The sequence below is a fragment of the Centropristis striata genome, chromosome 24 (assembly GCF_030273125.1).
Source record: "Centropristis striata isolate RG_2023a ecotype Rhode Island chromosome 24, C.striata_1.0, whole genome shotgun sequence".
NCBI lineage: Eukaryota > Metazoa > Chordata > Actinopteri > Perciformes > Serranidae > Centropristis > Centropristis striata.
This window is the reverse complement of record NC_081540.1, coordinates 16,307,559-16,366,971: the sequence shown is the minus strand read 5'-3', so window position 1 is coordinate 16,366,971 and position 59,413 is coordinate 16,307,559. Positions and strand designations below refer to the sequence as shown.

Sequence of the window (59,413 nt, the reverse complement as noted above, 5' to 3'; positions counted from 1 at the left end):
ACGACGTCAGACGCTCTGACGCTGTTACTACAGCAACCTGTCAGATCAGTCAATAATGTGGCCCAGTCTGAACAGAGCCATATCCGATTTGGACACTTGCTAAAAACACAGTGGACAGTCAGCCCTAAAAATCAGATTTGAGTAGGAATCTGATTTGAATCAGATTCGCCTGCAGTCTGAACGCGGCCTAAGATTGTGTGTAGAACAGGAATTTAAAAATTTAAGAATTTAAAAATGGGTTGATTAGTCCTTCAAACCTTCAATAAAGTTTTTTAAAAAATCAACAAACTCAGCAAATGTTACATTTGACTGAATAAAAATCCTATACATAATACTAATACATGCCCATTAGCAAGATGCAAACATGATATGACCATTGGAAGAAATAGACATAGTTCTCATTAGCCTATTGTAATAATAATAAAAAAATAATCATAATAATAAATAAACAGTCATGAGTCATGATGACGTCTAAAACATATTCCTCATCCATAAATCCCGGTCGATTGGTTCCGAGGGTTCAAAGTCCGGATCAGCAATAAAATCGCCGGTGCTGTTTTCATCAAGATCGCTTCCGTCATTTACTTCTGAGCTCCCTCCGCTATAGTTGTCTTCCGCCATGATTTCAAAGTTCTTGAAAAGTCCAATGTTGAATATTCTATGATTCTGATGCATTTCATTGGCCAAGAGTCCGAAAATAGGTGGAAAAAAACTACAAATACTACAAAACAACGTATCCGCTTTCCCGGCCTTAATGGTAGAATAACGCAACAGCGCCCCCAGGTTTAATGGTAGAAATGCGGTAACGCTTTCCCACCTTAAATGGGTTGATAAGTTTATTGTTGAGAAATGAAAAGCTTCAGCTCCAGGCAAAAATGTACAGGTCACAGTGTAAACGTGATAAACCGCATCTCGTTGCCATCACCATCTCAGATAACAAGACAGTATGACTTACTTTCAAACTAATTTCCGTTAGTTTAGTGCTACAGCATTTACATGAATCATTCAGCACAACATTGCTAACATTTGTCATCTCCATTATTTACAAATAAGTTAATGAAGCTAAGTTTCAAAAGTTAACGTTAGTATAACTAGAGCCCTTTGGACATCAGCTAACAATCATGTACGATTGCCAAAGTACAAAAACTAGCACATAACAGGCCAATGAACTCCCAGCTAACAAAGTGACATGATGTACAACGCAGCTAGAAGCTAACGTTAGCCTAATGTTAGAAAGGGTTAGAGATGTGAAAGAGAGCAGACACTTATCTGGGTTGAGATGTGACTTGGGAAAGGGTAGAAAATCCACCCCATAGCCCAGCCTCCTACCTAGTGTCAGAGTTACCTGTACCCCATGCACACCGTTTGACTATTTTAAACTTAAAATGTCAAGAAAAAGCATATAACATCAAATGAAAACTGACTAGCTCCAATGCATTTCAATGGACGTGGAAGCAGAGAATGTCTGAGTGTATTGGGTTAGCTATGCGCACTGTGATTGGCTCATTGCGTTAGGGGGCGTGGCTTAGCCATAGGCCAATTAACAGCCTGTCTTTTATAATTATGTAGCAAATAAATACTTGGTATTTCAGACGAGGCAATAAATGTCCCTGAATATTTTCTTTTTACCAGGTCAGATGGGCTAATGAATGCTGATGGTACAATGGCCTCTTTCTTTTAAAAAGCTGAGTTTTTTTCTACTATTACTACTACTATTACTATTTAGCCAAATTACAAAAGAATCAGTCAAGGTCACATTTATTTGCAGAACACCTATACACAACCAAGGTTGACCAAAGTGCTCTACATACAATGATTAACAACAGAAAATCCAAAAGATACATAAATGAAAAACAACAAAGAATCCAAAAGATACATTAATGAATAACTGTAAAATCAAAGAAAATCGAAGATGTACAATACAGCACACAAAAACAACTTTCTTCTCACACAGGTTCGAAAGCCTGAGAGAAAAAGTGAGTTTTAAGAGAAGATTTTAAAATATGTCCGAAGTCTCTGACGAGCAGATATGTAGTGGTCAACTGTTCCACAGCTTAGGGGAGCCTCTGCAAAAGATCGATCGCCTTTTGTTTTTAGCATTAAGTCACATCCAGGTATGACTCATTCAGACCTCAGAGCTCTGGTCTGTGAACGTGTATGAGCTCAGCTAAATACGCTGGGGCCAATCCGTTTAAAATTTTAAAAAACAAACATCAGGATTAAACCTCTGAAGTCCAGGAGATTTTAGTTCAAATTTGTCAACTTCCTATTCATTCCTTTCTGTCTCTGTTTAGCATCTTTCAGTCCGTCCTTATATCACATGCATGGCTCCTTTTTCTCCACACAAACTTGGCTATCAGTCAGACTTTTCATTTTATTTTAATTAAGAAAGTATAAAGCTGCCAGGAACCCAAAATACAAACAAAAGACACAGGTGTCTATGGAAAAGTACATTTTTTAAAAACCATTTATACACACAAAAACAGCAGAAAAAATTAAATAATAAAACTACAAAACAGTCTATTTGCATGTAAAATAAAAATAGTAATAGTTTTCATTGTAGAAAGAAAATTCACAATTTAAAAATGGTCAAGAAACATAAATGGCACTGTGAAAGCTCCTATGATTGCACTTTCAACTGGCTTTCTCAGCTTGTCTACATATGATATATCAAAAAGGTTATTACTGTAAATAAAACATGTGTATTTTCAATAGATGGACTCCAGAGGGTCAAAATCAATTGTGAAATGAACAGGAAGCCAGTGCAGAGAGGCCAGAACTGGGGAGATGTGTTCCCGTTTCTTTGTGCCTGTTAAAAGACAAGTTGTAGGCGCCGCAATGAGCGCTGGTCTAAAACTACATACGAGTTGCAAAAATCTAGTTTTGAGGAAATACAAGCATGAATAACCTTCTCCAGGTCACTAGGAGAGAGGCATGGTTTTGCCCTTATTCTGACTTACTGGATCAACATTTTAAACCAAAAGGAAACAAAAACCAACATAAATATGATCTTGTGATTGTGTGATCCTGTTATCAAACTCTGGTATTGATTCTAGTGTGACTCTATTTTATCTGTGTTTTTTTAGTCATTTTGTGTCTTTGTAAGTCATTTTGTGTCGTCTTCTTTATCTTTTTTTGGTCATTCTGTCCTCTCATTTTTGTCTTTTTTGGTGATTTTGTGTCTGTTTTTAGTCCTTTAGTCCAACATAAAATGTGATTTTGAATCTTTTTTTTTACTTTCAAAACACTATCATGCTCAATAAAGAATTTTAAATGTTGCAAATGTGAACAAAGGTGTCAAATATAACAGATAAGAGGGTTACATCCAGTTCTATCATTTTATACAAAAATATATTTGATCTTGTCTCCAGTTTTACTTGGTATATCATCATCAAACTGAAACTGGCCTCATGGAGTTTACAGCCAGAACTTTAGAGGTAAATTTACCTTAGGGCTCCATGCTGCTTTGTGTTTACGTCTGGATGTGATGAAGAAGTCATGCTTTGGCACTTTTGGAGCTTTTGGCCAGAAGTCGCAGCTGAAAAAAGGCACTTTTGACCGTATAGCCAATTTGCCTGTCAAATTTGAAATCACCTTTTTTTTTAACCCAGTGAGGGGCATGTGTCAGTGTTTGTGTACTGATTATATGACCAGTACATGTTGGCTTCATGGTGTGACTGTGTGTGCAGGGTCCATGGGTAGAACACAGGAACCAATCCGTCTCTGGTCAGGAATGAGGGACAGGTGAAATTCAATATAGGAATGACTGTGCGCCAAACTGCTGTATAAGGCAGTCAGATAAGTTCTGTGACCTCGGTGACTCATGTTCCATTCAACTTACATTTCCACAACACTATATATATTTACGTCTTCAACAAGGAGGCCTGGATAAGACAAATAAAAATACAAAGCAAAATAAATTACTAATAGTGTTAATGTATTGGGCTTTAATTTGCCATCCTAATAATGTGGAATCAAGGCCTTTTCTAAAATGCAACATGGTAAATCGACAACCTTGGATGAACCTCTATATGTAGCAAGGACATTATCCAGTACATGTATATTAATAGACTGTTATAGTATCCAGCTTCACAGTAACTTTAACCCCCGGCATTTCTTGCTGGGTTTTTTTTTCTTTCAGAGGCTGTAGTGGGCTTTGCACTCATGCATGCATTATGATGATAACAAGCCGTTCAAGGCATGTCTTGTGTATTATTTTCACTTGGGATGTCCTTAGTTGGCCGATCGGGGCCGATCACGTGGTTTCAGACTCGATTGGAATCGGACATTATGTCCCGATCAGGGATCGGATATACGTATACTTAGCATGATATCATTTTACTGCAGGCTGCATGTCAATAAGCGAAGCAGAAGTTCACACACTCCAACCTAGGTGGCGCTAATGCACCCTAAAGTTGGTACCGCCACCATTACAAGAAGAAGAAGAAGAGAAGACAAAGAAAAAAACCACCAACATGGCAGCAGTTTAAACTGACGTGCGAGTATGTCTGCAGTCTGGAAGTATTTTAAAGTGAACGAAAATAACACGATTGCAAACTGTGAGATATGTAAACTAGGATGGTGAAAAATTGTATTTGTAATTATTATTTGATTGTTCAAGCTACCTCAAAGAAGTGCTCACAGAATGTGTGTTAAATGATAAAATAAAAAAGGCACATCCTGGATCTGTTTCTTCACTCTTCTTCATTTTTTTATGTATTATAGAAGTATCGGATCGGGACTCGGTATCGGCAGATACTCAAAATCAAATGACTCGAACTCGGGGGCAAAAAAACCTGATCGGGACATCCCTAATTTTCACCTACTGTGTTTGAATATTTCTGCATACTGTGGTCTTAAAACAGTTTGTACATTGCATAAATTGGGTATCACTGGAAAGATAAGGCGGTTTGGTGCGGCGTCAGCAGTGATGCGGGCGTTGTACCGGACCGTCGTGGTGAAGAAGGAGCTGGAATGAAGGCAAAGCTCTTGATTTACCGGTCCATCTACGTTCCAACCCTCACATATGGTCATGAGCTTTGGGTAGTGACCGAAAGAACAAGATCGCGGATACAAGCGGCTGAAATGAGTTTCCTCCGTAGGGTGGCTGGGCTCAGCCTTAGAGATAGGGGGAGGAGCTCAGACATCCGGAGGGAGCTCGGAGTAGAGCCGCTGCTCCTTCACGTCTAAAGCAGCTATTCTCAACCTTGGGGTCCCGACCCCAATTGGGGTCGCGAGATGATTTCTGAGGGTCGCCAAATCATTTTGGAAGTCAGCTCTGTCGCCACTTTGTTAAAGTGTTCATGTGTTTTAGTCTTTTTGGTCATTCAATGTCCTTTTTTTGGTCATTTTGTGTGTTTTTTTAGTCAGTTTGTGTCTTTTTTGGTCATTTTGTTTCCTTGTTTTGGTCATTTTGTGTCTTTTTTTGGTCAATTTGTGTCTTTTTTGGTCAATTTGTGTCTTTTTGTGATCATTTTTTGCGGTTAATTTGAGTCCTTTTTTGCTTAATTTTATGTAATTTTTTGGTAATTTTGTGTCTTTTTTGATCATTTTGTGTCATTTTGTGGTCAATTTGATTCTTTTTTGGGTAATTTTGTGTCTTTTCTGATAAAGTTATTACTTTCCAAGGAATCTCTGTCTTGAAGCTGACTGTTACACACTCAGGAGGTCAGAATGGACCTTTAAACTTATAGCAAAGGACTTACATTAAAAGTAACAATCAAATATAAAAAAAATATATAAATGCACAGACAGAGCGATGTCTCCCGTTAGAGGTGTTCTGGGCACATCCAACTGGTAGGAGGCCCCGGGGAAGACCCAGAACACGGTGGAGGGATTATATCTCTCTCCTGGTCTAGGAATGCATCGGGGTCCCCCAGGAGGAGCTGGACGTTGTGGCTGGGGAGAGGGACGTCTGGAATGCCCTGCTTAGCCTGCTGCCCCCACGACCCGGCCCAGGATAAGCGGAGGAAAATGGATGGATGGAAAGATAAGACTCTTGTGACTCAATGTGACCAGTTTCATTCACGTATGATGATGTTTGTCCACACAGATTTGGTGTATTGAATACTACTGTACCACCCTGTGTGTGTGTGTGCTTACCAAAGTAAAGTTGTACATTCTGATGGAATGTTTCATCTGTGTTCTTGCAGTGATGCTGTACATCCAGCAGAGGGAGCGCTCTCACTGTTAATGGACTGAGCTACCTCCATTATGTGTAAGACAAAGCTACAAGGATATTAACTCTAAGGAGTTTTGGGCTATTTTGTCCATTTTTGAATTATTTCCATCCTGCCTGTATACACCACTTAAAAAAGTTTAAATGCCATGTTGGTATATTTTTTGTCAGCACAACCTCACCTATATGACCTAATAATAATTGATTTTTTTATTCTGACTTACGGGATCAACATTTTAAACCAAAAAGAAACAAAAACCAACATAAATGTGATCTTGTGATTATGTGTGGTCCTGTCATCAACTCTGTTTTTTTTTCTAGTGTGACTATTTTATTTGTGTCTTGTGTGTTAATTGTAACAATTTTGGTCATTTTGTGTCTTTGGAAGTCATTTTGTGCCTTTTTTTGTGTCTTTTAGTTATTTTGTGTCTTTTTTTTGGGTCATTTTTTGTCTTTTTTCAGCCATCATGTGTTCTGTGTTTTTTTTCCGTCATTCTGTCTTCTCATTTTTGTCTTTTTTGGTCATTTTGTGTCTTTTTTGGTCTTTTTGTGTCTTTTTTGTGCCTTTTTTTAGTCCTTTAACATAAAATGTGATTTTTAATCTTTTTTTTACTTTCAAAACACTCAATAACAACTCAATAAAGAATTTTAAATGATGCAAATATAACATACATCCAGTTCTATCATTTTATACTAAATATATTTGAGCTTGTCTCCAGTTTTACTTAGTATATCATCATCAAACTGAAACTGGCCTCATGGAGTTTACAGCCAGAACTTTACAGGTAAATTTACAGTGTGCTATTTTCTGCAGTATTGTAAGCCACAAAATGCTCATATGTGTTGTTATGGATGGTATTGACAAACGGCCTATTCTGTCATTTTGGTACTCCAGTACTCCAGTAAGACTGGGATATACATAGTTACTTTCACACAAATTCGTCAGATTTCTATGTTTCTTTCCATTTTAACCCTCTGGAGTAACCAAAAGCTCCAAAGCATGACTTCTTCATGACATCCAGACTAGAAAACAAAGCAGCGTGGAGCCCTACTGTAAATTTACCTCTAAAGTTCTAGCTGTAAACTCCATGAGGCCAGTTTCAGTTTGATGATGATATACCAAGTAAAACTGGAGACAAGGTTAAATATATTTTGTATAAAATGATAGAACTGGATGTTATTGAGCATGATAGTGAAAGTGACACAAAATGACCAAAAAAAAGGACACAAAATGACTCAAAAAGACACAAAAAAGAATCAAAAGACAAAATGACTTTAAAAAGACACAAAAAGGGAACAAAAAGATACAAAATGTCCAAAATAGACAAAAAAATTACTAAAAAATACACAAAATGACCAAAAAGACACATAATTATTGGAAAAGTCACAACAAAAGACACAAAATGACTACAAAATACATAAAATTACGCTAAACACACAAGACACAAATAAAATAGAGTCCCACTAGAATAAAAACCAGAGTTGATGACAGGATCACACACAATCACAAGATCACATTTATGTTGGTTTTTCCTTGTTTCTTTTTGGTTCAAAATGTTGATCCAGTAAGTCAGAATAAAAAATAAATTATTATCAGGTCATATAGGTGAGGTTGTGCTGGGAAAAAAAATATACCAACATGGCATTTAAACATTTTTAAGTGGTGTATACAGGCATGATGAAAAGGATTAAAAAATGGACAAAAAGAGACTCCATAGAGTTAACATCAGTTCCTTACTTTTCTTCCTATTTTCCCCCCCAATCCTTCCATCTCTCCTCCCCTTTTCCTCCAACCTCCTCCCCTCCTCTTTCTCCCTTTCTTGCATTCTTCTGGAGGAGCAGCTTCCTTTCACATTGAAGAATGGAGGAGATGAGTGAGGCGTCATTGGCTTTCCCTGTCAGGGTCTTCACTCTGCAGGAGGAGCACATGGAGACACATGAGAAGGTAACCCTGCAGAGGGCAACTTATATATACTGCTCTCGCTTTTATCAGATGCATTTTAAGTAAATCAACCTGGTTCTCGGTTCTAGATTTATCTGTTGTTGTGTTGTGTTGATGTGAATATGGACATTGTTTGGAACAGGGTTTGCCATTACACAGAAGTGGTATTTTGCTTAGATGACAAACCTTATATGTACATTTACAGTGAAATCTGAACAATATTCTACCATATTGATGTCATACGTGTCATACTGTATATTGCAATCCAATCTGGGAGATTGCCATTATTTGTGTGCACATGTAAAAAAGAAATTCTGCCACTTAATTAGCGTTCATTTACACAGAATATATGTTTATAGTGCGGAAGTGCTTGTTTGTTTTTCATCAGTGTAGCAGGTAATACTATTCTTTACATTCTCCATGATCCATATGTTCACAATTGATCTATAAATTTGTCATACTGAGTGTCAGTCCTGTAATTTCCATCCATCCATCCATCCATCCATCCATCCATCCATCCATCCATCCATCCATCCATCCATCCATCCATCCATCCATCCATCCATCCATCCATCCATCCATCCATCCATCCATCCATCCATCCATCCATCCATCCATCCATCCATCCATCCATCCATTGATTCATCCATCCATCCATCCATCCATCCATCCATCCATTGATTCATCCATCCATTGATCCATCCATCCATTCACCCTTCCATCCATCCACCCTTCCATCCATCCATCCAAGGAGGTGCAGGTCCAGGAGGAGGTGAGGAGACTGCAGCAGGTCAGTGTGTGCAGGCAGGGAGCCCAGCAGGAGCTCACTGTGCTCCTCAGCATGGGACTGGAGGCTCCGCAGCTCACTGTGCAGGATGGTGAGCACACACACAAACACAGTGTAGTAAAAGTGTGGTAAAGCTTTGGAATCACCGTTAGGGTGTCATCTTCATCTTCTGAAATGTTTTCAGTCAACAGAGCATCACTCTTCCAGTTCACTGTTTCCAATGAGATGGACAGCTGTCAGGTCGGAGCACAGTCTTTCATGGTCACTGTCGGCAAGCTAAGCCTTCTGCTGCAGTTCAGAACTCCAACTGGTCAGTCCAGTCTATGTTTAAGCTCATACTGCTTGTCATGCTGGACTTTGTTTTGTATTAGTGTGTCAGGAGTTCTAACATCCTGTCCTCTCTTACTCTCCAGATATGAAAAGCTTTCAACACGTGTTAAAGAGAGGGAGTAATGGTGAGGCTATAAGAGGTTGCACAAAAGGAGATGAGAGAGGAAACAAGGATGGAGAGAGGGGTCAAAGGAGACATCCCAACATGTTTGAAAGATGGACTGAAAATGCCCCAACTCAGGGCTACGAGGTAGGCCACTCAATCATCTGACTGCAGGTGCATGGACAAATAGTCCTGTTTGCTCATTATCGTGTGTGTGTGTGTGTGTGTGTGCTTTTTATCTGACCTGTACTGTCCTACAAAGTCTAACTGCAGTAACTACATTTTTGTTTAAAATTGAGTTATAACTAAAAATTAACTCCTTGATGTCTATTTTATCTTGTGACAAAGTTTTAGATTCCAATTTTGCTTAATAATGATATAAAAACCACAAAATCCAACTCAAAACCAAGCAGTAATACATACTTAGTTATTAGTATACTAATTTAAAGATACAAATAATAGAAATTATAAGTTTATTTGAAACGGAAATTATTATCTAGATAGTGATGAAGTAAAAAAGTGAGATACAATTATATTAAGACTAAAATATAACATTACTTTATTTTATATACTTTATAAAAGTCGGCTGTGGCTCAGTTGGTAGAGCGTTCGTCCAGTAACCGGAAGGTTGGTGGTTCGATCCCCGACCACTGCAGCCTACATGTCGAAGTATCCTTGAGCAAGATACTGAACCCAAAATGGCTCCCGATGCTGCGTTCATCGGTGTGTGAATGAATGCCCTGGTAGCCTCGGCCACCAGTATGAATGTGTGCGTAGTGTGTAGTGTAAAGCGCTTTGGATAAAAGCGCCATATAAGTGCACCCCATTTACCCATTATAATATTAAGTGTAAAATATGCACGTCTTTGAATAGAGTTGTTAAACACATTTAAATACACTTATAACAAAAATAAATTTGAAAATGTTTATTCACTGAAAACAAAATATAAAAGGTGAAAGAAGACAATAACATTGTTGTTACTCCTCTCTGTTTTTGCATTACAATTATAACCTTTTACAGCAATGCAGTGACTACGTTTTTGGGGTCAAAGGTCAAATAAATCATCATGATTTTTGAGCATAAAAATTACATCATCAATAAGTGTCATATCACCAATTTGGCCAAACATGTTAAAAATAACTTTAAAGCATTTTTCTCCGTTTTACTCTTTGCATAGTTACTGCAGTTAGACTTTGTAGGCCAGTGTAGGTCATCATATATGATAATTATAATTATAATTATTATTATTATCATATATGTAATTACGTTCAGCCGCCAAAGCACCTTGTAACTGACCGACTCCTATTGTCAAATGCACTGTATGTCCCTTGTGCAAGAACCCTTGTACATTTTTTTATGTGGGCATGAATAAATATTTCAAATGTGTGTGTTTGTGTGTGTGTGTGTGTGTGTGTGTGTGTGTGTAGTTTCACAGCTGTCTGTCCCAACAGCAAAGCCTACTGCATGATTATCTGAGGATTGCCACCTACCAGAGAGCCATTTTACTCAATGAGAGTGACTTCAGAGGCAAGGTGACAGCACATCATATTCTGTTTATTTCACATAAAGAAGTGCTGCAGGTCATTGGGTTGCCTTCTTCTTGTTGGTAACGTATACTCATCATAGTAATTGCTGAGTGAAACTGATTTTGTTGAAAGCTCCGGTACATTTTTTCCTTGCACACACTGGGAGTGATTTGGACTTCAGCACTGAAAGGGAGTTCAAACCAACCTTAACCCATAAGAACCCAGACCTGTTTATCCTTAAAGGAAAATTATGAGGGATATACCAAAGACCAAGTGGACCACATAGAACACATTTATGATGTTTAAAAAAAAAAAAAAAAAATACTACCCCTAAATGTCAAAGATCTGTGATGTAACATATACGATACATTGGGCGTTTATGGAATTTATGTTTATTATATTTCTTATTTTAAAATAAATAAACTGGACACCTTTTCTGCTTACAGAAACACAAATTTGCCTTTTTCTTTGCATCTCCACAACATATATCAAAATGGTGACAGAATAGAATAGGATTATTTTTTGTTTATATTTGGTCAAATGTACTTTAAATTAGGATAAGCGGTTAATGGTAATGAATGAATGAATGAATGAATGAATGAATGTACTTTAAATTGAACAGCAGAGTATATAATAATTTAAAATAATTTAAACAGTGAAAATAATTGAGTGGCCTATTACCATTGTCACATCAGGTTTTCGATTTTTAGGTTAAAAGCCCGATGTGATGTATACGTCGTCACAGCAATATTTTTGTTACTTGTTTTATAATAATTTGTTCAGGAAATATGGTCAAAACAGGTTAAATGCAATACAACCGCTGATAAGCAATTATTCAATAGTGTGATAGCATTCAAATCGGGTGTTTAAAATAAACTGCTTCCTACAGATGATGCTTTCTACAACATTAAATAAAGATAAATGATGGGCGCAACCAGCAACCTCCCTGTTTTAGATCCTGCAGGGATCTTTGTTGCATGTCATCTCATCCTGCCCTGTGTGTGGGTAAAAAGGCCTGATGTAAGATGGCACAAATTCTACTGGTTTGATTTAAAGAAAGTGTTGAAAACATTTTGGGAATTTGTCATTTTGACCTTTTTTCCATGATTTCAACCTTTTTTTGTCTTTTTTTTTTTTACTTTTTTCTTGTGACTTCAACTTTTTTCTTTTCATTTTGACAATTGTTTGTGACTTCAATTTTTTTCTTTTAATTTTGACCTTTTTTTCCATGATTTCAACTTTTTCTTTTGTACTTTTTTTCTGATCTTGAATAATTTTTCGTGACTTCGACTTTTTTTCTGATTTTGACCTTTTTCAATGATTTCAACTTTTTTGTCATTTTGACTTTTTCATTTGACTTCAACTTTTTTATTTTCATTTTGACAATTTCTTGTGACTTAAACTTATTTTTCATTATTTTGACTATTTTCTACTTATTTTTACTTTTTTTCATGATTTTGATTTTTTTCTAATTTTTACCTTTTTCCCATGATTTCAACTTTTTATGTCCTTTTGATTCTTTTTGCGTGGCTTCAACTGTTTTTTTTTTAAATTTTGACAATTTCTTGTGACTTCAACATTTTTCTCATGATTTTTACTATTTTCTACTTATTTAATTTTTTTTTCGTGATTTCAACCTTTTTTTCTAATTTTGAATCATTTCTCGTGACTTCGCCTGTTTCTTATAATTTTGACCATTATAACCAAGGTTAAAATTGTTTTGTATTTTTCATTAGTTTTAGTTTTAATTTCGTTGTGATTTTTTGTTTTCAAATACAGTTAGTTTTAATTGCAATTTTTAGAGTGAGTTTGATCATTTTAATTAGTTTTAATAGTGAGTTTGTCAGTTTTAATAAGTATTTGTTTTTGGAAAATGCTTAGTTTTAGTTTAGTTTTTATTAGTTTTAGTGTTAGTATTTGTTGGGTGCCAGATTCAAAAAAGTCACAATAAATGTTGCCTTTATTTCCTTTGTCTGATTCATCTCAGCCCCAATAAGTTTATTAAGTCATAAAACCAGATAGATGAATAGATTTCATATCAACCAAAAAGGTTTACATATGAAAAAAGGTGACAAAGATGAAAATGAAGGACATTTTTACTGTAATTTTAGTTAGTTTTGTCACCTCTATACTGTTTCAGTTAGTTATCGTTTTTTTTTTTTTTACTTTTCGTTATTTCATTTGTTTTCGTTAACTATAACAACCTTGATTATAACAAAATCTAGGTGTATATGTATGTCAGTAGGCTAACCAGTTGCCCCTTTGTCCTCCTGTGTCTTTAGGTGGTTCTGGATGTGTGTTGTGGTTCTGCTATCCTGTCTTTCTTTGCAGTCCAAGCAGGAGCAACCAGAGTGTATGCTGTTGAGTCTGACCCAATGGCCAAGTATACACAGGTCAGTAGATGTGAAGCCTCCATCCTCCATCTTTGTCATTATATCAGCCTGATCTCACAAAATTACGGCACAACTTTTTAACACCAAAACAGTGCCAATGTAAATTCAAAGGGGATCCTTTTACGTGCCAGGCACAAGGATTCCCTGGGTTAACAACGTCATGATTGAATTACGTTGTTTACGTAAGATCTGTTGTTACAGTTTGTGAATCATGTTTTGTTTTTTTTAAACATAACTTACGTTTATTACCTAACTTAAAGCAATTCACAAACCGTGGCTCACGGTTTGTGAATTGCTTTATTTTTCATAACTTACGTTGTTTACGTAACTTATGTTGTTTACATTACTTATGTTGTATACGTAACTTATGTTGTATACGTAACTTATGTTGTATACGAAACTTATGTTGTATACGTAACTTATGTTGTTTAAGTAACTTATACTTATATGACTTACTTCACCCTCGTAACGACTTCACTTCCGGCATTCACGTACATATATGTATTTACTTTTTTTAAACTCTTTTATAACAATTTAGGTTTTTTTGCCCTAAACCTAGGTCTGTGGTTTAGTAGCCTATGTGTATGTATAATGACGTGTGCTATTTTTAGAATGTTCTGCTGTTTCACAAAATAACATGAAATGACCATGACCAGCATAGAATCCGGTGTTAAGAAGTTGTGCTGGTGGCACATAATTTTGTGAGATCATGTTGCATTATAAAGTCCACTTTAAGATAGTGTAATCTCTGACAAGTTTAAAAACTGGTCTGTGCAGAACATAAAGCATAGGATCTTTTAGGATCCTAAACTGTGAGCTCACATACACAGTTTGGAGAGTAATGTTATGTGTTCTCTAAAGAGAAACCACAGCAGTGTGCTAGATGGCTCACCCACACACATAGAGTACATACATCACATGCAGAGCGTGGCATTCTGGGGAGTTAATGGGTTGCAGCAACATCTGGCCCAGAGTTCAGTAGGATAGGGGCTGCAGAGAGATGCTGATGCACACAGCACTAAGCAGAGACCGATACGTGGGGATTATATCTGCATTGGGTCAGATTTACCTGCTCCACAACAGGTCATCAGTAGCTCTGAAATGCTCAACACTCCATAAAGATCCAAGAGATGGTGTATAAATGAATGGATATTGATCCTTCTACTTTTTTTCCCCAGGTTTTGATGTGTCTTTTTTCCAAAAACACTTCCAAAATCTGCTAGACTGCTGGATAATCCAATCCCCAGTTTTAAAGGCTTTCTTAGAAAAAGTCCCATAAAATAGAGTCCTGTGAATTATCCAGAGGACCCACAACATTGTTTCTGGAAAGACGTGTAATGAAAAAAATCACTTGTTGTAAGTTGCTTTGGATAAAAGCATCAGCTAAATGAGATGTAATGTAATGTAATGTTGAACTGAAATATTTCAGTGCTGTGGACACCATAAGATAAACTGCTTTGAACTTCTACTGGTGTTAGAGGCAGACAACTCAGAGAAATATATCTTAACCTTCTGGAGTCCACGAAAGCGCCGGAGCATGACTTCTTCATGATGTCATAACGTAAAGATTAAGCAGCATGTTTCCCTCTACATCAGTAGTTCTCAACCTTTCTGAGTCGCGACGCCCAATTTAACATGCATGTTGTCAGCGACCCCCGCTCACTGAACGCAATCTCACGCACACAGTTCAGATCATACAAACTCAGTTGATACGACGAATTTTGGACAAATAATGAAGCAGACAACAACTAAAACATCTCTCTGTCTGTGCAGTTATATATTTTTTTATATTTTATTGTTACTTTTAATCTAAGTTTTATGCTATCAGTTTAAGGGTCCATTCTGACCTCCTGAGTGTGTAACAGTCAGCTTCAAGCCAGAGGAAAGTAATAACTTTGGTATTCGTCAGAAAAGAAACAAAATTACCCAAAAAATAACCAAATTGACCACAAAATGACCAAAAAATTACATAAAATTAAGTAAAAAAGGACTCAAAATGACCACAAAAAGACACAAAATGGCCCAAAAAAAGAAACAAAATGGCCCAAAAAAAGAAACAAAATGACCAAAAAAGACACAAATTGACCACAAAATTATCAAAAGAAGACACAAAATGACCAAAAGAGATACACAATGACCAGAAAGAACACAAAGTGACCAAAAAAGACACAAAATGACCAAAAAAGACACAGAATTACCAAAAATGACCAAAAAAGACACAAAATGACCAAAAACACGAAAACACATGAACACATGAACACTTAAACACAGTGGAGACAGAGCTGACTTCCAAAATGATTTGGCGACCCCCAGAAATCATCTCGCGACCCCAATTGGGGTCGGGACCCCAAGGTTGAGAATAGCTGCTCTAAAGTACTGGCTTTAAACTCAATGCTAGATTTAATTTGATTATGATAGGCCAAGTAAAAGCGGAGATATATATTGAGCAGATATTTATAGAACTAGATGTTATCCGCATTTAAAATTCTTCATTGAGCATGATTGTGTTTTAAAGTAAAAATAAAAACATACATTTTAGGTTTCTTTTTGGTTCAAAATGTTGATCCTGTAAGTCAAAGTGAAAAAATAATTATCAGGGCACATAGATGAGATTGTGCTGAATAATATGATACCAACATGACATGGTAAACATGTTTAATTGTTATATACAGTCCAAATAATATATACAAAAAAGAATAATGATAAAAACAAAAATAGCTCATGAGAGTTTAATTTTAGAGCTGATATCTAGACATTTTCCATGGTTTTCTTGATAATTTTGGTTATTACCAATAAAACCATGGAGATCAGCTCTTAAATTAAACTCTCATGAGCTATTTTCTTATTATTATTATTATTATATTTATATTTGTCCAAACAAATAAAATGAATAAGAAATTCAAGAAAACAACTGTCTATTTTTTTTTCATGACTGTACATGCAGAATGACTCCACAGGGTTAAAACCTGGATAAATAAAACCAATGGTTTTGGAATTAAAAGGCTAATTGATTTTCCCCACAGATAATATCAGTTGGAGCACTTCTAAAGCTTGAAACATTAATTTACATGACAACCATTTATTCTTTCAAGATATCATAAAAGCTCTAAATCAGAGGTTCCCAACCTTTTTCTTGAGGGACCCACATTTTTACCATTGAAAACTTTGGCGACCCCCCCATTGTCCGTTGCTTCTATGAAGCTGAACTCAATGTGACTTTCATGGTACCCTCTCTTTTTCTTTTTGAGATATTCAGCATTTTCATCTCCCTGACACTTCACCATTTTTCCATTAGCTCTGTGTTTCTGTTGTTAGGTGAGGTTACTGCTAGGTGAGGTTACCGCTAGGTGAGGTTACCGCTAGGCAAGGTTACCGCTTACCGCTAGGCGAGGTTACCGGTAGGTCAGTTTACCGATAGGCGAGGTTACCGCTAGATGAGGTTACCGCTAGGCGAGGTTGCCGCTAGATGAGGTTACAGCTTACCGCTAGGCGAGGTTACCAATAGGTGAGGTTACCGCTAGGTGAGGTTACCACTAGGTGAGGTTACCACTAGGTGAGGTCACCTGTGTATACTGCAGGGATGTTACACGTCCTTATTTTCGCGATATAGCCTTTATTTTTAAACTTTTCTGTAGTGATTTTTCTATTTAAATGAATAAACGTTTAATGTAGCCCTTATTTATTAGGGACCGAGCACTACCAGTGCGAGGCCCCTATTGTTATTGGTCTGTCCTTCCCAAAAATGAATCGCTAATTTGGAAGCTTTATAATATTCAAAAACTCACCATATTTGGAATAAACGTCAATCTCACGTGAAATTTACGTGAGATAGTGTTCGCGGGAATGGGCGTGGCAAAATGACTCACTAGCGCCCCCTAAATGTCATTATTTCACACTGCTTTGTCGTAGACACACGAAATTTGGTACATACGTGTATCATGGGAAGACGCACCAAAAAGTCTGGGGAAGCTATTCTCTAAAACGTACAGGAAGTCGGCCATCTTGGATCGAATGTGGCATTTTCCCCATTTCCACCACGCATACTTTAACGAACTCCTCCTACAGATTTTACCCAATTGCCTTCAAACTTGGTCAGTAGCAAGGGCTTTGGGATCAAAAGTTATTGAAAGCTTTACCGCCGCTCACACTATGTGGCCGTGGCATGGCGGCAAAATATGGCGTCTCGCCAAAAAACAACAGATCTTTATAACTTTTACATACTTTGTCCCATTTGCTCCAAACTTCTCATGCTTCATCACAGTCCGGCCCTTGACACTTCTAAATAATCATCTTTCATCAAGCCCCGCCCCTTAATGCTTTATCCACGCCCCCTTTCATAAAATGACCACGTTGCATACTTTACATAACTCCCCAAACAGATTTAATCCCATTGACTTCAAACTTGGTCAGTACCATTACAAGGCCTTGGGGAACACAACTTATCAACACCTTCACACTATGTGGCCGTGACATGGCGGCAAAATATGGCGTCTCGCCATCAAACACCAGACTGGATAACTTGACCATACATTGTCCAATCTGTCCCAAATTTCTCACACTTGAAGAGGGTCCAGCCCTGAACACACCCACATGTCAATATTGACAAACTGTCATAGCGCCCCCCGCTGGCTACAGGAAGTAACATGTTTTACACCTAGCCCGAGCAGTGGCTTTCACATAGAGACACAAAATTTGGTACACATATGAATCATGTGGAGACGCACCAAAAAGCCTCTTGGAGCCATACCTCAAACCCAACAGGAAGTCTGCCATCTTAGTTTGAATATCACAATAGTCAGCGTTTTTGCCCATTTCTACCTCGCATACTTTAACGAACTCCTCCTACAGATTTTACCCGATCAACTACAAACTTGGTCAGTACCATCACAAGGCCTTTGGGATCAAAAGTTATTGAAAGCTTTACCAATGGTCACATTATGTGGCCGTGGCATGGCGCCAAAATATGGTGTCTTGCCATAACACACCAGAATGTATAACTTGACCATACATTGTCCAATCGGTCCCAAATTTCACACACATGATTTGGCTCCTGCCCTGACCACACCCACGTGTCTATATTGACACCCAGTCATAGCGCCCCCTGCTGACAACAGCAAGTAACATGTTTTACACCTACCCCGAGCACAATGGTAGGAGACACGCCATTTGGTACGCATAGGGACTGAGCCCACAGCGCTGCGCCCGACGTGGCCTCCGCCGACTTGGCCTCCGCCGACTTGGCCTCCCCCGACGGCTCCACTCGGCTCGGTCCCGTTCAGTCCTGTTTACAGGCCTAGTTCTAGTTGTTTTTGTCCCACTACCACACATGAATTAAATGCTCACTCATCTATATTTAACACATTAGATTTATTACATCCCTTAAAATCAAGAGGGCTTCGCAACCCCCCTGGATCTTTGGTGCCCCCCTGGGGGGGTCGGGCCCCTCCTGTTTGGAATCACTGCTCTAAATCATACGATCATGTCCAAACACATCAACTTCCGATCATAAAAAGACTTGTGTGTTATCTAATGCAGCTCGTTTCTGTCTCCTGTGCAGATCCTGGTCCAGAATAACTGTCTGTCTGAGCAGATCAAGGTCCTAGAAGGCGAGGTGGAGGAGGTCAGCTGTCCTGACATGGTAGATGTCATTGTCTCTGAACCAATGGGATACATGCTGCTCAATGAGAAACTCATGGAGAGTTTCTTGCATGCCAGAAAATGGCTCAAACCCAATGGTAGGAGTAGAGAAGAATCAGGAATACAGAGGACGACTGTATAACCTGATAATGTAATAAATTCCTGAAAATGTAATAACCTCGATAATGTAATAAAAATCTGCACTTGAGTCCACTGAAAATGTAATAAAGGGGCGTCCCGGTGGCTCACACTGGTAGAGCGCTTACCATGAAGGCTGTGTGCTTGCTGCAGCGGACCCAGGTTCGAATCCGACCTGAGGGCCCTTTGCTGCATGTCTTCCCCTCTGTCTCCCCCTTTTTATCTGTCTCTGTCTAATAAAGCAGTAAAAATAATCTTTAAAAAAAAAAAAAAGAAAGAAAATGTAATAAAACCTGATAATGTAATAACCCTGATAATGTAATAAAGTGCATTTCCCAATAATGTAAAACACTTTTTACCAATAATGTAATAAAGTACAACATTAATGGGAGGACATTATCAGGTTAGCCTTCATTTCACAAGTCCTGATAATGTAATAAATCCCCAATATTGTAATAATTTAACAGCAGACCACCCATTACTTGGGTTCATGTGGTGATACTGTGTAGGCAACACTAGCTCAAGAGCTCTAGCGCCACCAACAGGTCAAAGTTGAATGTTTATTAACTTTTGACCCGTTCATCCGTTTTTCACAAACGAGGTATCCATGACACACGAACGCATTCAACAGCTTCTTGAAATCTAAAGGTGCTTGGTGTTATACTAATATACATTACATTATTGGTAAAAGGTGTATTACATTATTGGGAAATGCACTTTATTACATTATCGGGAAGTTATTACATTATCAGGTTTTATTACATGTTCAATGGACTCAAGTGCAGATTTTTATTACATTATCGGGGTTATTACATTATCGGGAATTATTACATTATCAGGTTCTACAAGGACAAAACCTAAGAAACTTATAGAATTATGACAAATGCCTGACATTATAATTGGTATTAGTGATGGCCAAATGAAACCTCATAAACCCTTTTATTTTCTGAGCCCATTAGATGGTGCACTGCAAAAACTGAAATCTAAGTAAGATGAAATATCTTAGATCAAGGGGATATATGCTTATTTTTTGTCTGAAAGAAGATAGTTCTTCTTAGTAAGCAGTTTTTATTTTACACTGCTTCACTTGTTTCATATAAAGATTCCACGGCTTTTGCCTTATTTCAACAATTTTAAGAAAAATATTCTACGTACAGAGAAAAATATTTGTAGCTGTATCAAGAAAAGTACTCTAGGTTTTAGTCTGACTTTGCTGGTTTCAAGAAATATAATATAATATTATACTATTATCTGAAAAATATAATAATACAATTCATTAGAATCAAGAAAAAAAAGGTATTTGTGGATTCATTGAGATTAGATAGTCTTACTTGATTTAGAAGGGTTGACAAGCCAAATTTTCTTTTCCTTCGGCAGATAATTTTGCTATTTTTAAGCAAAATATACCTAATTTTTGTACTTTTTTCCTTGTTTTTGAGAGCTGGCTTTTTGCAGAGTTGTAAGCACACATATTTGCCATTCCTTGAGCCTTGTCTTTAACACATTTAGACCAGATGCAATGTATACATTGCATGATGATGATGATTTGGTCTTTTTTAAAACACATAACTGATGAAATGCAATGCGATTCGCTGAAATACACGTGTTGAAATCTTAAGGAAAAAAAAAAAGAAAGAAAAATTTCCAAGGCTCCACACGAAAGAATTTTACAGAAGTTATGAGATCATCCAAAAATTACTGTCTATTTATACTCTATGTTGTTTGGGGGGGGGGTGTTAATGGCTTTTCGGACAAGGCGATGTACAGTTACAGCTTTTAGATGTATTTTATTTCGTATTTCTATGTGCTACAGAGGCTGAGAAATTTGATAATTCTTCCTATTTTATTTTTTTATTTATATTTTGCATTTTTTCAGAAAACCCTCGGGTTCTAGGAGGTTGTTTTGAAACAATGCTTTGGACATGTTGGTATCGGTACTTACTTATCTTGACTTGGAACGTGTTATTTTTCACTTGAAACTTACCCCTCTTGACTTGGGACAGCTCATATTTTCTTATGGTCCCTGAAGTGGTTCCTCCAGCTGTTTACCCTCTCAATCTAAATGTGTTCTTTTTCTATTCTATCTCTCATATTTATTATCGGTGTCTCTCTCTCTCCAGGTCTGATGTTTCCCTCCTATGGTGATATTCATCTGGCTCCTTTCAGTGACGAGCAGCTCTACTTCGAACACTGCACAAGAGCTACTTTCTGGTGTCTCTCTCTCTCTCTCAAACACACACACACACACACACATTCTTGTACTTCTATCTTTGTGAGGGCCCTCATTGGAACAGTGAATTCCCTTGCAAGGTTATAATAGTTTTGGATTTTTCATTAGTTTTAGTTTTTATTAGTTTTAATGTTTGTGTTAGTTTTTTGTAATGGGGTTTTTGTTGGGTGGGAGTTGAAAAGAGGTCACAGTAAATTTTGCCTTTATTTCCTTTGCCTTATCCATCTTCATTATGTATGAAAAAAGTTGACAAAATCATTTTCACTATAATTTTAGTTAGTTTTTTAACCACACAATATAGTTTCAGTTAGTTAATTAATTATCTTTTTTAAACATAAACCTAATTGTAACCTGAACCCTGAAAACAAAGTCTGAAATCTCAAAAAAGACTTAAAACAAGTGAGGACCAGCCGAAATATCCTCACTTTGTTGGTTAAAAACATGTTCCGGTCCTCACTATGTGGGAAGTACAGGAACACACACACACAGACACACACACACACACACACACACACACACACACACACACACACTTGTACTTCTATCTTTGTGAGGGCCCTCACTGGAACAGTGAATTCCCTATCAAGGTTATAGTAGTTTTGGATTTTTCATTAGTTTTAGTTTTAATTTTGTTGTGAATTTTGTTTTGAAATGCTTTAGTTTAAGTTTAGTTGTCATTAGTTTTAGTGTTAGTTTTAGTTTTTTGTAATGGGGTATTTGTTTAGTGGGAGATTGAAAGAGGTCACAGTAAATTTTGCCTTTATTTCCTTTGTCTTATCCATCTTCATTATGTATGAAAAAATTTGAAAAAGACGAAAACGAAGGACATTTTCATTATAATTTTAGTTAGTTTTGTAACCACACTATACAGTTTCAGTTAATTATCTTTTTTTTTTTTTTAAACTCTCATTTTTATTTTTATTTCAGTTAACGAAAATGTTTTTTGCAATTCTAGTTTTTGTTATTTTGTTTAGTTTTCATTAACTATAATAACCTTGTTCCCTATCCTTAACCTAACCTTCACTATCACCACTAAATGCCTAACCCTAACATAACCTTTACCCTTAAAACAAAGTCTGAAATCGCAAAAAAAAGCCTTTAAAGAAGTGAGGGCCGGCTGAAATGTCCTCACTTTCCAAAAATGTCCTCACTCTGTTGGTTAAAAACGTGTGCCGGTCCTCCGCAAACCAGGAAGTTCCTTAAGCTGCATTCACCCAAAATTCCAGCAGCGGCTGCAAAAGCATTTTGGTACATTCATTTAAATACAAAATGAGAATTACAGAATTTTTTAGGATAACACTATGGTCTTAATCGCTACTAAAAAAATCTTCTTCAAGACAATATGATGTTAATTGTGTAAATAATGGCCCCATTTAGAAGAGAATAGAAGATAACGAATCGTATGATTTGGGGCGTGGCTAAATGAACATCCTAGTTAATGCTACGCTAAATGCTAACATGAATTAGCAGCGGCTTCATTCAGTCAGGCCGAAATGTCCTCACTCTGTTGGTTAAAAACGTGTGCCGGTCCATTATGTAGGAAGTACAAGAACACACACACACACACACACACACACTCAAGCATGCACAGGCATAAATCCATGCATGAGGACTCAAACACACTAGCTCCCTTTCTTTCCCTCAGTCTCTGTCTCTGTCTCTGTTTCACAGACACACATGTTCCTGGTGCTTGACCTCAGTCAGGCATGTTTCCTGTTGGGTGTTAAACGCTCGGGTTCAGTCCTGTCCTGACTCATAGGGACCAGCCAAAGCTTTGACTGATATAAGCTTTTGTAGGCCGATAAGTTCAGATATCTGTGGATATTTTGTACAACAAGCACATGTATTCAGATTTCCTGTCAGGACATACCATTTACAAATTGGTCAAACAGAGTCAAGGGAAAGTAAATACAATCATTCATCATATGATTCCCTAATTCATTACACTGCAAAAAAGGTGTCTCTAAAAACAAGATAAAAACACTAAATCTGAGGGAAATGGTCTTGCTGCAACACTTCTAAGTTTTTTTTTATCTTGGTAAGAAACAAATAATTTGCAGTGTAATTTCTTTGGTTCCACTGAATATTTCTCTTCCACAAATGATTCATGTATTTCTGGAAAACCCATACAATCAGTACAAGCTCTGTTGTTACGTTTGTTTGTGCACAAGTGTGTGTGTGTGTGTGTGTGGACATGGTCTGTTCCCCTCATTGCTCCACCACTATGTGAAAGTCAGGCTCAGTCAGCTTTGAGGAATGAAGGTGAACTATAAACTGATGAAATGTTTTGACTGTGGAAATTCAACTTATTGGTTTATAGCAATAACAACAGCAACACGATACGACTTTTAACCCAATATTACATGCCCTTTACACACCACTACCATGAAATAGTTGGCTCATTACATAGTTGTGTGAAACATTGTTTGAAACATTGATTTCAGTAAATCATTCAGTAAAGTTCTGGTAACCACAGCTGCCGTTTTTTTTTTACCGTAAAAACATAAAGCCATGGGGTCTATTGAGAAGTCACCTATAGGTTTTTTGCATTGGATTTCGGATCATCACCGAAAATAACCTCTGTGGCAAACACACATTTCTGATGTTTACATATTTGTTCAGCAGGATAATCTTCACAAATGAACACCACTTTTATGATATTTGAAACGTTAATGCAGCCGACAGAAGTAAAAAGCTAACATTAGGCTATAGCGAACTACTTCGTTGTCGCATGACTTGAGCGTCACTACTGTTTTGCTTCACCTAATATTGTTTATTAACCTAATCTACAATCTACAAGAGTTTGCAGTTCGCATGATCTCAGTGGCAGTCGCCGGTTTGCATGGTCTCAGTGGCAGTCGCCGGTTCGCATGGTCTCAGCGGCAGAGTTACTGGTTCACATGATCTTAGCGACAGAGTCGCCGGTTCGCATGGTCTCGGTGGCAGTCACCGGTTCGCATGGTCTCAGTAGCAGTCACTGGTTCACATGGTCCCAGCGGCAGAGTTACTGGTTCACATGGTCTCAGCGACAGAGTCACCAGTTCACATGGTCTCTCAGCGACAGAGTCGCCGGTTCGCATGGTCTCGCTGGCAGTCGCAGGTTCGCATGGTCTCAGTGGCAGTCGCAGGTTCGCATGGTCTCAGTGGCAGTCACCGGTTTGCGTGGTCTCAATGGCAGTCGCCGGTTTGCATGGTCTCAGTGGCAGTCGCCGGTTTGCATGGTCTCAGCGGCAGTCGCCGGTTTGCATGGTCTCAGTGGCAGTCGCCGGTTTGCATGGTCTCAGCGGCAGAGTTAGTGGTTCACATGGTCTCAGAGGCAGAGTTACTGGTTCACATGGTCTCAGCGACAAAGTTACTGGTTCACATGGTCTCAGTGGCAGAGTTACTGGTTCACATGGTCTCAGCAACAGAGTCGCCGGTTCACATGGTCTCGGTGGCAGTCAATGGTTCGCATGGTCTCAGTAGCAGTCGCAGGTTCGCATGGTCTCAGTGGCAGTCGCAGGTTCGCATGGTCTCAGTGGGAGTCGCCGGTTCGCGTGGTCTCAGTGGCAGTCGCCGGTTTGCATGGTCTCAGTGGCAGTCGCCGGTTCACATCTCTTCAGCTTGTGTTAACCACACACCTTATTTCAGGCATCTAACCATCAACCCATTCAAAATCCTCACTAAGTTTGAGAGGAGCGGAAGTGCTAACTTACTTCTTCGTTTAAGAACTCATTGCACGGCACCCCATCCATACTTCCAGTATACAGTCAGGCGGCAACCTCCGGGTCTGAACAGTGAGGCAAACCAGGAAGTGCCTTAAGCTGCATTCGACCGAAAAATTCCATCAGGGGGTGCTGACGGGGGCTGCAAAAGCATTTCGGTACATTCATTTGAATACAAAATTAGAATTACAGAATTTTTTAGGATAACACTATGGTCTTAATCGCTACTAAAAAAGTCTTCAAGACAATATGTTGTTAATTGTGTAAATAATTGCCCCATTTATAAGAAAATAGAAGATAAAGAATCATGTGATTTGGGGCGTGGCTACCTTTGATTGACAGGTCAATAACAAGGCTAGCCGTCATCAGGAGAGAAGCAGAACAATGGCAACGTGTCAATAAAGTTATATATAACGTTACATAGATATAAAAAAGGACATTTAGCAGTTTGGTCTTATAACTTTGACCCTTTCACTGTATTTTCACTTAATGACATTTTTAAAAAAAAACATTTTGTTAATTAAAAATGTCTTGTTCAGCGTTTGATTGGACTAACAGACACTCCAAGGAGTCGCCATTCATTTTTCTTAGGGAAGTAATGTACATTTTGTTGTTGCTTTTTGCTAGCCTAAATGAACATCCTAGTTAATGCTATGGTAAATGCCAACATGAATTAGCAGCGGCTTCATTCAGTCAGGTTGAGGTGTAGAGAGGCGTGTAGTCAGTGCCGTCAGATCTCTTTCGCTCCTCCACAGTCCAAATATGGTCTGCTCCCCGCTTCCGAAAAAAAAAATGGCGTGTAACGACGAACTCCATGCCTCAAACGGGCCACAAACCAATGGGTGACATCACGCTGACTACAGGGTTTTCCCTGGGTTTTTAGAGGCCTTAGGGGGGTGAGCAGCTGAAGCAGTGGGGTTAGCGTTCCTCTGCCTTACATTTTTTTAAAAAGCTTTTTTTTACCAAAAACTGTGCAATTTCACATAATTTTGACCACTATCATTACTATAGGTATTGAGAGCAAACACCTCACACCTAACATTTTTCACAGTCGGGAGACACCGTATTATAAAATCTTTGTTATCCAATACTGTGTCATTTTTAATTGCTGTCAACATGCTTTCCACTAGGACATGGAGCAGCCAGCCAGTGTTTTTTTCCATAAAAGCCCAAATTTGGTGGCCTCCCACAGATCTAATTCCACTATTCCATCATATACACTGAACTTAATCAATGCCTATTTTAAGATTTATTTTAAAGGAGAATAAGGGTTCTTGTATATTTTATTTAAGGCATCTTATTTTGACAGTCTTTTTGTAAATTCTGTGGTCAATTCTGTTAACACACTGCACTCTTCTTTTGAAAGCGGCATGTGTTTAGCGACAGGAAGTTATTCAAAACACGAAGTCACAATCTCACAAAAGCAGATATTTGTTTGGTATGATCCGGTTTTAAGCAGAGTTGTACTCCGATTAGCTCAATGCTTGTCAGTGCTAGCATGTCTCTCAATAGCTGCTTTGCCTTTGCTGCTTTGGTAGCAACTTTGCGTGAGCGCGTTGTGGCGAATCAACACATGGCTCATTTGCATATTCTAATGAGCCATGTGTTGATAGTTCACAACACGAAAATGGTCGGCTGCAGGGCATTTAAAAGCCGGACGGATGGCCCCCCTACCCGTAGATATATACAGGAAAGGTGTTTATATATATATATATGACCCTACCGCCCGGACAGGTTGATTGGATTTAGTTCAGCGCGCGCACACACGCAGACGGTGAGACACGGAGCGAGGCCGTGGCCCTACTACTCGCTACATAGACCGTGAACAAGCTTGAACGCTCCCTTTTACGTTGATGTCCTAAGAGGGTCAGACAGGATTTGATGCGCTCGTTGATGACTCAAAACAAGTCGAAAATAACTTTGTGTGTTGTTGTGCTCACACAGTGCGAGTATCATTAGTGGTGCATTGATATTCATGATCATGTGAAATTTCACAGCGGCGCACGTAATTAATTCATTCAGCAGCGGCGCATGGGTTTTTTTTTAAACAGAAGGTGAAATGTCCGTACTATTTTTTCTCTTAGGCGGGAGGCAAAAATGCTTGGATTTATTTATACAGTCTATGTAGACAACAGACTCCACGGGAATCACAATAATACAAAGTCATAATTTAGGTTAATTTGTCTTCCTTCAGGCAGCAAAGAAACTTCTATGGAGTGAACCTGAGTGCTCTTCACAGCGCTGCAGTGGATGAGTTTTTCACTCAGCCTATAGTGGTAGGTGGAGCACAACTCCATTCACTGTGGGCCAACAGTGAACGGATCAACAAGCTCAGCATGTTATAGAAAATGCATGCAGCAACATGATTGGATATTGTGAACAGTATTGTGTTGTAAATTTACAAGGATACAGTAATGTTAAAGTAATTTCTAGTAATACACTGTATTTCTAAAATACAGTAACAATAACTTTCATGCGAAGCTGCTGCCAGTTAATTACTGTAAATTTACACTGATGACACTAAATGTCTTTTTCAGGACACATTTGATGTGCAGATCCTGATGGCCAGGTCCGTCAAGCATTGCATCAACTTCATGGAGGCTAAAAAAGAAGATTTGCACAGGTTAGTTGGTAACTAAAGGGCTGTTTCCAGTTAGTAGAGCGTTCGTCTAGTAACCAGAAGGTTGGTGGTTCAATCCCCGACCATGGCAGCCTACATGTCGAAGTATCTTTGAGCAAGATACTGGACCCCAAATTGCTCCCGATGCTGCGTTCATCAGTGTGTGAATGAATTCCCAATGGTGGCAGGTGGCACCAGTGTGTCCTGGTAGCCTCGGCCACCAGTATGAATTGGTGAATGAGCGTAGTGTGTACGACTTTTCAGACCCCCTTAGCCACTATTTTTCAAGAAAGCGACTGGAGACAAATCCAGCGACTCCTTCTTACAGGCAGTTAGCTACAATTAGCTCTGTAGCAGTACAGTGTATATGTGCTGCTGCTACAGGAGGTGTTCACTTAGCGATCTCTGTTTGTTTAGAACAAGTACTGGACACTCTGTGCACAGTTATTGATGCCGGTTAATTCACAATCACTATGTTTATGATCAGTGAAGACTTAATAGACATGCTGCTTTCAGCTGCTGACGTTGTGCACAGTTAGCGATGGTGAAAACCATACGTCACCTCCGGAAAATACAGTAATAAACAGGACATAAAAAAAACATGTAACTAGTAATACCAAACAAACAAACGTTTGGTATTACTGATGCAATCAATGATAACAATACTTATAGTATGTCTAGTTTAAAATGTTTAATGTACATGGTATGTCTAGTTTAAAATGTTTAATGTACATGTTAAAACCTTCTGAGAGTTGGAATCACATTTGTTAGGGCCACGGGGCAATCGCACCGAGCATTTCGGGGCTTTTTATACTGTGGATTTTTTCCTCTTCCTCTTCCGGACGCAATTTTGTCCCGCTACTAGTCCTACAACTTGAAGAGTTGCAGGACAAATTATATATCAAAACGTGCGGCTTGATCGGGATCGGCGTGCTATTACTTTTCTCTACAGAATACGAATGTAAAAACTGGCCAAAATTTTGCATTGAAATGAATGGGACGGCCGAAAAAAAATGAGTGAAAATGAACAATAATTGGAGATTTTTAAACGTCTACTTCTCCGGCATAATTTCACCTAGAGACTCCATTTAAACTTTAAACAGTAGACACAAGTCTTGTGTATCGGTGTATTAATCCATGTTTCGAGAGGTCATATAGTTTTTTATCAATCCCTGTTCAATGACCATGATCATTTTTGGAGAAATTCTCCAATAATGGGTGTGTATTGCACGGAATGTTCTTGTCACAGTGTGTGACATCATCGCCAGAGTGTAGAGGGAGAGAATAAATTGTCAAAAAATAAATTTGAAAACTGCGCTCCAGGCTGCAAATTCCACTCTAAAGAGATAATTTATACATAGAAATGTAGGAAAATGTGTCTTCTCACCCACAATCCTCTGGTAAAGCTGTCAGAGTTATAGTTTGGGCATTTTGGCACCACCAACACGCACCAACAGCTTCATTGGCTCCCATATTAAAAACGCAGGAAGATTTCTGAAAAAGGGAGATGGAACCGTTTTTTTAGATTGCTCTAACAAAGCTATTTTTTAAATTTTTCTTAAAAAATATGTAGACGTTCAGGAAGAACTCAGGACGCTCAAAGTGAAGTCGGATCAATGATAGGTATTATGGTTTTGCCAAAAATGCTTTCTGTTCGAGGCCAGAAATTCCAGTCCGCCCACCTATGCTGTCACTGTGCCGTACCAGATGGCAGTTAATTCTGTTGATTGCTATGATCTGATATCCTTTGATCTTTGATGTGATAACAGTTACATACACATGCGCGTAAGCGCGCACACTCCTCACACATGCATACATATGCTTCAAACACACATGCGCGCACGCTTGACACTCACACACACACACACACACACATTTTGAGGTTAAAGGGCATAGTTTGAATTCTCTGAAGAATCTCATCAAAGTGCACACACACCGGCAGTAGCCCCCGTGGCCCTTTCAGAATTTCCCCAGAGGAAATTTTCTAGCTTGTCTTGTTATCTTGTTTGTTTCTTCCAGGATGGAGATTCCGTTTGTGTTCACACTACTGCAGTCCGGGCTGGTCCATGGGCTGGCCTTCTGGTTCGATGTTGCCTATCTGGGGTCCAAGTCAGTACTACAGAACTGCTCCAGTCTGACAGATTGTAATTTTTTGACAGATGAATGACTGGTGGCAGGGAATGACAGACATTTGAGCATTTTTTTAAAACATAAAAATAGAGTTTCCCTCTCCGTTGGTCTGTGCAGGTCCACAGTGTGGCTCTCCACATCTCCCACGGAGCCTCTGACCCGCTGGTCTCAGGTCAGATGTTTGCTTCAGACACCGCTCTTTGTCAAGCTGGGACAGACTCTGTCTGGGACTGTCCTGCTGGCTGCTAACAACAGGTACTCCCATGCTTCCTCTGAAATCCTTGTTTAGATCAGTTCTGTTATGATGGCTGTTTCCTAACTGTGTTCTCTATCATCTCAAGACTTTCTATTCACTCCATTACATGTTTCATATGTAGGCGGTAGCTGTAGAGATAGTCTCTTCACTCAGATAACCAAGGTTACTATGTAACCGTATGTTCTCTATCGTCTCGAGACTGTGGCTGTATCCCAAAGTCAAGGATCCCACCTTGGTAGGATCCTTCCTTCAGAGTTGGGTCCTCCAGAGACGAGGCCAGAGTCCTTCGTTTCACTGGTGTAACAACTAATGGAACAGCCTTCAGTGTGCAGCTGTGTGTCATTGCGTAATTTGACGTCCTGCTTAAATTCTGTGCTGCAATTTCAAAATCAGTTCACGAATGGATGTGACTTTGGCATCAGCACTCTGGACACATATTAGTGGAAATGGAAGAAGATGCTTTAAGGTTGAATCTCCATGATTTAGCAAGTAAAAGCCACAAAGTGGAATAAACCTGAATATTTCACTGATCCTGGCTGAATTTGGCCGCTACTCCATGGAGATGTGTTCTGTGATTTTTTATTTTACAGTACAGTACAATAACGGTTATTTATAAATAACAACGGATAATAGCGGACTGTTGGTCTGTTAACACAATAAACATGTATAACTATCTGAATGGCATAGCTATGTTTACTTCATAGTACGTCATCATCTGACGCATATGAATTAACATTTATAACTTTAGCAACTAAGATGGCATCAATTAACTCATCTGGCAATGTATCAAGATGATGTTTATTATCTTTTAGCTAAATATTCTGGCATTTGTTTGTGCATATGTTTTTGCTTGACTTTGAACACAAGTTTTGTAAGTTATGTGATAACAAATTAAAAAACATATATATTTAAATTCATATTGTGCTGCCGGCATCGCTGTTTCTTTGCTCGCCATTTTTAAATCTCCCACTAGACCGGTGTGCACAAGGCATTATGGGTATGCGGGATGCATGGAGGATACACATATGAATCCTTGGAATTTGGGCAAAAGAAGGACTCTGTCCTCTGGAGCAGTGATTCTCAACAGGGGGGGCCCGACCCCCCAAGGGGGGCGTCAAAGATCCACGGGGGTCGCGAAGCCCTCTTGATTTTAAGGGATGTAATAAATCTAATGTGTTAAATATAGATGAGTCAGCATTTAATTTATTAGTGGGACAAAAACAACTAAATAAGGGCTACATTAAATATTTATTCATTTATTTAAATAGAAAAATCACTATAGAAAAATTTAAAATTAAAGGCCATATCGCGAGAATAAGGACGTGTGTAACATGCCTCCTGCAGTATACACAGGTAACCTCACCTAGCGGTAAGCTCACCTAGCGCTTACCTCACCTAGCGGTAATAGAATAGGTCTTTATTTGTCATTGTCACATGTACAACGAAATTCAAAGTGCTCTCCAGTAAGTGCAACATTTAAGTCTATAAAAATATAAATATAAAAAGAAAAATATGTACAATTCAAAATACCCAGTTTAGACAAACACATAAACACACCCAGACATACATGCATAGTCGCACAGGAAAAACAAAAAAAACAACAACAAACAAACAGCATGAACACACAGTCGAGACAAACAACAGTACAGAACATATCTCAAGTGTGTTGAGCCATCAATGTGAATGCAGTGCAATATTATCGTTTTTTTCAGTATTGAGGGTGGTTATTGCAGTTGGATAAAAGCTGTGTTTGAGTCTGTTAGTCCTTGTGTTGAGTGATCTGTACCTTCTGCCTGAGAGCAACAGTTCAAACAGTGAGTGACCGGGATGGTGTGTGTCCTTAATAATGTTCTGGGCTTTTTTGAGGCAGCGGTAACTGTGTCATTCTTCCAGTGTGAGGAGAGGGCAGCCGACAGTCTTTTGGGCGGTGTTGATGACCCTCTGGAGCGCTTTTCTCTGAGCCGCTGTGCAGCTGGAGTACCATATGCCCATGCAGTATGTGAGGATGCTCTCGATGGAGGCACGGTGAAAGGACACCAGCAGACTTTGTGTGATGTTATTCCTCCTGAGTATTCTCAGAAAGTACACCTTTTTCAACAGCTCAGAGGTGTTCATGCTCCAGGATAGGCTGTCTTCTATGTGGACTCCAAGAAAGCGGAAGTCTGCAACCCTCTCCACACAGTCCCCGTTGATGAATAATGGTGTGATCTCTGTTTTCTTTCTCCTGAAGTCTATGATGAGTTCTTTGGTTTTTGAGGTGTTGAGGAGCAGGTTGTTAGCCTTGTTAACCATGTTGACAGCTGCCCCACCTCATCTCTGTAGGCAGCCTCGCCTCCCCCTCTGGAGATGAGCCCCACCACTGTGGTGTCGTCCGCAAACTTCACCATGGTGTTACTGTGATGGGCAGGGGAGCAGTCGTGTGTGGAAAGGGAATAGAGTAAGGGACTTAGCACACAGCCCTGGGGGGAGCCGGTACTGAGGCTTAGGGCCGTGGATGTATGGTGGCCTACTCTAACCCTCTGTCTGCGATCTGAGAGAAAGCTATAGATCCACATGCAGGTGTTGTGTGGCAGCCCCAGGTCCCCCAGCTTGACCACCAGTTTGTGAGGGAGGATGGTGTTGAATGCAGAGCTATAATCCACAAAGAGCATTCGCACATAGCTCCCCTGCTGCTCCAGATGGGATAAGTGTAGTGTGGAGTGCTATGGCTATGGCGTCCTCCGTTGATCGATTCTCTCTGTAGGCAAACAGGGGGTCAAGGCTGCGGGGCAGGGCTGCTGTGATGTGACTACGGACCAGTTTCTCAAAGCATTTCATCACCACTGTGCCACTGGCCGGTAGTTGTTGAGTCCAGAGATGTGGGGTTTCTTGGGTAGGGGGACTATAGTTGAGGATTTCAGGCATGGTGGGACAGTGGACTGTGCCAGAGACTGGTTGAAGATCTTTGTAAAGATTCCAGCCAGCTGATTAGCACAGTCCTTCAGCACGCGTCCATCAGGACCAGTAGCCTTCCTTGGGTTGACAGCCCGCAGCGTGCGCCTCACCTCATATTCCTCAATAGTGAGGTTTATGCTGCTGTTGGCTGTGTGGTGGTGTAGTGGTGCCATCTCTGGTGCTGTGACCTCAAAACGGGCAAAGAAGATGTTCAGCTGCTCTGCCAGCGCAGGGTCACCTTCAGCGGCTCCAAGGTTGGTCCTGTAGTTGGTTAGGTGCTGAATTCCCTGCCACACCTGCCTGCTGTTGTTACTGCTCAGGTGGTCCTCTATCCTCCTCCTGTAGTCTGCCTTGGCCTCTCTGATGCCCCTCTTCAGGTTGGCTCGGGCTGTGCTGTAGAGGTCTTTGTTGCCGGACCTCCAGGCGTTGTTCCTCTCTCTCAGCAGCCGCTGGACCCCCCCGTGTCATCCAGGGCTTCTCATTGGGGTAGACCCGGACGCCCTTGTCCACTGTGACAGCGTCCATGCAGTGCTTAATGTAGCACAGAACACTGTCTGTGAACACCTCCAGGTCCTGATGTTCAAAGACCCCCCAGTCAGTCCTCTCAAAGCAGTCCTGTAGCTGCTGGGAGGCACCCTCTGGCCATGCGGCCACAGTCTTTGTGGTGATGGGAGCAGTTTTCCTGAGGGGGGCATATGCAGGGATTAGAAGCAAGGACAGGTGATCAGACTGGCCCAGGTGTGGCAGTGGTCTGGCCTTGTAGCCCAGTTTGATGTTGGAGTATACCTTGTCCAGGATGTTATCTCCCCTAGTAGCACACTTAACATGTTGATGGAATTTAGGGAGTGCTGTCTTCAAGTTTGCATGGTTAAAGTCCCCTGCTATTATATGCACAGCGTCAGGATACGTGCTCTGTTTGTTAGTAATGTTGGCATATAAAAGTCCTATAGCCGTGCTAGCATTAGCGTCCGGTGGTATGTAAACAGCTGTAACCATGACAACAGTAAACTCTCTTGGTAGATAGATGGGCCTGCATTTCACAGTCAGACTTTCCAAGTCCGGAGAGCAGTGACTATCCACAGTCACAGCGTTGGTACACCAGCTACTGTTCACGTACACACAGAGCCCCCCTCCTCTGCTCTTACCGGAGTCAGCTGTTCTGTCATGGCGCTGTGTGTTGTAGCCTGCTAGCTGGATTGCAGAGTCCGGAATAGATTGGTGAAGCCACGTCTCTGTGATGATCAGAATGCACGTGTCCTTCACAATGTTGTTTGCTGCAGTCTGTAGTCTTAGCTCGTCCATTTTGTTCGCAAGGGATCTTGCATTCGTGAGAAACAGGCTGGGAAGCGGTGGTCTGAGTGGCTGCCTCCGTAAGCCTAGTTAGCACGCCAGCCCTGCAGCCTCGCTTCTGCCTCCTTTCCCGACGCCGCCTGCGCCTCCTCCCTGTTGGGATGATAATCCACGGAGAGCCGGGGTTCCTTGCTAGCTCCGTCGGAATCCTGTGTGTTTTAAGGAACTCTCTTGTTGTTCCTGGCAAAGTCCGATCTTAAGGAGATCATGCCTTTTGTAGGTGTTATCCGCCCGACATAAAGTTCACAAAACTAAACATGTCACGTACATACACATCCGCACATAGCACCGACTGCTAGGGCACTCAGCCGCTGCAACTGTGTGCGCCGCCATCATCATGCAAGCTGCCTAGCGGTAAGCTCACCTAACAACAGAAACACAGAGCTAAAGGAAAAATGGCGAAGCGTCAGGGAGACGAAAATGCTGAATATCTCAAAAACAAAAAGAGAGGGTACCATGAAAGTCACATTGAGTTCAGCTTCATAGAAGCAATGGACAATAGGGGGGTTGGCAAAGTTTACAATGGTAAAAATGTGGGTCCCTCACGAAAAAGGTTGGGAACCCCTGCTCTGGATCCTCGACATTGGTCCTTCGTCCAATGTCGATGACGTAGAATCCTTCGAATCCAGCTGTTGGAGGATCCTTCCTTGACATTAGGATACAGTGTACATCTCCAGCTACCCCGTACATATGCAATATGTAACAGAGTGGAGAGATAGTCTCTTCACTCAGAGAACCAAGGTTACAATATAACCGTAAGTTCTGCCTTATTGTTTTGGAGACAACAGTTCCAGATCAACCATGCTCTCATGAAAGCTCATTTTCAGTGGGACAAATAATCTTTTTTCCACACTTCAGGCAGAGCTATGACATCCACATCACCGCCACAGTCGACCAATCAGGCTTCACATCTGGAAACGTCCTGGACCTCAAGAACCCTTTCTTCAGGTTACTACTTTTCCCTACCTCATATGTTTAACAAGAAGGAAATTCTGCATTATATTGAAAATGGATATTTTGGATAATATTTTTGTGTTATTTATATATTTTGCCTCCAAGACCAGAGCGGTGCATCACGGAGCCAAATTAACCTTCTCAAGCCCAACAAGCAGTTTCAGGGTGTTTTTTTTCTCATTTTACATTTTACTTACTGTGGTATTTTACTGCAATATATATGAAAAATATTTAAAATATATAAGCCCTGCTCCTCTATAGAATCACTGCAAGAAGTGCAAGTGGGAACCACTCAAAAATGTATTTTGTGCAGAATAACAAAGTTATTTAATTGGAATAAAATAAAATATATATATACACAACACTTTTCCAAGTGCCTCGAATATTGGAAAGTAAAATTGGGTTTCCACATTCTATACACATGGAATTATTTGCACTTTCACAACCTCTACTTATAACCTCTCCTGTCCACTCCTCTCAGGTCTGTGTAAATAGATTTTCAGTGTCTCAGCAGAAACAATCATGGCTTTACAGTGTCGCTAAGGAGTGCAAAATTTAATATTTTTAACAGGATCTAGTTATTTCAAATGGTTCATTTGGCAACATTTCTTTTGGCAACACTTTATATTAAGGTAAACATATTCAACATTAATACGTTGCTTAATAGCATGCAAACTCATAGCATATTGGCTCTTAATTAGTCATTATTAAGTAGTTATTAATGACTTATTCTGCATGGCCCTATTATACAACCAGTAAGCCATTTAATAAGAGTTTTCCCTCAATAACCTCAGAATTATTTCTTATACTAATAAGAAGTAAGGAAGTTGTTGTATATGAGTTACAATCTCAATATGCTTTGCTTTGTATGAACTTTATAAGGTGGTAGTACCACAAGAATAGTTATTCTCCCTTAATAACACTCAATGAATATGGTCTGTTCTTACATAAGAAAGCACAAAATTACAAGTGTTAATAGAGTCCAAATAACTCTAAATTAAGTCTTTGTTATTAATATGTTCCCCATACTAAAGTGACATCTTGATCATTACTAATCTGCAACTAATTGTTAAATACGTGCACCTTAATATAAAGTGTGACCTTTCTTTTCTCTGCCATTTTTATGAAACAGCCCTCTGGTGTGATTGTGTGCAGAATCCCGTCTTGGTAAATATGTCTGGAGCGTTGGAGACAGAAAGGCGGACCTCTCACCTCCAGGATGAAGAGTGTGGACAGCAGAGGTACCCTTCAACTGTGCCATAGTAAACAGAACTGACATTAACCCACGTTAATGAATGTTCAGAACATGCACACATCCATACTGCAGGCAGATAAAAGTGCTTCCCGAAGGGTCCACAACACTTTAGAGCAGTAGTTCTCAACCTTTTTGAGTGGACAACATGCATGTTAAATGCATGTTGTCCACGACCCCCACTCACTGAACACAATCTCACAGACTCCTTGGAAAGTAACAACTTGATACTTTGGGATTTGTCAGAAAAGACACAAAATTACCCAAAGAATCAAATAGACCACAAAATGATCAAAAAAAGACACAAAATTACCAAAAAATTGCATAAAAATTAAGCAAAAAGGGACTCAAATTGACCACAAAATGACAAAAAATGACCACAAAAAGACACAAATTGACAAAAAAAACACACAAAATGACAAAAAACAGACAAAATGACTGAAAAAAAGACACAAAATGCCAAAAAAAAACACAAAATGACAAAAAAAACATTAAACGACACTAAATTACCAAAAAGACTAAAACACATGATCACTTTAACACAGTGGAGACAGAGCTGACTTCCAAAATGATTTGGCGACACCCAGAAATTATCTCGCGACCCCAATTGCGGTCAGGACCCCAAGGTTGAGAATAGCTGCTTTAGACGATCATCTGGAACAATACTGTCCTACAAAGTCTAACTGCAGTAGCTACATTTTTGGTCCAAATTGAGTTATAACTAAAAATGAACTCCTTGATGTCTGTTTTATCTTGTGACAAAGTTTTAGATTTCAATTTTGCTTTATTTCAGAGAAATAATATTGTAAAAAATGCAGTAACTACAAAATCCAACTCAAAACCAAAGCTAAATTTTGACTGTGATACAGTGTTGTCTTGTATTTCTTCTCTACACTTAGTAGTGAAGACAAGAACTAGAAAATTTCCTCTGGGGAAATTCTGAAAGGGCCACGGGGGCTACTGCCGGTGTGTGTGTACACTATGATGAGATTCTTCAGAGATTTCAAACTATGCCCTTTAACCTCAAAATGTGTGTTTGTGTGTGTGTGTGTGTGTGTGTGTGTGTGTGTTTGTGTGAGTGAGTGTGTGAAACATGTATCTGGAGGAGTGTGCGCGATAAAACATAAAGTTACCTGTGTGTGTGTATGTGTGTATGTGTGTGTAATTACAATCACATTAAGTTACCTGTGTGTGTTTGTGTGTGTGTGTGTATCTGTAACTGTAATCACATCAAAGATCAAAGGCAATCAGATCAAAGCAATCAACAGAATTAACTGACACCTGTGCCGGCACAGTGACAGCAGAGGTGGACAGACTGGAATTTCTGGCCTCGAACAGAAAGCATTTTTGGCAAAACCATAATACCTATCATTGATCCGACTTCACTTTGAGCGTCCTGAGTTCTTCCTGAACGTCGACATATGTTTTTTTTTTCCAGAAAAATGAAAAAATTGCTTTGTTAGAGCGGTCTAAAAAAACGGTTCCATCTCCCTTTTTCAGAACTCTTCCTACGTTTTTAATATGGGAGCCAATGAGGCTGTTGGTGCGTGTTGGTGGCGCATCTGTGCGTCCTACGCTCAAACTATAACTCTGACAGCTTTACCAGAGGATTGTGAGTGAGAAGACAAATTTTCCTACTTTTCTATGTATAAATTATTTCTGTAGAATTTGCAGCCTGGAGCGCAGTTTTCAAATTTATTTTTTGACAATTTTTTCTCTCCCTCTACACTCTGGCGATGATGTCACACACTGTGACACGAACATTCCGTGCAATACACACCCATTACAATCTCAGAATATAAATATAATATAACCCATTATAAATGATCATGGTCAGTGAACAGGGATTGATAAAAAAACTATATGACCTATCGAAACGTGGATTAATACACCAATACACAAGACTTGTGTCTACTGTTTAAAGTTTAAATGGAGTCTCTAGGTGAAATTATGCCGGAGAAGTAGACGTTTAAAAATCTCCAATTATTGTTGTTTTTCGCTAATTTTTTTTCGGCCATCCCATTCATTTCAATGCAAAATTTTGGGCAGTTTTTACATTCGTATTCTGTAGAGAAAAGTAATAGCACACGTTTAAGTAACTGCACGTTTAATAATGTATGATTAATAATTAATAATGTATAATTTGTCCTGCAACTCTTCAAGTTGTAGGACTAGTAGCGGGACGAAATTGCGATTGCCCCTTGGCCCTAATAATAGAAATTATAAGTTTATTTGATAGGGAAATTATTATCTAGATAGTGATTAAGTAAAAAAAAAAGTGAGATACATTTATATTAAGACTAAAATATAACATTACTTTATAATATTAAGTCTATAATACACAAATATTTGAATGAAGTTGTTCAACACTTTTAAAAAAACATTGTTGATACTGCACTCTGTTTTATTATTACTATTAGAACATTTTACAGTATTGCAAAGTGCAGTAACTACAATTTTTGGGTCAAAGGTCAAATAAATCGTCATAATTTAGCATAAAAATTACATCATCAATACATGTAGAAATGAGTGTCATATCACTTATCTACATATAACCCATTTGGCTGTCCAGTGAAAAACGTTGAAAAAAAACTTTAAAGCAGTTGTTCTCAGTTTTACCCTTTGTGTAGTTATTGCAGTAAGACTTTGTAGGGCAGAATAGTCCAGACAGCAACTTTCACTAATAAAAAACATTTTCTCATGCATTATTTTCGCCAACTATATTTGAAGTTTTTTGCATAATGGGGTCTCCAAAAAGTTTGTGAATTGGATATAAGTGGAAAGTTGAGACGCTTGTGGATTCATTTAGCACAATCTTATAATAATTACTAATTATTATATGAATATTTTTTAACATTCCTCTCTTTAATTTCAGGAAACTCATAAGGAATCAGATGTCACACCTCCACACAACTTCTCTTCTGTTTGTTAATTTAAAGTTTGTTTTTAAAGGTGACAGCCATTTAATATGAACGTCAGATTTTGTAATAGCCTGCACTGTATTCATAGGCATTCTTACACAGAAATCACAACATGATAAAACTCTTTAAGTCAAATCATTTTTTATAACTGCAGTTTTCTTTGAATGTATTAATAATAATTAGTAATTAGTTGTAATAAAATGTTCCCTTCAAAACTGTATTAATGTGATTTAATTTTGAGTTGAATGCACACAATGAAAACCACTGTAGTTTATATGTGTCAAATTGCAGTACTATATTTACAGTTTATACCATACCATACCATATTTATGACATTTATACAATATTTATAAAATAATGTTATGTCTGTGTGGAATATTACAATTGAAAAATAGAATGCAAATTTGGGATTCTGGGCTATAAAATTGAACTGAACTGAACTGAACTGAAGGATTCATGCACGGACATCATTTTTTTTGGGGGGGGGGGGGGCACAGGGGACATGTCCCCTGCATTTTTTCAAAAGGCCTTCTTTAGAAGTCAAAGTGTAAATGACTCAGATTAAACCATCCTGCAACACCTTCACTGGCTCCCAATAAAGCAGCATCCACTTCAAGATCCTCCTCATCAATTACAAAGCTCTCAGTAATCTTTTAAAGTGTCTTTGAGTTTTGAAGTGCTGATAAATAAAATATATTATTATTATTATTATTATTATTATTATTATAACTGTAGAACCGTAACAATGCAGAGATTTTTAAAAAGCTTATATTTAATGCCAAAGAGATACACTTTTGATTATTTGTATTCATTATATTCATGTGTGTTGAAAGGCAGCAACTGTTTAAAAACACCAAAAAAGAAAGATTTAGGGTAAAGTACAATAAAAGCTCAGATTACAAATGTGATTTTATACATCCATACTCATGATAATTGTGAAACTAAGTTTTTTCCTCTATCATCGTATCATCAAAATTAATGATTGTTACACCGCAAATTGTCACACTGTTCATGTCATGGATCAATATATTTTTGTCAGGTGATGGATAGTAGAGATGCAGTAGGAGATACAGGAGGAGAATATGGAGGAGGAGAGGCTGGAGGAGGTAGAGGAGGAGAAGCTGGAGGACATGGAGGAGGAGAGGCTGGAGGAGGTAGAGGAGGAGAAGCTGGAGGACATGGAGGAGGAGAGGCTGGAGGAGATGGAGGAGAAGAAGATAAAGGAGATGGAGGAGAAGAAGATGGAGGAGATTGAGGAGGAGAGGCTGGAGGAGATGGAGGAGAAGAAGATGGAAGAGATGGAGGAGGAGAGGCTGGAGGAGATTGAGGAGGAGAGGCTGGAGGAGGTGGAGGAGGAGAAGCTGGTGGAGATGGAGGAGGAGAGGCTGGAGGAGATGGAGGAGGAGAAGCTGGAGGAGATGGAGGAGGAGAGGCTGGAGGAGATGGAGGAGGAGAGGCTGGAGGAGGTAGAGGAGGAGATGGAGGAGGAGAGGCTGGAGGAGGTAGAGGAGGAGAGGCTGGAGGAGATGGAGGAGGAGAGGCTGGAGGAGGTAGAGGAGGAGATGGAGGAGGAGAGGCTGGAGGAGGTAGAGGAGGAGAGGCTGGAGGAGGTAGAGGAAGAAAAGAGGCTGGAGGAGAGGCTGGAGGAGATGGAGGAGAAGAAGATGGAGGAGGTAGAGGAGGAGAAGCTGGAGGACATGGAGGAGGAGAGGCTGGAGGAGATGGAGGAGAAGAAGATAAAGGAGATGGAGGAGAAGAAGATGGAGGAGATTGAGGAGGAGAGGCTGGAGGAGATGGAGGAGAAGAAGATGGAGGAGATGGAGGAGGAGAGGCTGGAGGAGGTAGAGGAGGAGAGGCTGGAGGAGGTGGAGGAGGAGAAGCTGGAGGAGATGGAGGAGGAGAGGCTGGAGGAGATGGAGGAGGAGAAGCTGGAGGAGATGGAGGAGGAGAGGCTGGAGGAGATGGAGGAGGAGAGGCTAGAGGAGGTAGAGGAGGAGAGGCTGGAGGAGATGGAGGAGGAGAGGCTGGAGGAGGTAGAGGAGGAGATGGAGGAGGAGAGGCTGGAGGAGGTAGAGGAGGAGAGGCTGGAGGAGATGGAGGAGGAGAGGCTGGAGGAGGTAGAGGAGGAGATGGAGGAGGAGAGGCTGGAGGAGGTAGAGGAAGAAAAGAGGCTGGAGGAGAGGCTGGAGGAGATGGAGGAGAAGAAGATGGAGGAGGTAGAGGAGGAGAAGCTGGAGGACATGGAGGAGGACAGGCTGGAGGAGGTAGAGGAGGAGAAGCTGGAGGACATTGAGGAGGAGAGGCTGGAGGAGATGGAGGAGAAGAAGATAAAGGAGATGGAGGAGAAGAAGATGGAGGAGATTGAGGAGGAGAGGCTGGAGGAGGTAGAGGAGGAGAGGCTGGAGGAGGTGGAGGAGGAGAAGCTGGAGGAGATGGAGGAGGAGAGGCTGGAGGAGATGGAGGAGGAGAAGCTGGAGGAGATGGAGGAGGAGAGGCTGGAGGAGATGGAGGAGGAGAGGCTAGAGGAGGAGAGGCTAGAGGAGGTAGAGGAGGAGAGGCTGGAGGAGATGGAGGAGGAGAGGCTGGAGGAGGTAGAGGAGGAGAGGCTGAGGAGATGGAGGAGGAGAGGCTGGAGGAGGTAGAGGAGGAGATGGAGGAGGAGAGGCTGGAGGAGGTAGAGGAAGAAAAGAGGCTGGAGGAGAGGCTGGAGGAGATGGAGGAGAAGAAGATGGAGGAGATGGAGCAGGAGAGGCTGCTGGAGAAGGAGGTCAAAAAGGTCAAACCAAAAAACAGTACAGGAACAGTAAACTTAAAAGTAACAATAGAAAACTAAATTAAAAAGTAAAAATTGGAGAAAAAAAATCAAAGTCACGAGAAACAAGTCAAAATAACAAGAAAATAGTCAAAATAACGACAAAATGCATGAGCAGTCTCCATGGGTCACTTGACAATAAGCCACCCACAGTTACTTGGGTTGACAAAAAAACACTCCCAGCCACTTGAAATTTCTATTTTCAAGATGGCCGCTCCCTGGATCCTCAAAAGATCAATTTTCTCATAGAAATGTATTGGGTTTTAGATTATTCTGGAAAACAAGTTTTAACACATCATAATACAGTTGTTTTGATTTGTTGATCATAGACAGATTAGACAAGAGTGAGTATCTGCACTACCAGGGCACACTGGTGATATATGACTGCTGTTATACTCAGAGTGGGGTTCAATGTCAGCCAATTGTAAAGTTAGTCAAAGAAGAGACGACAACTTTCTGAGTAGTTTTAGTTAACCGGGTGGTGTACAGATCGTACAGGGTAAAAATGGCATTGGATGAACGATTGGACTAAGTGTAGGGTTAAGGCATGAACTTAGTTGTATCCCATACATCAAAGTGCGTATTAAAAGGTGGTAAAAGGATAAACCCTCGGCTTCTGCCTATGAATTTGCTGCAGACATTGCAGAGGCCATCATAACAGTTGAGAAAACAAACAGCAGGACACCAAGATCATACTGGTTATGATACCATTGCAAGAAATGTTCCATTATTTCATAAAATAAATGCTCTGCCTATCTTACGTAGTCCAACCCGACTAGATGAAGGTAATGGCATAGAAAGCACATTGACAAGAAACAGAGCAAAATATCATTCAAGCTGTAAACTTATGTTCAACAACACACAGCTGGAAAGGGCACAAAAAAAGGCATCTACTGCTGCTAAAGACACTAAAGATACCAAAGATATCCATGTCAAGAGGTCAAGAAGATCCCAGACTTCTTATGAGGCTGGATATGTGTGGGGACAGGCATTAAAGAGACACCGACAAATGCCGAGCCCGTCCGACTGGGGATGAGTTAAACAGGACAAGGAGTGGAAAGTCTTCTGGACTCCACTTCCACCTATTGCGGAGAGTTGTTGGGAGTTGACAAAATGTGGGTGCACCAAGGCTTGTACTGGAAAGTGTAAGTGCTACAGATATGGACTCAGTTGCCCCTGCTAGAACTTATTTGCTTGTTTCTTTTGACAGTGTTATTCCTTGTTGTCCTTTGTGTTTAGGCCTATGGCTTGGCTTCCCCTCGCCACATCGGCGCATTATGTTCTATTTTGTCACCAGCCTATTACTGTGACATGTTCAGTTTTTACTTTGTAACATTGCTTTCACATTTTCAGTTTAGTTCCCTAATATAGTTTCAGATACTGTTTATCATGGTTCTGTGTCAGCCAGAGCTGCTGTTGCCTCTGGATCTGTCATTATTGCCATTCAGTATTAACCATTGCTCAATTATTATTTTGGAGCACTGTCCGTTCAGCAAAACAACTGTGTTTCCCCACCCCTTAGTATTTATTTGGCATGGTTAATGGCAGAAGTAATGGTTAGTTATAAAAAAAAGTAATTTAAAAAAGTATTTAAAAAAGCCCTCATGGTAAGGGAGCTTGTGTACCTCGGTGAACCCGGAGAGCTACGCCGGTGGGAGGGAACTCCTGTCAGGTTTTACCAAACTGGACAGGTCATGGGCAAGGAGTCAGACAAAGCGCAGTCAAACAACCTCTCTTGAGGAACCCAATACATTTCTATGAGAAAATTCATAATTTAAAGGTCCACATGGCAGGCGGCAGTCATCCTGAAGAAAAAAATTGCCGCCTTGAAATTTCAAGTAGCTGTGGCTGGCTTATTGTCAAGTGACCCACAGATACTGCTCATGCCAGTTTTTATGCGTATATCACCCAAGAAACCATTGTATCACTTAACTGCTCCACTAAGGTGTCGGCCATCTTGAAAAATGGCCGCTATCTTGGAATTTCAAGTAACTGTGCGTTGTTTATTGTCAAGTGACCTACAGATACTGCTCATGCCAATTTTTATGCTTGTATCACCAAATAAACCATTATATCATTCAATTGCTCCTCTAAGGTGTCGGCCATCTTGAAAAATGGCCGCCATCTTGGAATTTCAAGTAACTGTGGGTGGGTTATTGTGAAGTGACCCACAGATACTGCTCATGGCAATGTTTATGCTTGTATCACCAAATAAACCATTATATAATTTAATTGCGCCACTAAGGTGTCGGCCATCTTGAAAAATGGCCGCCATCTTACAATTTCAAATGTCTCTGACAATTTTCTTGTTAAGTGACCCATGGAGACTGCTCATGCCAATTTTTATGCTTGTATCACCAAATAAACCATTATATCATTCAATTGCTCCACTAAGGTGTCGGCCATCTTGAAAAATGGCCGCCATCTTGGAATTTCAAGTAACTGTGGGTGGGTTATTGTCAAGTTACCAACAGAGACTGCTCATGCCAATTTGTATGCTTGTATCACCAAATAAACCATTATATCACTTAACTGCTCCGCTTAGGTGTCGGCCATCTTGAAAAATGGCCGCCATCTTAACATTTTAAATGTCTCGGACAATTTTCTTGTTAAGTGACCCATGGAGAGTGTTCATGCCAATTTTCACGCTTGTATCATAAACTGAAAGATTATATCACTTAGCCGCTCCACTATACAGGTTTGATTTAGTGACACTTCCTTTTTACACTCGGTTTTGACAACAACTATTTATCGACTGAGAGTTAATTACAACGGATTAACTCTATCCATTCCAGAGTATAATTAGCTCTACTAGTGTATGTCTAGTTTAACACCAAGAATTCAACTCTAGTCAATTTGCTGTGTATCAGTCACTCCATCCTGAATCAGTCACGCTCCACCTCTGCCACACAACAATCAATAATTATTAAATCAATTCTGTTTTATTACTTTATGTGTATTTCAATCATCTTTATTGTTGATGAGTGGACGTGTGGTTGTTTTTATAAGCTTATGGACAGTTGAATATCTATCTATCAAATAGAAAGGAATAGGCTAGTAGTCTATAGCTATATATATTTATAGAAGTTTAAATGAACTGAACAGGATATGTCCACAATGTCAGGAAAATATGTAGGATTACTTTAAAATTGATCACATTTGAATAAGTTCAGTTTATGTTATTCTTGTATTGACGTTTTGAGTAACTGCTACACCTTTTCCCAGGAACTTTGCATATTGATGAGGTTGTAGGCCCATCATCTGCACTTCAGCATTCTGCAGGTGGGCTAAATATCACATCAAAGTCATAATGGATAACCCTAAGCAATTAAATAAAAACAGTGTGTTTAAATATCTTCTTGATGCAATAATTTAATATTTCTTTGTGATCAGACAGATCAAGACAACACATGCCAACAGGAGTCTCATAGTGGAAGCTGCAGTGACTCTGAAGAGGCCCCCCATGCTTCATGCCCCACACCATCCCACCAACTGGGTATTTGTTCTCTTTTGCTTTAAGATTTCACAAAGCCTCTACAAATGATTAATCAATGATGATCAAGTCTAGTGCATTAGTCAAACAGGAGACCCAGCTTTTGTTCAAAGGATTGTTTCTGAATTCAGTAACACTGAATTCAGTAACACTGAATTCTACATTGTTTATTATGAATTAAAAGTCATGCTTTATGCATAGACTAAAAATGTATTTCTTGTTCCCCTTCTTTACAAGACATATCCCGGTGTCCAGCACATGGACCAACCCAGGTTTTCCTGAGGGTGTATCCACGGACTGTGCAACGGGATAGAAAGAGAGCCTTCAACAATTCATGGCTCAAGCACTTCTCATGGTTGGAGTACTCACAAAATCGTGACTCTACCTATTGCTTTGCCCATCAACACCAAAACAGCTGTTATAATCCTGTTTGTTAATGATGTACACAAACTGTCTCTAACTGTTACAGTAGTGTTCAATATAATAGCAGTCCAATGTGACTAACCAGATTAATCCAGGTTTTTAGTATATTTTTTATTGCTACATGGTAAACAAGGTACCAGTAGGTGCAGTAGATTCTCAGAAAACCAACAAGACCCAGCAATTGTGATATGCACGCTCTTAAGGCTGTGCAATTGGCCAATTAGTTGAAAGGGGTGTGTTCAAAAATATAGCAGTGTCTGCTGTTGACTTTACAAACTCAAAACTATTTTGTAAAAACTTTTTTGTTTCTAGGATTTAGCAATCCTGAGAATCACTAAACTAAGATTTAGTTGTATGTTGTATGACCACAGTTTTCTATAACTGCTTCACATCTGTGTGGCATGGAGTCAACCAACTTGTGGCACCTTTCAGCTGTTATTCCACTCCAAGATTCTTTAACAACATTCCACAATTCATTTACATTTCTTGGTTTTGCTTCACAAACAGCATTTTTGATGTCACCCTACAACTTCTCAATTGGATTAAGGTCCACTCCATAACATCAATGTTGTTGGTTTGGAACCAAGATTTTGCTGGTTTACTAGTATGTGTTTGGGTGTTTTGGGGTCATTGTCTTGTTGAAACACCCATTTCAAGGGCATGTCCTCTTCAGCATAAGGCAACATGACCTCTTCAAGTATTTTGACATATGCAAACTGATCCATTGGAGGTGGAGGCTCCATTTTAAAGCATTGAAGAGGATTTTAGCTGAACAGCCTATAATTGTTTGAACCTCTTTATAAGTTGTCCCCTCTCCTCTCAAATTTAATTAAAGTATGCTGTTCTTCTGTACAATGTCTTGAATGACCCATTTTCCTCAGGCTTTCAAAGAGAAATGCATGTTCAACAAGTGCTGGCTTCATCCTTAAATAGAGGCCACCTGATTCACACCTGTTTTTTCACAAAATTGATGACCTCACTGATTGAATGCCACACTGCTATTTTTTTTAAACACACCCTTTTCAACTAATTGCCCAATTGCACAGCCTTAAGAGCGTGCATATCACGAATGCTGGGTCTTGTTGGTTTTCTGAGAATCGACTGCACCTACTGGTACCTTGTTTGCCATGTAGCAATAAAAAAATATACTAAAAACCTGAATTAATCTAAAGTCACATTGGACTGCTATTATATTGAACACTACTGTATATGTAATGGTAGAGTTGCAATAAAGTTGCTCATGACTAAACTCAACTGGTTGTTTCTGTCTCATTAAAGGTAACAAAGATAGGCTTAGATACCTATGAAGCAAAGCTTTTATCTTGCTGAAACTTGCACTATTACTACTAGGTTATACACCAGTGTAGTCTTCAGGAGCATATCAACCCATTCAAACAAAACATTTTACTCAGTCAGATACAATTTCTAAATGCTGGAGGCTACATGGTTCTGTGGATTTGGGTAAATAAAATAGTTCTATACATACCTCAGCATACTCTTTATTATGTTTAAGACTGTGATTTCAGTGTGCCACCCTTCCACAGTCTGTGCCCCCAGCGTGCTCCCCAAGAAGAAAATCCTAGACACTTGTGGTGTAAAATTTACCACCCCTCCGAGTGAGAAGAGTGGATTAAAAACCAAGTCGAAGTTCCTTTTAGTTTTCTTTATTGTCAATCAATCAGAACACTGCCTAAATACAGCGGAGACAAAACTTTGTCAATTTGAGGCTGCTGAAAAAAGGTGTCCAATGAAGCCCTCAGTTTGTCTGGCTGTATGTCTGTGTGTAAGATCATTTAATTCAAATGTTACAGCCCATGCATGTGTACGTTTTCCCGGACACGAGCACGCTGCTAAAGCCTGATTTCCACCTGGCGCGTTACTGCAGCGTCACGTCAGCGTCGCAAATGCCGTTGCAAATAGGTAACACTCTAATCAATGAGAGCAATTCCACCGGGCGCGTAGCGTAACGTTACAGCAGCGTCACGTCAGCGTCTCTACGCGAGCATTAGGTAGGACTTCTATTTCTCCGCGAGACGCTGCCAAATCGCGTGAATTTCAACAGAGCAGATCGCACCAGACAGGAAGTCCGACCCAGAATCCACACTTCCGCCCCTTTCAAAATAAAACACAATACGCAGTTCATGCAGCCTAAAACTACTTCACATCAACATTATGTTATGACCGGGGCACCAGATCAGCAATCAATCAATCAAAGGGTCTCAGAGGATCGGCGACACGGACGACAAGAGACTGATTGTTGAAGTGAACATCATACAATCATTTATGACATAACATATTGTTTTTATAAGGATAGATGGTCAGATCAACATATCTTTCACCTCAGAGAAGCAAAGTAAGTTGGTTTTTGTTGTTGTTTACTTTATACACACAGTTTATCCATAGACTGTATAAATAGAGTTTAAAGTTTATCACGGGATCTTGCGGTCTCCCGTATGGTCAGGATTATCGCGTGATCTCGTTATCTCGCGTGTATACGGCCGGCTCGCTAAGCTGACGTGCTGCTGCTGTAACGCGCCCGGTGTGAATTGACAGACGCAGCAAAAACGCTGTGGAGACGTGCTGCTGCTGTAACGCGTCCGGTGGAAATCCCCAGTAAGCCTACTTTTTAACCTTAAAAGGATACAACCTATACCTGTTTATATTCAGGTTCCAATGCCTTTACTGTCTGACAATTCCCAGATATTGATGGTCATTATACTGGTTGGAACCAGTTTCTACCTGAAGAATCTGGGTGTTCTTGAACAAAGGTTCATACTGAGGCCTTTTAACACAGCAGAACTTTTAGTATTAGAGTAATGTTCTGTAATCTGTAGCAGAAAATACACTACACACTCAAAAGTCGGTAGTAAGGTCAAGCAAAATGCTGTACTTGCAAATAAACATGTAACAAAAGTCACTCACTAAAGGAGGTTGCAAAAAACTGCAGACAGTATAAGGAGACATAAGCTGGTAATTCCTGGAGCCTGGCAAAACACACGGGATACAAGATGAACTGACACAAGACAAAGGGAGACAAGGACTATTTCTACATGAGGGAGGGGAACACAGGTGAGACGAATCAGGGACCGGGGAGACAATCACAGTGGAGGGAAAATCACACAATGGAAGGAAGTCAAGAGCCTGAAACGAGAGAGAAAAGGTTGAGTACAAAATAAAACAGGAAGTGAACGAAAAGACTAGACACGAGTGATTCTACCTTGACATGAAAGTGCTCAACAGAATTAACAGACTTTGCATGACATGACAGTTTTAGAGCTTTTTCTAGATTTTTCTAGATCCTTTTCTAGAGCTTTTTCTAGATCCTTTTCTAGATCCTTTTCAGAGCTTTTTCTAGATCCTTTTCAGAACTTTTTCTAGACCCTTTTCTAGATTTTTCTAGATCCTCTTCAGAGCTTTTTCTAGATCCACTTCAAGAGCTTTTTCTAGATCCTTTTCAGAGCTTTTTCTAGATCCTTTTCAGAGCTTTTTTAGATCCTTTTCTAGATCCTTTTCAGAGCTTTTTCTAGACCCTCTTCTAGATCCTCTTCTTGACCCTCTTCTAGACCCTCTTCTAGATCCTCTTCTAGACCCTCTTCTAGACCCTCTTCTAGATCCTTTTCAGAGCTTTTTCTAGATCCTTTTCAGAGCTTTTTTAGATCCTTTTCAGAACTTTTTCTAGACCCTTTTCTAGATTTTTCTAGATCCTCTTCAGAGCTTTTTCTAGATCCACTTCAAGAGCTTTTTCTAGATCCTTTTCAGAGCTTTTTCTAGATCCTTTTCAGAGCTTTTTCTAGATCCTTTTCTAGATTTTTCTAGATCCTCTTCAGAGCTTTTTCTAGATCCTCTTCAAGAGCTTTTTCTAGATCCTTTTCAGAGCTTTTTCTAGACCCTCTTCTAGATCCTCTTCTCGACCCTCTTCTAGACCCTCTTCTAGACCCTCTTCTAGATCCTTTTCAGAGCTTTTTCTAGACCCTTTTCTAGATCCTTTTCAGAGCTTTTTTAGATCCTTTTCTAGATCCTTTTCAGAGCTTTTTCTAGACCCTCTTCTAGATCCTTTTCAGAGCTTTTTCTAGACCCTTTTCGACCCTCTTCTAGACCCTCTTCTAGATCCTCTTCTAGACCCTCTTCTAGATCCCCTTCTAGATCCTTTTCAGAGCTTTTTCTAGACCCTTTTCGATCCTCTTCTAGACCCTCTTCTAGACCCTCTTCTAGATCCTTTTCAGAGCTTTTTCTAGACCCTTTTCGATCCTCTTCTAGACCCTCTTCTAGATCCTTTTCAGAGCTTTTTCTAGACCCTTTTCGATCCTCTTCTAGACCCTCTTCTAGATCCTATTCTAGACCCTCTTCTAGACCCTCTTCTAGATCCTCTTCAGAGCTTTTTCTAGATCCTTTTCAGAGCTTTTTCTAGATCCTTTTCAGAGCTTTTTCTAGATCCATTTCTAGATCCTTTTTCTAGATCCTTTTTAGATCATGGCGCCTATGAAGAGTCACGTATCCCCTGAGGAGCTTGAGGAGATAAAAAAAAAGTCTCTTAACTTTCTCTCGGCAGAGATTACTACGATTGCAGCGCAGCAAAGGACAATTATGAAGATCCTCTTCTAGACCCTCTTCTAGATCCTCTTCTAGATCCTTTTCAGAGCTTTTTCTAGACCCTTTTCGATCCTCTTCTAGACCCTCTTCTAGATCCTCTTCTAGACACTCTTCTAGACCCTTTTCAGAGCTTTTTCTAGATCCTTTTCGATCCTCTTCTAGACCCTCTTCTAGATCCTCTTCAGAGCTTTTTCTAGATCCTTTTCAGAGCTTTTTAGATCCTTTTCTAGATCCTTTTCAGAGCTTTTTCTAGACCCTTTTCTAGATCCTTTTCAGAGCTTTTTTAGATCCTTTTCTAGATCCTTTTCAGAGCTTTTTCTAGACCCTTTTCTAGATCCTTTTCAGAGCTTTTTCTAGAGCCTTTTCGATCCTCTTCTAGACCTTCTTCTAGATCCTCTTCTAGATCCTTTTCAGAGCTTTTTCTAGACCCTTTTCGATCCTCTTCTAGACCCTCTTCTAGATCCTCTTCTAGATCCTTTTCAGAGCTTTTTCTAGACCCTTTTCGATCCTCTTCTAGACCCTCTTCTAGATCCTTTACAGAGCTTTTTCTAAATCCTTTTCGATCCTCTTCTAGACCCTCTTCTAGATCCTCTTCAGAGCTTTTTCTAGATCCTTTTCAGAGCTTTTTCTAGATCCTTTTCAGAGCTTTTTCTAGATCCATTTCTAGATCCTTTTTCTAGGTCCTTTTTAGATCATGGCGCCTATGAAGAGTCACGTATCCCCTGAGGAGCTTGAGGAGATAAAAAAAAAGTCTCTTAACTTTCACTCTGCAGAGATTACTACAATTGCAGCGCAGCAAAGGACAATTATGAAGATCCTCTTCTAGACCCTCTTCTAGATCCTTTTCAGAGCTTTTTCTAGACCCTTTTCGATCCTCTTCTAGACCCTCTTCTAGATCCTCTTCTAGATCCTCTTCTAGACCCTCTTCAGAGCTTTTTCTAGATCCTTTTCAGAGCTTTTTCTAGATCCTTTTCGATCCTCTTCTAGACCCTCTTCTAGATCCTCTTCAGAGCTTTTTCTAGATCCTTTTCAGAGCTGTATTAGATCCTTTTCTAGATCCTTTTCAGAGCTTTTTCTAGACCCTTTTCTAGATCCTTTTCAGAGCTTTTTCTAGACCCTTTTTAGAAAAAGCTCCTCTTCTAGACCCTCTTCTAGATCCTCTTCTCGACCCTCTTCTAGACCCACTTCTAGATCATTTTCAGAGCTTTTTCTAGACCCTTTTCGATCCTCTTCTAGACCCTCTTCTAGATCCTCTTCTAGACCCTTTTCAGAGCTTTTTCTAGATCCTTTTCAGAGCTTTTTCTAGATCCTTTTCGATCCTCTTCTAGACCCTCTTCTAGATCATTTTCAGAGCTTTTTCTAGACCCTTTTCGATCCTCTTCTAGACCCTCTTCTAGATCCTATTCTAGACCCTCTTCTAGACCCTCTTCTAGATCCTCTTCAGAGCTTTTTCTAGATCCTTTTCAGAGCTTTTTCTAGATCCTTTTCAGAGCTTTTTCTAGATCCATTTCTAGATCCTTTTTCTAGATCCTTTTTAGATCATGGCGCCTATGAAGAGTCACGTATCCCCTGAGGAGCTTGAGGAGATAAAAAAAAAGTCTCTTAACTTTCTCTCGGCAGAGATTACTACGATTGCAGCGCAGCAAAGGACAATTATGAAGATCCTCTTCTAGACCCTCTTCTAGATCCTCTTCTAGATCCTTTTCAGAGCTTTTTCTAGACCCTTTTCGATCCTCTTCTAGACACTCTTCTAGACCCTTTTCAGAGCTTTTTCTAGATCCTTTTCGATCCTCTTCTAGACCCTCTTCTAGATCCTCTTCAGAGCTTTTTCTAGATCCTTTTCAGAGCTTTTTAGATCCTTTTCTAGATCCTTTTCAGAGCTTTTTCTAGACCCTTTTCTAGATCCTTTTCAGAGCTTTTTTAGATCCTTTTCTAGATCCTTTTCAGAGCTTTTTCTAGACCCTTTTTCTGGATCCTTTTCAGAGCTTTTTCTAGATCCTTTTCGATCCTCTTCTAGACCCTCTTCTAGATCCTCTTCAGAGCTTTTTCTAGATCCTTTTCAGAGCTGTTTTAGATCCTTTTCTAGATCCTTTTCAAAGCTTTTTCTAGACCCTTTTCTAGATCCTTTTCAGAGCTTTTTCTAGAGCCTTTTCGATCCTCTTCTAGACCTTCTTCTAGATCCTCTTCTAGATCCTTTTCAGAGCTTTTTCTAGACCCTTTTCGATCCTCTTCTAGACCCTCTTCTAGATCCTCTTCTAGACCCTCTTCAGAGCTTTTTCTAGATCCTTTTCAGAGCTTTTTCTAGATCCTTTTCGATCCTCTTCTAGACCCTCTTCTAGATCCTCTTCAGAGCTTTTTCTAGATCCTTTTCAGAGCTGTATTAGATCCTTTTCTAGATCCTTTTCAGAGCTTTTTCTAGACCCTTTTCTAGATCCTTTTCAGAGCTTTTTCTAGACCCTTTTTAGAAAAAGCTCCTCTTCTAGACCCTCTTCTAGATCCTCTTCTCGACCCTCTTCTAGACCCACTTCTAGATCCTTTTCAGAGCTTTTTCTAGACCCTTTTCGATCCTCTTCTAGACCCTCTTCTAGACCCTTTTCAGAGCTTTTTCTAGATCCTTTTCAGAGCTTTTTCTAGATCCTTTTCGATCCTCTTCTAGACCCTCTTCTAGATCCTTTTCAGAGCTTTTTCTAGACCCTTTTTGATCCTCTTCTAGACCCTCTTCTAGATCCTCTTCTAGACCCTCTTCAGAGCTTTTTCTAGATCCTTTTCAGAGATTCTTTTTAGATCATGGCGCCTAAGAAGAGTCACGTATCCCCTGAGGAGCTTGAGGAGATAAAAAAAAGTCTCTTAACTTTCTCTCGGCAGAGATTACTACCATTGCAGCGCAGCAAAGGACAATTATGAACCTTGTAGCCAAAATCCAGGCATTAAAGCAGCTGAACACGGAAAAGGACAGAAGAATTACTTTTCTGGAAAAACGAGTGGACGATCTTGAACAGTATTCCCAGAAGAACAACCTAATCATCAGTGGTCTGAGAACAAAGCACAGATCATATGCCGGTGTGGCGGCTCCAGCTGAGGGAAGAGCTGACAGCCGGGGAACGGAGGAGACTGAAGCTGAAAGAGAATCACCGGAGCAACAGGTAGTAAACTTTCTGAGTAGTACAGGACTTACTATGGACTGTGACGATATTGAAGCTTGCTACACATTATCCAGTAAGAACAAAACTACACCGCCGGCGATTGTCCTCCGCTTTACAAACCGAAAGAAAAAACAAGCACTCCTAAAACAAGGAAGGAAACTCAGAGGATCGGATGTGTATATCAATGAACACTTAACTAAAAAGAATGCAGACATCGCTAGAAAAGCTTGTGTCCTGAAAAAACTCAAAATGATTCAAGCAACTTGACAACAAACTGTATGATTTACATAAAACAGAATGGATCAACACCAGAGGAAACGAAAGTACACGTCATCCGTGACGTCAGAGAACTGGATCATTTCGAGACCAGCTGAAGGGAATCCCACAGTGAGTGAATCATGGAGGACAATTAAAGACCAAACTGATTAACCTGCATGATGGACTTATTTACCAGATTACAAACAACTTAATTTCAAAACTTATAGTTATACCGATCACAAATCACAGGACATTGAAAACGACATTGACCCAGAAAATAATTTTTACAACAACAACCACCATGACTGTAAATATTACACAGAAGAGCAATTCATGAAACGACATGCAAAGACAATTGGAACAATATCAATGATCCACTTCAACAGCAGGAGCTTGGATACAAATCTCTCAAAGATCGTATTTTGTTTAGAGCAGTTGGGCAACAAGTTCACTATTATAGCTGTATCAGAAACCTGGTTGAATGAGAGAGATGGTGCAGATTAAGGGATATGATGGTTACTTTATAAACAGACCAGCAACAAGAGGTGGAGGGATTGCTTTATATATAAATAAATCGTGCATGAGTCATGTGGTCAGTAATATGTCCTTTGCCATAGATAATATAATGGAGTGTGTCACAGTAGAAATAAATATGGGTAACTCGAAAAATATAGTAGTAAGTTGTATTTATAGAAAACCTGGTTCCTGTATTGACATTTTTAGAGAAAGGTTATCTGAACTGGCTAACTTTAATAACACAAAGTTGTTCTTTATTTGTGGGGATTTTAACATTGATTTGTTAAATCCAGGAGAGCATAACACAACTAAAGAGTACATTAATTCCATCTATAGTTGGTTTATATCCTGCTATTACATGCCCAAGCAGAATAACTACTCATAGTTCTACACTCATTGACAACATATTAACCAATGTGATTGATATGAAAATAGAAAGTGGACTTTTAATTAGTGATATTAGTGACAACCTTCCTGTGTTTGCAATCATCCACAGCTGCAGTAATATGAATAATAAAGATGGTAAAACTCTTCAAATAAAAAGACAAATAACAGACATCAATGAATAGTCTAAAAGAAGAACTATGGAAACAGGAATGGAAATCTGTTTATGTGGAAAATACAAATGAAGCATTTCTGTCCATCCTAATACCCATGTATGAAAAACATTGCCCTCTTGTTAAAAAAGTTATAAAACAAAATGAAGTATATAAACCATGGATGACCAAAGGAATACTGAATGCATGCAAGAAGAAAAATACTAAATAAGAGTATTATAGCAGACTATTAGAGGCTAATAAAAACAATATAAAAACTACATGGAATCTGCTTAATAATATCATTAAGAAAAGGAAAGGGAAGTCAGACTATCCAAACAAATTTTTAAATGGAAATAATAGAGATTAATGATGTGAATATGGCTGCAGATGAATTCAATAATTTTTTTGTAAATGTAGGTCCTGATCTAGCTAAAGATATAGTTAACACTGGAAACAGACAGAATGTACAGAGTAAATGCATACATATTAAAGAAACTATATTTATAAAGGGAACAGATGAGATCGAGATTATTGATATTGTTAAAAAACTACGTAAGTAAGAAATCGGTAGATTGAGATGGACTCAGTATGTCCATGGTAAAAGATATAATTGAATGTATAGCAAAACCCCTCACATACATCTGTAACTGGTCCCAATTAACTGGTGAATTTCCTCAAAAAACGAAATTAGCTAAAGTTGTACCTTTCTCCAAGACAGGAGAAAAAAATGTATTATCAAACCATAGACCTGTCTCATTGCTACCACAACTGTCGCAAAAAATATTCATCAAAAGATTAGAGGATTTTATAACAAAACATGACACTGTATGAGCAGCAATATGGATTCAGAACCAACAGGACAACTACACATGCATTGGTAGATTTTGTAGACAAGATAACATCAGCAATAGAAAAGAAAGAATATGCAGTAGGTGTGTTTCTTGATCTGAAGAAAGCTTTTGATACCGTAGACCATGAATTGTTGATGAGAAAGTTGACAAGATATGGAATTAGAAGAACAGCATATGATTGGATATTGAGCTATTTACAGGACAGAAAGCAATATGTAGAACTACAAGGAATAAGATAAAAAATACAGAACATTACTTGTGGGGTCCCCCAGGGGTCAGTGTTAGGCCATTTTCTGTTTATTTTGTATATAAATAATATAGGTGAAGTCTGCATACAGTCTCCTGGATACAGTGGAAAGAGAACTTTCAATGTTAAAGGTGTGGTTTGATGAGAACAAATTGACATTGAATCTAAGTAAGACTAAAATGATTATTTTTGGTAATTGCCAAATCAACACAAATAAGAAACTCAGGATAAATAACACAGAAATTGAACAAGTACTATTAAGTACTATTAAATTTCTAGGAGTTATAATTGATGATGAATTAAATTGGAAGGCACACATAAGCTACGTTAAGTTAAAGGTATCAAAATCAATTGCAGTGCTACTCAGAGCTAAGCACCTGGTCAGTCTGGCCTCATTATATACATTGTATTGCTCTTTTATACTCCCCTACTTGACCTATTGTGTCGAGGTATGGGGAAGCACTTACAAAACAAACACAGAGCCTATATATATTGTGCAGAAAAGAGCTATTAGAATTGTTTGTAACGCTGACTACAGGCAGCCAACAAACCAACTCTTTATCAGATTGGAAACGCTCAAATTTAGAGATTTAGTTTATTTTAAAATATCACAATTTATGTTTAAAGTAATTCATCAAAAAGTTCCACAAAATATTCAGGGGTTGTTTCAGGTCAGAGTAAGTACACATGCCCTGAGAGGTATATGTGTACTAAAAACACCTATGATAAGGACCAATTCAAAGTATCACTGCATTACAAGTAAAGGAGTGAGAATATGGAACAACTGCAGTGATGAAATGAAATCATGCACAACAATTGTTAAGTTAAAAAGGCTTATGAAAAAAATGATATGCTAAAAAAGTATAGCTCGCAAGCTGGATGAGGACGTTCTTGTAACTGCCTTCAGTGTTTTGATTTGTTTGTTGTTTTTTTGTTTGTTTGTTTTCTTTGCAGGAGTAATAGAAATTCTCAGATCTAAGTTGTTTGATATACTATGGTTGACTAATAAGAAAATAAGTAAATAAGTAAATAAATAATAATAATAATAATAATAATACATATTTATTTGACATTAAGTGGCTATATATAGAGATACAATTTCTTATTTTGAAGTGTTGAGTATCAGGGGATAGGCCTAGATAAGTATTTTATACTTCAGCCTTCTCCATTTTTTTTCCGAACCAAAATGATATAGGGAAATGTATATTGGATATTAAGTTAACTGGTTCTTATTTCTATCTTATTACTTAGACGGGGCAGATGCATGTATATGTATAGGGCTTTATACTGTATGTGTGTAAATGTTTATATGTTTATGTACATCTGTTTAATGGTGCCTATGTGAGTATGTGTATGAATATGTATATGCATCTAGCCTACGCTGTTGTAGTTTATGTCTATTTTATTTTTTACGGTTCGAAAAGAAGAATTAATAAAATGAAAATGAAAAAAAAAAGTCTCTGGAAAACTTATCTGGAGCAGCCAGCTGAAGTCCAGTAGACGGGGGCTGGGTATGGTCCAAAGCAGCAGTGTTTTCGACAGCAGATGTATGTGTTCTGGCAGGGGGTGGAGTCTGCTGAGTCCATATTGCGGTCAGTTCGTTCTGTCAGGACTTGACTCAGGGACAGGGACTCAGGAGCAAAAACTCAAAAGTCGGTAGTAAGGTCAACCATAATGCTTTACTTGCAAAAAACAAACAAAAGACGCTCACAAGAGGATACAAGACGTAACAAAAATCCCGCACTAAGGAGGTTGCAAAAAATAGCCAAAAACGCTTTATGGAGGTTACAAAATACAACTGCAGACAGTATAAGGAGACATAAGCTGGTAATTCCTGGAGCCTGGCAAAACACATGGGATACAAGACGAACTGACACAAGACAAAGGGAGACAAGGACTATTTATACATGAGGGAGGGGAACACAGGTGAGATGAATCAGGGACTGGGGAGACAATCACAGTGGAGGGAAAATCACACAATGGAAGGAAGTCAAGGGCCTGAAACGAGAGGGAAAAGGTTGAGTACAAAATAAAACAGGAAGTGAATGACATGACATGACATGACTAGACATGAGTGATTCTAACTTGACATGAAAGTGCTTAACAGAATTAACAGACTTTGCGTGACATGAGAGTAGGCTAGATAATAACAGCTGTATGTTCACAGTTAGGTGTAGGCTAAGTTGGGATAACTCACAACTAAAATGAATAAAAAAAAAAAAAGAAGACACAAAACGACTAAAAAAGGCAAAAAATGACAAAAAAAAGACACAAAATGACAAAAAAAGACAAAATGATCAAAAAAAGACAAAATTACTAAAAAAGACACAAAATGACTCAAAGACACAAAATTACTAAAAAAAAAAACACAAAGTGACCAAAAAAAGACACAACATGATCAAAAATAGAAACAAAATGACTAAAAAAATACACAAAATGACCAAAAAAAGAGACAAAATGACAAAAAAAGAAATAATGACGAGAAAAAAACACAGAAGACACAAAATGACTAAAAAAGACACAACAAAAGACACAAAATTACTTTAATAAGACACAAAATGATAAACAAAACACACAAAAGAAGACACAAAATAACTAAAAAAAGACACAAAATGATCAAAAAAAGACACAACAAAAGACACAAGATGACAAAAAAAGACACAAAATGATCAAAAAAGGCAAAATGAATTTACTGTAAATTGGCCTAACTTGGTGAAGTAACCCTGCCCTATATTAATATTCTGTAACATCTCCACAGGAGAATTCTGAACAACAAAAAAAGGGCTTGGACAGTGAAAACGTAATTATGTTTGGGCTGTATCTTCATTCTACAGATTGTGTCTAACCATGCACCTTGCTGCAGGACACAGCTGGAACAACTACAGCAGTAGGGAATGATGCAACTGAGAAATTAAATAATAAACACTATGTTGGAATAAAGGACTAAAAAAGACACAACATGATCAAAAAAAGAAACAGAATGACTAAAAAAAGACACAAAATGACTAAAACACACAAAATGACCAAAAAAAGACAAAATGATGGGAAAAAAACACAGAAGAATACACAAAATGACTTAAAAAGACACAAAATGATGTAAAAAAAAACACACAAAAGAAGACACAAAACGACTAAAAAAAGACACAAAATGACTGA

General features: G+C 39.2%; 1 protein-coding gene across 1 annotated transcript; it reads left to right on the top strand.

Annotated features, from left to right (window-relative positions):
• The first annotated feature begins 5,612 nt into the window (after positions 1-5,612).
• carm1l (coactivator-associated arginine methyltransferase 1, like) lies at positions 5,613-39,599 on the top strand. Its single transcript, XM_059327642.1, has 17 exons — positions 5,613-6,028; positions 6,153-6,217; positions 8,021-8,123; positions 8,890-8,998; positions 9,092-9,217; positions 9,321-9,487; positions 10,768-10,872; positions 13,149-13,259; positions 18,817-18,994; positions 21,155-21,245; positions 27,163-27,244; positions 27,506-27,591; positions 29,608-29,697; positions 29,836-29,973; positions 35,117-35,206; positions 36,368-36,453; positions 39,340-39,599. The coding sequence occupies exons 3-16, from the start codon at positions 8,040-8,042 to the stop codon at positions 36,381-36,383; spliced, it is 1,473 nt and encodes a 490-aa protein (XP_059183625.1). The 5' UTR covers positions 5,613-6,028; positions 6,153-6,217; positions 8,021-8,039; the 3' UTR covers positions 36,384-36,453; positions 39,340-39,599.
• Positions 39,600-59,413: the final 19,814 nt, after the last annotated feature.

Coding starts and splice junctions, on each gene's coding strand:
- carm1l (XM_059327642.1), top strand. CDS start 8,040: ATGGAGGAGATGAGTGAGGCGTCATTGGCTTTCCCTGTCAGGGTCTTC. Junction 10,873..13,148: donor AGAGTGACTTCAGAGGCAAG/GTGACAGCACAT, acceptor CTGTGTCTTTAG/GTGGTTCTGGATGTGTGTTG. Junction 13,260..18,816: donor CAATGGCCAAGTATACACAG/GTCAGTAGATGT, acceptor TCTCCTGTGCAG/ATCCTGGTCCAGAATAACTG.